This window comes from Oryza sativa, chromosome 2, assembly GCF_034140825.1.
Source record: "Oryza sativa Japonica Group chromosome 2, ASM3414082v1".
In the NCBI taxonomy this organism is placed as follows: Eukaryota; Viridiplantae; Streptophyta; class Magnoliopsida; order Poales; family Poaceae; genus Oryza; species Oryza sativa.
This window is the reverse complement of record NC_089036.1, coordinates 17,680,056-17,749,107: the sequence shown is the minus strand read 5'-3', so window position 1 is coordinate 17,749,107 and position 69,052 is coordinate 17,680,056. Positions and strand designations below refer to the sequence as shown.

The 69,052-nt window shown below is 42.4% G+C and overlaps 8 protein-coding genes and 1 pseudogene across 15 annotated transcripts in view; 6 read left to right on the top strand and 3 right to left on the bottom strand.

Annotated features, from left to right (window-relative positions):
• LOC4329398 (uncharacterized) overlaps positions 1-11,113 on the top strand; it is a 13,019-nt gene extending 1,906 nt beyond the window's left edge. Inside the window, exons 3-12 of one of the 3 annotated variants that reach the window (XR_010739175.1) lie at positions 231-362; positions 1,662-1,801; positions 2,478-2,564; positions 4,032-4,148; positions 4,607-4,756; positions 8,130-8,234; positions 9,350-9,476; positions 9,558-9,637; positions 9,862-9,948; positions 10,529-11,113. Coding sequence is in view for 2 of the 3 variants with exons in the window: in XM_015771257.3 (XP_015626743.1) it covers positions 231-362; positions 1,662-1,801; positions 2,478-2,564; positions 4,032-4,148; positions 4,607-4,756; positions 8,130-8,234; positions 9,306-9,476; positions 9,558-9,637; positions 9,862-9,913 (1,034 nt within the window). In the remaining variant the exon portion in view is untranslated. Of the gene's footprint in view, positions 1-230; positions 363-1,661; positions 1,802-2,477; positions 2,565-4,031; positions 4,149-4,606; positions 4,757-8,129; positions 8,235-9,268; positions 9,477-9,557; positions 9,638-9,861; positions 9,949-10,528 lie in introns of those variants that run through there. The other 2 variants (XM_015771257.3, XM_066307252.1) reach the window with 2 other exon arrangements.
• LOC136355048 (uncharacterized) lies at positions 5,970-7,434 on the bottom strand (annotated as a pseudogene).
• A 372-nt stretch (positions 11,114-11,485) lies between the features above and the next one.
• LOC136355098 (FBD-associated F-box protein At4g13985-like) lies at positions 11,486-17,219 on the top strand. Of its 2 annotated transcripts, XM_066307250.1 has the most exons (7): positions 11,486-13,436; positions 13,558-13,701; positions 13,854-14,267; positions 14,635-14,736; positions 15,599-15,769; positions 15,853-15,932; positions 16,621-17,219. In XM_066307250.1, exons 1-7 carry the CDS (start codon positions 12,423-12,425, stop codon positions 16,667-16,669), a joined length of 1,974 nt encoding a protein of 657 aa, XP_066163347.1. In that variant the 5' UTR covers positions 11,486-12,422; the 3' UTR covers positions 16,670-17,219. The 2 variants fall into 2 exon arrangements, with proteins under 2 accessions (XP_066163347.1, XP_066163346.1); XM_066307249.1 differs by lacking the exon at positions 16,621-17,219 and having other exon boundaries at positions 12,291-13,436; positions 15,853-16,106.
• Positions 17,220-22,209: 4,990 nt separating this feature from the next.
• LOC9269313 (uncharacterized) lies at positions 22,210-30,365 on the top strand. Of its 3 annotated transcripts, none has more exons than XM_066307253.1 (12): positions 22,210-22,286; positions 22,386-22,451; positions 22,585-22,755; positions 24,536-24,604; positions 25,860-25,999; positions 27,203-27,289; positions 27,399-27,521; positions 27,705-27,854; positions 28,529-28,630; positions 29,273-29,443; positions 29,529-29,608; positions 29,857-30,365. In XM_066307253.1, the coding sequence occupies exons 1-12, from the start codon at positions 22,265-22,267 to the stop codon at positions 29,939-29,941; spliced, it is 1,266 nt and encodes a 421-aa protein (XP_066163350.1). In that variant the 5' UTR covers positions 22,210-22,264; the 3' UTR covers positions 29,942-30,365. The 3 variants fall into 3 exon arrangements, with proteins under 3 accessions (XP_066163350.1, XP_015624438.2, XP_066163351.1); XM_015768952.3 differs by having other exon boundaries at positions 24,536-24,667; XM_066307254.1 differs by lacking the exon at positions 27,203-27,289 and having other exon boundaries at positions 24,536-24,667.
• Positions 30,366-33,442: 3,077 nt separating this feature from the next.
• Positions 33,443-43,268, top strand: LOC4329395 (uncharacterized). Its single transcript, XM_015771259.3, has 12 exons — positions 33,443-33,495; positions 33,574-33,639; positions 33,808-33,978; positions 34,459-34,590; positions 35,707-35,846; positions 37,483-37,569; positions 37,720-37,842; positions 39,115-39,258; positions 40,788-40,889; positions 42,388-42,558; positions 42,659-42,738; positions 42,982-43,268. Exons 1-12 carry the CDS (start codon positions 33,474-33,476, stop codon positions 43,019-43,021), a joined length of 1,278 nt encoding a protein of 425 aa, XP_015626745.1. The 5' UTR covers positions 33,443-33,473; the 3' UTR covers positions 43,022-43,268.
• Positions 43,269-51,886: 8,618 nt separating this feature from the next.
• On the top strand, positions 51,887-56,383 carry LOC107277270 (uncharacterized). Of its 3 annotated transcripts, XM_066307256.1 has the most exons (5): positions 51,887-52,183; positions 52,288-52,464; positions 52,620-52,751; positions 54,998-55,066; positions 56,122-56,383. In XM_066307256.1, exons 1-5 carry the CDS (start codon positions 52,003-52,005, stop codon positions 56,214-56,216), a joined length of 654 nt encoding a protein of 217 aa, XP_066163353.1. In that variant the 5' UTR covers positions 51,887-52,002; the 3' UTR covers positions 56,217-56,383. The 3 variants fall into 3 exon arrangements, with proteins under 3 accessions (XP_066163353.1, XP_066163354.1, XP_066163355.1); XM_066307257.1 differs by lacking the exon at positions 54,998-55,066; XM_066307258.1 differs by lacking the exons at positions 54,998-55,066; positions 56,122-56,383 and adding an exon at positions 53,013-53,351.
• Positions 56,384-58,298: 1,915 nt separating this feature from the next.
• Positions 58,299-59,428, top strand: LOC136355253 (hsp70-Hsp90 organizing protein 1-like). Its single transcript, XM_066307638.1, has 5 exons — positions 58,299-58,304; positions 58,508-58,609; positions 58,841-59,011; positions 59,091-59,192; positions 59,390-59,428. The coding sequence occupies exons 1-5, from the start codon at positions 58,299-58,301 to the stop codon at positions 59,426-59,428; spliced, it is 420 nt and encodes a 139-aa protein (XP_066163735.1).
• Positions 59,429-60,866: 1,438 nt separating this feature from the next.
• Positions 60,867-64,683, bottom strand: LOC4329394 (uncharacterized). The gene is made up of 2 exons (XM_015771256.3): positions 63,313-64,683; positions 60,867-61,181 (listed from the first exon to the last, which is right to left on the bottom strand). Exons 1-2 carry the CDS (start codon positions 64,626-64,628, stop codon positions 61,118-61,120), a joined length of 1,380 nt encoding a protein of 459 aa, XP_015626742.1. The 5' UTR covers positions 64,629-64,683; the 3' UTR covers positions 60,867-61,117.
• A 2,825-nt stretch (positions 64,684-67,508) lies between these two features.
• LOC107276714 (putative cyclin-dependent kinase F-2) overlaps positions 67,509-69,052 on the bottom strand; it is a 3,256-nt gene continuing 1,712 nt past the window's right edge. The window contains exon 3 of the mRNA XM_015768950.1: positions 67,509-67,875. Coding sequence (XP_015624436.1) covers positions 67,509-67,875 — 367 coding nt within the window. The remainder of the gene's footprint in view (positions 67,876-69,052) is intronic.

The window sequence follows — 69,052 nt, the reverse complement described above, 5'->3', positions numbered from 1 at the left end:
ACTGCTCAAAGGGAAAAAAAGGGAACCTGCCGCATATTAGATAATCAACATTTAGTAATGTAATGTGATCATAATTTAGAAAGGCCTATGCGTTGCACACTTGAACTATTAGTGGTTTCTGTTTTATCTTTAGGAGATGGAAGGTAAATGTGTAGCAAACTGTACGCATGCTAAAACCCCAAAACTTGCTCTTGGTTGATATAATCATTTGTTCCTGATGCTTTTAACAGGTGAAACACCTCTGGCTTATGCAGTCAATGGTGCAAATGTAGCTACCGTGAGGTACCTTCTTGACCATGGTGCCCATCCAGAAAAAGCTGATAATAAAGGATTCACCCCTCTCCATTTTGCTGCTGAAGAAGGTTTGCATATATCATCTTTTTGCCTGTCTGCTGTACTTCAATTTATTTTTCATGTGTTAGACTCTAGAGAAATGAACATTATGATATGTATCTGAGATAAACTGTTTGGCCATTCTTTGTTTATGTAACTGATCGAAAACCAGTTTTTCTACATGTGAGGTGGCATATATGCTGCTTGTTCTTATACCATGCCACCATGGTATTCTTTTTGTACACCAGTAAGTAAGCATTTGTTAATTTTGAAGTTACTAATGAATGAAAATTTTGGTACTTATAATGTTTGACTTGATGTAGACTGGGTGGTCTAACTCTGACCACCTGCTTACTGTTAATTGGGCAACAAGCTGCCTAAGTGCTTATTTGCATATTTAGGTCTTAGACCAAATCCCTTGAACGTAGGGATTTATCTGGGTATGGCCATCTGGCAAGCTATCTACATGTTGTAGATCTTATCAAGGGTGTCTATTCTAATTCTCTCCATATAAAACTGTCCACCTTACGTTTTTAAGGTATCGATTTTAATTTGACTATATCATAAAATTTCTCACAATGATCCACTGAAGCAATTACCTTGTTTAAGGATGGGGCTGGCCCATATAGCCCCAGGTTCAGATACAACCAACTCATCAAGGTGGTGGTCAAGGGCGCTGAGAGAAAGAGACAAAGACACTAATAAAGGACTTAGCTCTCTCATCACTCTGGTGTTATGGGAGATTTGGAAGCATAGGAATGACTGTTTTTAATGGTGCTAACCCTTGTGTAGCTACTGTCCTCCAAACAGTGGCAAATGAGTGTATCATGTGGTCGCTAGCCGGGGCTTCTAGGCTAAAGGAGTTAATTGATAGGCCAATAGCCCCTCGGAGGTGGGGTTTTTTGTGTGTGTTGTAAAGGCTACGGCCTGTTTTGGATCCGGTCGGTGGGCACTGCTCACTTCCTGTCCTTTTTTTTCTTCTCTTAATGAAATGATACACAATTCTCTTGCGTGTTCAAAAGAAAAGTGATACCAAAGTGTTACTACTATTTGCCATTGATTGATCCTATGCTCCTTACTTGATTTACAGATATCAAAATATCCAAAATTTGCCCATGGGTACTTCTCCAGGAATTGTTTATCATTTCTTCTGGCTCAGAATAGATATTCTAATGCAATATTTATATTTCCTTGATCATTTATGTCCCTAATATACATATGTTAAGGGCAAACTGAAATCTAGCAGATGTTATCAGGAAAAGTAAATCATATAGAATAACTATCTTGCATAGTGATACCCGTTGAAATTTCTTGTTCTTTTTTTACAGGATATTGCAATGTAGTGGAGCTCTTGCTTGCTAAAGGGGCTCAAGTTGATTCGATGTCTGTTCGTGGTACACCACTACATCTGGCTGCTACTAATGGACAACATCGTGTAGTGAAGATTTTATTGGACCACAATGCTGATGTATGCCATTTTTTGCTTTCATGTTCCTAGTTTCTAATTAGCGTAATGCCCACCGATTGTGTTGGCAGCCTAATAAATATACCCAGCCTAATAAATATACCATGAAATCTAAACGTAAAGATGCAAAGAAAATATAATTATCCTCAATACTGTGTATTGCACAACTACAGGAGATTGGTCAACTACCTCCATAATATGCACATTTGCAATACATTTTTCTACAAAAAAGAAGTTGGAGAGATATCATGCACATGTCTATGTAGATCCATCCACGCAGATGTTTTCTATTGACGGGATGGGTGCAGAGTGCACCATCACTCCCGACTCTTTTTAAAGACTGCAGACCATTGTAAGATAAAATTAACATGGTTTAACGGCATTGCATGGCTTGCTCCTACTCATAAATATTATATTTGTTCATGGAGGCTGCACTGATTTTTCTTCCACTGAATTCTACACTACTATTGTTTAAAATCATAAGAAATTCAAAGTTCAAGTACAGTCGCAACCCTTGATAGATAACATTTGTAGAGTAGTTACCCCTTTTCAAGTCTCTGAAGTCTGTATAGTGAGCATTGCGGTTCTAGTTTCATCAATTTATCTTTTTGTTTACATTATAATGTGTCTTTGTTTCCTTTTGTCACTGAGGTTTTTGGCCAACTGATTATTTTTGCAGTGCAATAAGATTGTATCTGCTGTCTACACTCCTCTCCTCGTCGCCATTTATGGTTCATCACTGAAATGTGTAAAGCTGCTGATTAAGGTACTGTGGCTTGTTCCTTGGGATTTACTGTCTACACCACTAAATAATGGTTGCCCTCGAATCCACCGGTTCAAATCATTCTTAATTTTGACCTTGACTGCGTCAGATGATATTGGGATGCCACATAATTTCTTATTGCTAGATTTATTTTGAAATTACTTATATAATATTTTTTAATGATTTACAACAATATATTACTCCCTCCGATCATAAATATTTGATAATTAGGACAAGATTTGGTCAAAATTTGAAACTTTGACCATCAATGACTTCTAAAATGCTTAGTTTAAAACCCCAAAGAAAAGGTATGCTTAGGTTTGTCTAGAAAAGTGCTACCATAATTTCATAAACTTAAAGTTCAAGTACTATGATAGTTGATCAAAGTTTGCCCTAAAAGTCAAATATCTATGACAGGAGGGAGCAACAGAAATTAATGGTCATGATAGTTGATTAGGTACCATGCCAATGTCCAACAAGACCTATATTTAGTGAAGAGGGAGTAAATCATCTAGAATGTTTTGGTGTCAAATATTTCATGGGGAAATTCAACATGTATCTCCTGGAAATTCTAATTTCATATTTGTGATATGATTATAGCTGGCTACAGATTACATGTGTTGCCCATTTATGCTGGTCTGCTCCTAACCATCCTGAAACTGCCACCAATCAGCAGAGTATGAAGGGCGACCATTTTTTTTTTAAAAAAAAAAAGTACTATGGGGAAGGTGCTATTATATGTCTACTACTAAAAAGGGGAGTTTCATCCATCTGCACCTCCCACACATCGGGCGTTCCTCCCCTCCCGAAAAACCAAAAAAAGCTGGTTACTGAGAAAACAAATAGGTCAAATCCCATCTTCTGTTGCACGCACCGCATGGCTGCACCAGCTGTGCCTTGTCAGGGTCAGGCCCGCCCTGCAAACTCCCCAAAACTACTTTGGCCCAGTAGGAAAACTAAACAATACAAGGAAAGAAGTAACCTTGAAAAGGTGCAGTCAAAACCATGACAACCCAGACCAACCACGAGAAAGAAAAGGATAATTTGATGAATTCAGATAGCCAACATATTCTTTTGATTAGTGCATATTAACTATTGTGAGTACACGCTGCCTTATTTTTGCTTTCAAATGAGCTTATGTTGGTAAATAATTTCATGGGGTGCACCACTAAGTTTCACAGTTGCATTGCTATATGTGCGTCACAAGCAATTGACGTGATCCATTTTGTTATTCTGTAGCAATACATGGGCATTTGACTAGTTAAGAAAAATACCATGGGAAGGTTTTTATGATGCACATGCACTTAAAAATATTTCAGATATTTCGTTTTGATTTGAACTTTAAAGAGAGGCATAATATTTGGAATTTCAGAGGAAATAGATGTATTTGTACAACACTGCATTTCTCAATGTTATTAATTAGGATATTTATTTTAGAGGAGGCAACCCAACATTTTTTTCTTGGTTTAGGCTGGTGCTGATGTAAATGGTGTTGGTAATATAACCCCCTTAATAGCTTCTGTTGGCTCAACTGAGATCATGAAGTGCTTATTGGAGGCCGGTGCTGATCCTAATGTCCCTGATGAAGTATGTTCTCCCCTCCCATCATTTTGATGGCATGTTCACCAACCTTATTTACCTAAAGATATAAGATATTTTGTTTTAACAAATCATTGCTGAACATGTTGCTCTTTTAGGCTTCGCAGTTCTTAAACATTTATCAAATCAATTTATGACGTTTTTATCCCATTAGTGACTAAGACAATTGCAGCAACCATAGTATCAGATGGATACACCGATTTAGCATGCAGCAGCCTTAGTCATAATTGTTCGATTATTGAATAATTTGAACTCCTTTTGTCATATTAGATTTGGTAATTCCTTGAGTAAATTACTTTGATACTTTTCTCAAGTACTTCAAAGACTAGATTGTTGCCAATTATTGCATTGAAGTTCTGATGTTTTTTATTGTCTCTTGTGCTTCTATTTCTTGCCCTCCAAATTGCAATTATTTTATGAACTCATATTTTCTTGATCATGAGCAGTTCGGCAGGATGCCAATAGAATTTGCTGTGCGATGTGGTACATTGAAAGATGTCAATATCCTATTTCCTTTGACATCTCCTATGCCGACTGTACCTGATTGGAGTGTCAGAGGAATAATCCGTCATGTGAACACACTGCCAGGGCAAAAGGTACTATATGAACTGTGGCATCAATATTGTATCTCTCTTTAACTAATAACTTCAGTATGCAAATTGGTATTTGATTTGGCTTTAGAAAGTCTTCAGAATTTTTTTTGTTTCATCCTTGAATTTTGGGAAGTTCGTGATGATGGAATTTTTCATTTATTTTATGTCTGGTTCATGTTTTCACACCCACTTGTTGAAATGTTCTTTTTGTTGTGGTTGGTGCTAGCAGTTTCACCAAGGTGCTAATTGCTAGTCAGATCGCAGACTGTACCTAGGATTAGCCTGCCTAGGTAGCAAATTTTTGTTGGCCACGCAAAATAAAATAAAAACAGTGCACTCAGGGCATACATGTTAGGAAGAAGAGGGATCAGGGAGGCTCAGTTGCTACCCTCGAGCTGCATTGCCACGGCTTTTGGTTGCTGTGTGCCACCCTCGAGCTGCTGCTGCCAGAGAAAAATGATGGCAGCTGCTAGTAAGAAATACCTAACCCAAGTACTCTTTATGGCCTGACTAAGTTTCATGGGCTGCTAACCCTACTAGCCTTCTCGGTTGTTCAATCACCAATTAATCCCCCACAGCCATTGGATTCCGCATTTGCCTCCTACTCCTAATCCTTTTCACACTCTTGGCTCTCTTACAAGCGAAGTGCCTAGGCACCACCTATATCTTCTACTTTTTTTTTTCATAACACTGGATGCTAGACTTGAAACATAATGCTTTTAGGGAGTTATACAAATAGTTGTATATGTTGGATAGTATAGGAGACTGCGTAACGTGGGACACATTTTGTATTGAGCCTCAAGGGGCCGATATATATTGAGTACATGGGGAGGAGATAAGGAAGGATTACAGATATGGAAGGAATCCAAACAAACCAATCATATCCTAATATGACTCTAACTACCATATACTCTAACATCCCCCCGCAGTCCAAGCGTGAGCAGCGCAGACACTTGGACTGGAGAAGAAACCGGCAAGAGTGCTCAACACGGATGATAGCCCTTTGTGCCATAGTCGATGTAGACAAAGCGATGGGTGCGAGGGAGCCGTGGTCGATGAAGCCGTGCGTAGAGTAGCCGTGGTTGATGTAGCCGAAGTAGAGAAGCTGATGTCGAGGTAGCCGAGCCGCAGGCGCGCATGGGGCGCCGTAGAGTGGTCGTGGACGCACGGGAGGGGCGTCGTGGACCAATGGTGCGCAAAGACGCGTTAGAGACGAAGACGGTGACACAATCGCGGCGATCGTGGAGGAAGATGACGCCGAAGAGCTGATGTAGTCGAACCGTGAAGGACGAGACGTCACGTCGGGTTTGCCAGACCCGGGGACAACTCGGGACGAACGCGCGCAACGGTGTTGCCAATACCGCGCGGGTGAGGTAGGGGACCACCATGAATCATACGCCAATGACGGTCGCGGCGTGAGAACGGCATAGACGGAGAATTGTCGGAGAAGAGCGAAGTGTAGTCGAGGAAGATACGGGCGATGAATCATGCTGGATGAAGACGAAGGCGACGAAGACGAAGGCGAAGTAGTGGGACCAACGGCCTGGATGGCGACGTCGGTAGCCATGTAGAGGTAGCTGCACCACCGGCCTAGAGTGGCAACAGTGGCAGATTGGAGATGCGGCGGCGATGCTCGAAGTAGAGGAAGAAGACCCTGAGCGGCTAACGATGACCAGTGCGGACGACGAGGTTGTCGATGCGCGAACGGCGATGAAGACGACGAAAGCGGCAAAGCTGCGGTCCGAGAGGACATCACAGCTGCAGCTCCATGTCGATGCAGCGGCAAGAAGTCCACCGGTGATGTAGAAATGCTGAGGAGGGCGCCTCTCAGCACTGCAACAACCAGTGGAGGTGTGGACCACAGGCAGCGACACTGTGGCCTGAGGGGGGCGACGCAGCGGCACCCCAAAGCTTGATGGCTTAGACGCGTGCTTGATGACGATCGGTTGCAGAAATCGTAGCCGGGCGCTTGAACGGGTGATCAAGCCGAATATGCGCGAGGCGGAACGATGAAGTCGAAGCAGAGTCGACGCCGATGTCGGAGATGCGTGGATGTCGACGAGGCGGTGAGTCCACGCCACCTTGTGCACCACAGAAGGGACCAAAGTCATCAAGTAGCAATCCTTTGACCGGTCCATCCACTGCCTTTCCCTGTCCCCAATCCTATCCATCCACACACGCGTAGACAGATAGAAAAGAGAGACATGAAGCAGCAGATTGATGGCGAGGCAGGCAGAAAAGGTCGACGATGACTCGGCCGGCGAGGAGACGGCAACAGCCGCGAGCCTCCAGGCGGGGACAGGGTGGCGCCGGGTGGAGGGGACCCAGTGCCCCGCGAGCGCCGGCGCTGGCACCGGCGGCCTCAAATCCTAGTGGTCCCGAGCGGCGGACGTCCGGTGAGCCGGCGGAGGATGGTCCCGGCAGGACAGGCGAGGTGGTAGGCGAGGACCGGCAGCGGAGAAGCAGCGCCGGGAGCTCGTCCCCCGGTCGACGGTGGTGCTGGAGACGGAGGAGTCGGAGGCGGTGGTGGCCGACGCCGCCGATGCAGATCCGGGATCCAACCAGGCGGAGCTCGGCCGGGGGCGAGGTGATCCGGTGAGGGACGAACAGGGAGGAAGCCGGGGTTGCAGGGGGAGACCGGTGCCGGAGGTGGAGCCGAGCTGCGCCGTTCGTCTGTCCATCGGGATGCGATCGTCGGCCAGTGGAGGTGACGACGACGGCAGGGCCCCGTCGGTGAGGCCGGCGGAGCAGAACGGACACTGAGGGTGAGGCCGGCGGAGCAGAACGGACGCTGAGAATGAAGCCGACGACGGGCGGCCTGACGGCGATACAAGAGCGCCGCGCACGGAGGTTGGCAGAGGAGATGCAATCTGTTGCTGCTGCTTGACGACGACTAGACTCGACGAAGAACAGTCGTGGAGATCGATCTCTCCAAGACGACGACGACAGCGACGAGGAAGAAAAAAGAAAAAATGGGTGGCCGTCCCCGGGAGATCGCTACTCCCGAGGGCGGCGGCGGCGGAAGCGTGAGAGCGGTGCTAGATCGCCCGCTCTGATACCATGTTGGATAGTATAGGAGAGGTATATTGCGTAACGTGGGACACATTTTGTATTGAGCCTCAGGGGGCCGATATATATTGAGTACATGGGGAGGAGATAAGGAAGGATTACAGATATGGAAGGAATCCAAACAAACCAATCCTATCCTAATATGACTCTAACTACCATATACTCTAACAGTATATTCATGTAAAAATGTTCACATTTCTTATTTGAAGCAGAAGCATATTTCATCTTTGATCTCAGGTACTTAGTTCTGCTAGTTGTTGTATCTTTTTCCATAAAATGTATTCATTATTTGCATTCGGTGATTCAGGACTATGAGAGTGGCCTTGAAAAAGAAGTGGCTGGTTTGAAATTACAAGGAGTTGAGGCACTGAAGAGGCAGGATTATCTTGCTGCATCAGACCTATACACTAAGGTATATAATTGCACATCTTCTCTACTAATTACTATCTCTGTCCCAGAATATAGCAACCTATTTAGATGGGACACATTATAGTCGGCCTATCTAGATTCGTAGTATTAGGATACATCTCATCCGGTTCTAGGTTGCTATATTCTGTGATAGAGGGAGTACTTTTTTTTTTTCATCTTCTTCCACTTTTAACCTTACACGTATCAGTTGGAACTTCAACTTGGATTGCTACAATATTTCTCACAGTGAAGGTTACAGTTCCCCATTTACTATCAGTCTCTGGTTGCAAAATGCAAATGGAAATCCTTGTATCTAGAGAATTCAGCATGATGATTGATAGTCACAACGTTTCAGCTTAACTCTTATATTTTTGGCACATAAAGCCATGTTTTCGCTAGGTAAGCCAAAATGACCTCATTGATAATATGAGTTCCTAGTGTCCTAGGTAGTCAAACACAGCCTGGGGCATATTATGCAATCCTGTCTGACTTCTGTTTTAAGCATCGATTGAGTGCATATGACTGACATTTGTTTAAGCACCGAGTAATTGCTTGTGATATATGAAACCCGAGTTACACCTACTTATGATCATTTCCAAACGTTTAAAGGCAGTCATGACGCATCTCCAGCTTTTAGAGTCCGTGGGAATCAGCTGGATTTTGCAAGCCAACAAGGTCTGGGAATTGCGGCAGTACTGCAGTCTGATTTTATTGTTGGGATGGCTAGAAGGAGCTAGCCATCCAATGTAATTAAGATAGGAGCCACATATTTTCCAACCCTTCATTTAATCCAGGTGGAAGGTGAGGAGTTCAGGAATCGAACCCTGGCTGCAACGTTCACACTGAATGTTTGTGCCAACTGCGCTAGAAGCGCATCTCCAGTCTGATTTTAAGATTGTTTACTTTGGCTATCTTGTCGTTCTCCATGGTTGCTCATATGTTAATTGTTTTCTATATAGTCCTACCCCCAAAAAATTGCAACCAAAACCTTAACAGTAGCTCTTCTATGCTAAATGAAGTTATATTCATGTGTGGCAGATGTAGTAATTGTTCACTTGATTGTGCTTGAATGAAGGCGCTTTGCCTCGACTTCAATGATGCAACCCTGTATTCAAACAGGAGCCTCTGCTTTCTTCACATGGGTGATGGAGACAAAGCTTATGGGGATGCCTATACTTGTAGGATGATGCGGCCTGATTGGCCAAAGGCCTGCTATCGCCAAGGAGCAGCTCTAATGCTGCTGAAGGTGAGATCGTTTTTCTTTCCCCTTCATAATCTGAAGCAAATCTGTTTCTGTACACACCCTACTCCGTATGTATATATGCAGGAATACCAAAAGGCGTGTGATGCTCTCCTCGATGGTTTCAAAATGGACCCAGGGAACTCTGAGATTGAGAACGCTCTAAGGTATAGTATCTCTGGTTACGGTTTTACTGCATATCTGCGTGTTCTAGTTTGTGATGGTAGTGAGTGGCCTACTGGCCTTCGATCCTGTGCCTCAGTAAACCTTCAACCTATATGGTTTCTAGTGTTGTTGATCAACACGTGCAAACATTTTACGGAAGCTTGAGACGCTGGAGCTCGCTCTAACCTGTTGTGCCACGACGTGCTCCGTGTATATATGTACGCAGGGAGGCGATGGAGTCCTTGAAGATATCTGATGGTGCTAAGCTGACAACCTGAATGAAGCGTCTATACTCGAGAGCCACAGCCTGCAGGTTCTTTCTTTCTAAGTTTCTATCTTTGTTTTATACTTCCGTATGCTTTAGCAGCAGCAAGAGCCGTTGAATTGTGAATATGTTGGCCGGCAGCATATTGCTAACTTTGCTATAGCACTGTAGAAGTTGATTGGTGCATTTAAGGTTGTTAGTGGGTCAACCCGCGAATCCACATTGCAAGCAACCGGGATTATTGGCCTGGAGGAATAAGTTCACTTTAGGTCCTTCAAATTGTCCCCAAGTCTAAAATTCATCCCTAAATCATAATACCAGATATGATGCGTCTCTCAACTCCTAAAACCAGTGCACTCCTAAAACCAGTGCAAATAAAGTCGCAAGGCGGTTTGGATAGTGGTTTAGACTGATGTGGCACCTATGTAACGTTAATGTGGATTGTTGGCCACACTTTGCCACAACTAACGTTAGGCAAGTTGTGGCAGTCATAAAAGTGTGGTAGATAAAATGCTAGCCATAAAGTGTGGCAAAGTTGGTAAAAAATATTAAGTACATGTGGGATATACTATTGAAAAAGTGTGGTAAGGCATAACTGTGGCACTAAACCTTTTCCTACGTGCTCAAGGCTGTTGCGTCGGCGTGCGGGGACCGACGGCCACCGAGCTAGACCTCTCCGTCCCTGTGTGCTACGGCGAGCAAATGTGTGCCGAACTCTCAGCATGTCATATTCCTGCACCTGCAGTTGTTGCGTGTTCATAACAGCTGGATCGTGGAGGTCACAAGGCTGATCAATTTTTATCACCTTCGTTTTGTAATATACGAGACATTTGACTTTCTTTTAAGTTAACTAGGGTTTGGTCCGGCCGGATGAAATCTATGCCGTTGATTGCCGATTCGACGATCCCACGGCTGAGAAAGGGCTGCCACAGCTGGACGGTTAGATCGGCTCTACCGCGAGATCTCAGCCACAGCTGGACGGTTAGATCGGCTCTACCGCGAGATCGAACGGACGATGTTGGTGGGGGAACCAATATGTAATTAATAAAAACATAGGGTCTTTTTTGCAAAATTTGCTGATGTGGCGCTCCTAACTTTCAACCGATCCCACGGCTTTTAAGTAAACCTATATACTAACTATTCGCTATTTTTAGAAATATCCATGTGCAAATAGATAAACATACCAGGCACGCTTAAAATAGTTTTAATGACAGAGCTAGTGGTACTTGTTTCACTTTATTTTACATGTAATTGAATAAATATTATTGGTCAAAGTTTGAGAAAAACAATTGACTGCACTATATATTAAAACTATATAAATATTGTTGATGGCGTCATTATTTACATGGTATGGTGCATTTGGTTACAGTGCAATGACAGCTTACACCCATCAACCAAGTGGAAACTGTGTATGCTCATTTATCATGTTACTGTAGTTAAATATGGGGATTGGATTGCTATCTCGCGCGAGTGCTAGGAAGCTGAGTCACGCCCGCCCTCCTCTCTCCCCACGTGTCTGCACGCCGCACCTCTCTCTACACGCACGCGTCTCTCCCATCTCCCCCTTCCCCTCTCTCTCCACATTATCTCTTTCTTTTTGCTTACTCGCTGGTGACCGACAATGAAGGCCTCTCTCCGGCGAGCTCCCTTCTCCCTCTAGTAAGCTTTCTTCGGCAACCAGGTTAGCCTTCTTTTTCGACGCTGATCCCCACTGTGTCATCGTCCTAGCCTCACCAACGAGATCTTTAGCTTTGGCTAGCCAGCATCAACAGGAATCAACGTGTCGCCACACCCCTGCCCGGCACAGCCTTCCCCTCGCTTTACCCTGCCACCAACACCAGCCCTCCACCGGTTGCTGACCCCCGTGGCTCCGCGACAGTGCCACCGCATTGCTCGCCCTTGTTTGCCACCCAACGCCGGTCCGCCGCCTCACAAGCCCTCCCTCTAAGCCCGATCCCCACTTACCTCTCTCTAATGCCACTTTCCCTCCACCACACTCTCGAAGTTCTAACCCTAACTATAGCTTGTCGTCATGTGGTCGAAAACTGCGTGCGACGTTCCTCCCTAGCGAGCACGCGTTAATTAGGATTGCTATTAAATACTCCCTCCGTTTTACAATGTAAGTAATTCTAGTATTTCACACATTTATATTACATTTATATTGATGCTAATGAATCTAGATATATATTAGATATATATTGTGAAACGGAGGTAGTACTTAAATACATCCACTTGTGGCGTACTACTAATTTATTACCACTAAGAAAAAAAATAACATAGGCAACCTCTGGATGGGCCCTAGAGCGACACGGTTCGGACATTTGGCCCATCAACACAAAACGACAAAACAAGACATAACCCTAACAACAGGAGTAGTCGCTCTCGCTCTCACGCCACTTCGCTAGTACTCCACCTCCCACTCCACTCCGGACTCCCACGCCACACGACTCCACTCCACTCCCCAAACCCTCGCGTCCTCCTCCCTCCCTCCCTCCCGCGCGCCGCCGCCGCCGCCGGCCACCATGGAGCTCGGCAAGGAGGCCCTCGTCGGCGTCAGCATGGACCACATGCGATCCTCCATGCAGCGCGGCGGCCTGCCGCCGGAGATGCTGGAGGTCGGCATGGAGCTGATGCGGGTCCTCGTGGGGGACTCCATCCCGGACCCGCCCGTCTCCACCCTCCCGCGCCTCGCCCCCGCCGCCGCCGCGCGCGCCCCCGCCGACGGCGTCGACCGCATCAGCCGCCTCCCCGACGAGCTCCTCCGCGACGTCGTGTCCCGCCTCCCCGCCAGGGACGGCGCGCGCACCGCCGCGCTGTCCACGCGCTGGCGCGGCGTCTGGCACTCGGTGCCCCTGGCGCTCGTCGACGCCCACCTCGCACCGCAGGGACGCGGCGGCGGCGGCGTCGTTGCCGCCGTGTCCCGCGTCCTCGCCGCGCACCCGGGCCCCTTCCGCTGCGCGCACCTCACCACCACCTCCATGGAGGCGCACCGGGGCGAGGTCGCGCGCTGGCTCGAGGCCCTCGCCGCCAAGGGCGTCCAGGACCTAGTGTTTGTCAACCGCCCGTGGCCGCTCGACCTCCGCCTCCCGGCCGCGCTCTTCGCCTGCTCCTCCCTCACCCGCCTCCACGTCGGCGTCTGGCGCCTCCCGGACACCCGCGCCGTCCCGCGCGGCGCCGCCTTCCCCCACCTCCGTGAGATGGTGCTCTCCTGCGTCGTCATGGAGGACCGGGACCTCGCCTTCCTGCTCGACAGGAGCCCCGCCCTGGAGAAGCTCGCCATCATCACGTGCCAAGACGGCGCCCGCGTCCGCCTCACCAGCCGCAGCCTCCGCATCTTGCAGGTCTGCCTGACCGTCGTCAACTACGTCGACGTGGTGGACGCGCCGCGCCTGGAGCGGCTCATGCTCTGGATGACGAGCAAGCACCGGAGCTGCCTCTCCTCCATGGTCAAGATCCGCAATGCGCCCAAGCTGCGGTCGCTGGGATTCATGGAGCCTGGAATGCACGAGCTGGAGATCGGCAGCACCATCATCCAGGTTCATAATTTGATTGCTGGATCTTGATCCCAACCACCAAATGTCACATACGATTTCGATCGTGACCTGTTCCTCCCGTGCAAATGTGACACAATTAGTGTAATTTGCTTCGCATTTGCAGGCGGGGATGAAATTGAGCCCAAGCACTGTTGTCCCGAGTGTCAAGATCTTGGCACTAGAGGTGAAATTCACAGTCCGCTATGAAGCCAGAATGCTTCCAAGCTTCCTCAAATGCTTCCCCAATGTCGAGACTCTCCATATCCATGTAAAATATACTGGTTGCTTCATTTGGTGTTTCCCATCAGTAATGAGTAGCTACTACTATCTGGCAAAGCATGATCAAATCATTTGTTCTCTATATCTACCTGAACATGTGAGTGACTGACATACTGACTAACTGGTTGGTTTAATTTGCAGTCTGCAGTTGAAGATGAGCCAACCGGCAAGAGCAAGCTCAATCTCAAGTTCTGGCAGGATGCCGGCCCGATCGAGTGTGTCCAGCACCACATCAAGAAGGTGATCATGCGCGAGTTCCGCGGAACAAAGAGCGAGCTCACGTTCCTCAAGTTCGTCGCGGAGCGTGCGCGGAAGCTGGAGAGGATGGTCGTCGTGGTGACCAATGGATGCTTCTGCTCGTCGGGCTGTCAAGGAGATACGCAGGCTCAGATGGAGACCCTCATGGCTTCCGCGAAATGGGCCAGCGAAGGGAGTAAGCTGGTAGCATTCGAGAACCCTCACTCTCAGGTTGGAACTCCAGCTTGGAGCTTCCAATTTGCATTCAATTTTGATTGGAGTGACCCTTTCGATTATGGCTACGATCAAGCATCCCTGGTAAGTCCACGTTGAAGTGGTCAGTGTGGCAATGTTTTTTGAGGGATTTGCTCAGGTTTCTAGTACTAAGCAACCGTGATATATTTCTCTAATTAGTTCGGCACTGTTTGATTCTACTGATGCAAAAGACTGTATTTCTCTCGGATGCTGCTATGTTAATGAGCACACAAGTGACATTTGCAGTTGATGTTACTTCCACCCCTATTGCCAGGTTTTAGCTTGCACAATTTCTTGTAATTTGTTGGGTTTGATGCTTCTTGGAGTGATACAGAGTTGCTTGAATTTCCAATGCATGAATTTAGATGGTTGCTTATTGTTATGACTTTTCCTGCATAGCACTTATCCGTTGATATAATTGATGATTTAGGGTGAGCCTGTCAGTAAAAGGAAAGCAACAGAGTTAAAGTCACTGGGTAATAAGGCGGTCGAGAAAAAGGATTATCTTTCTGCAACAGGATTCTACAGTCAGGTACTTCAGAACACCAAGTTTCCTCATTTTGTTCATCTCTATTTTGAACTTGTACTTTCATACATTGTACAGAGATTATGACCTGGCTTTGCTTATTCTCGCATGCAAACAAGTTAATCTGAAGTATTCTTTTAGAAAAAAAAATCTCAATGTACAAAATTTACTGTCGCTGGGTAAAAAAAAAATCCAACTCAATGTACATAGGAGCTATTTTTTTGTGTTCCCAAAACAGCCAAACCAAAGATTTGGCAATGTTGCTACAAGGGGTATTACCAAAAACTTGGGGCTTTGGACCATACCTATAGAGTGCCATGTCCTAGATATCTTATTTCCTCTTTCAGTTATGTGGTGCATTTCCTATACTATTTTCACATAGGCTTTGTTGAGGTGTACCTGTTTATCATAACGGAAAGAGAGAATATGTGCGTGATGAGAGTAGCGCAATTGTTCTAGGAGACTCACTTTCTCAGTGCTCTTGTTGTCACTCCTATGCCATGAAAGAAACTACAGTAGAGCTTTTGTGGAGTTGCTTGGCTTGTGAGTTGCGACTGAAACATAGCACGCACGCACACACGCACATCGCCACACTACTATTACACTAGTATAGAGAAACTGGTTGAGCAAACTAGACAACAAAACTAGAAAATATGCGTGCGTGTGTGCTCAACCAGCATTTGTTGAGCACGCACGCATATTTTCTAGTTTTGTTGTCTAGTTTGCTCAACCAGTTTCTGTATACTAGACTACTAGTGTAATAGTAGTGTGGCGATGTGCAAGTTTCTTGTTTCTAGGTGTTAGATTCATAACTGTTCTTATGTTCTCAGTAAATCTGCTAACTCATGCTTTTCCTTATTCAATGTAGGCAGTGGACCTTTACCCTGATGATGCAACCTTGTTCTCAAATAGAAGCCTTTGCTGGCATCACATGGGTGATGGACACAAGGCTTTGTTGGATGCTTATGAATGCAGGAAATTGCGGCCTGACTGGCTGAAGGCCTACTACCGACAGGGTGCTGCTCTGATGCTACTGAAGGTTAATAGATGATGCAATTATCTATCTTTTGGTTTTGTGCTGAAAATTATTATTTGCTTATTTACTTGGCACTGTATCATCAGGACTATGAGAGTGCTTGCGAAACACTTTACGATGGATTCAAGTTGGATCCAGGGAACTCTGAGATGGAGGATGCATTACGGTATCCTTTCTGTCTATTTCGGCCACACTACGGCTCTCTGTTTGAAACAGATTATTTGGTGGATTAATGCTGTGGATTATCTACTTCACTGTTGGGATTAATTGTAAATATTTTGAGAAATAAACTTTAACAAATACTAGCTTGGAACTAAAGGTTTTTTTTTTAGAAAATGAATCTTTAGAGGTGTGGAGCAAATATCCATGGCAATAGTCCGGTGAAGTTTAATGAACAGGGCCTTTGGCTTCTTGTAGTTAGGTTTAGCATAAACTTATGCCTTGAAAACTTGTGGGGTATGAATATTGTTTAAATTCCATTCTGTTTTTGGGAGATTGTTAGGACTTTTGCTTTAGCGGTGATGCCATCCATATCTTACTGTACCAAAACTTGCTCTTTGATCAGCACTATCCACTAGGCACAATGGTTACATGGGAGTATGGAATCTTCCCGCCAATGAATTTCCTAACGTAAATTGTAAACTAAAGAGGAGGTGTGCATTGCATTTCTCATCAAGGTATTGGCATAGTGCATTCACCCGTGCTAGAGGAATTACGAGTTATGAAGCTATCGAACTTGTTTTCTCATAGTTCGTTTTTAAATAATGGAACAAAAGTTCTGCCTGCTGCATCTATCGATGGACAAAACCATCGTAAATTATCGCATCTTCTCTCATAGTTCTTGAAACATGCAGGGAAGCTCTGGCGTCCTTGAAGGCATCTGCAAGCACGGAGGCTAGGTGAACAGCATGGGTGTTTGCAAGGTGGGCAAGGCGCCCTGGTCCTCTCCTACACGTTTTGTCCAAGGCGTCTCACTTTTTGCAAAGAGCCTCTGGTTCCCTGAGTCCACAGATGTTCTCACATTTTGCCTGGAGACTTCGATACCCAGAACCAGAATGGTTTATCTCCTTTTTATAATTGAAGCAAAGTAGCTAACCGGGGTGGTGACTGATGAACATCACGGTGATTCGTGTCTATAACTGCTGTTTGGGGTGGCAGTGTGTGCAATGCTGCATTGGGATGGCATAGTGGGGGTTTAACTATTTGCCACTTTTAGATTTGGCAAATAACTATTTGTCACTCATATCTCAATGACATGTGGATCCACATGTATCTATGACATGTGGGTCCAGTGGTAAAAAGTTAATTACACATCTAAATGTGGCAAAAATGGTTAAATATCTCTGGCATAGCTGCTGATACTGTGCTACTACTATACACTCGTACCTGTGGATGTTCTCCAGGTGGCATTAAACTCTGCATTTTGTGCTACAGAGAAGCTAGGTTCTGATGATTCTGCGGATTGCATCCTTCTGCTATATACATCCTTCACTTTTTAAAATATTAAAAATATTCTAATACATATGTTATTAGAAGTCTCATACAACAGACTTGTATATTGCATAAATAAATTTATTTTTTTATACCAAAGGGTAAAATGGATTTATTAATAAAATATTTACAATCAACTAACGGAAAGAGGGAGGTATATAATGGAATGAGTAAAATTTAGGGGTATAAAAAGGATCGGGCAAACTATTAGGGTACATAAAGAATTTTCTCATTACTTAGGTTTTATTTGGTATAAAATAATTTATTTGAATGTTATCAACGTGATTGTAAATCTAGTATCATATATTTATATATTTGTGGAACTAATAATACACAGAGCTATGCCAAAAAGAATATTAATTAATGGTAATGGCATTTCTCATTTCACATGCGGCAAAAAAAAAAAAAAGTAGCCCTAAAGGAGCTTTCAAACAGAGGCTTGGTAACACAAAAATGTGGGTTTACCAGTGGACACTAATTTCTTGGTTCTTTGGTATCAGACACCGTGCATATTATTTTACCATTCATTGCCATTTTAAAGAGAGAAACTTTGCTAAATGACCAAAAATGCCCTTCACCTCATTTCTCTCGTTTACTCTGTTCCTCTCTGACAATGCTGTGTTGCTTCCTCTTATTTTCCTCTTCCTTGCTCGGACTAGGGACAACCTTGGTTTACCTTACCGTCAGTAACCGCGTGGTTACTGGGCTTACCGCGGGGTACGATAATATAAATACCGTGGTAACCTCCTTAAATTCAAATAAATTTAAAAAATAATTTGAATTTTTGAAAAATTTTGCACGGTTTTATACAGTTTAGCAAGGACGTTTGTGTCATTTGTCTATCTAAAATGGCAAGAAATGATAAAATAATGCGTGCCTAATGGCAAAGAACTAAGAAACTAGAATATCCACTAGCAAACCACATTTTTATGATGTTATCCAACAAGGTCCGTTTTTAAATTGTCCCATAGCAAATTTTGTCATAAATATATTTCAAAATATTAATTGGATAGTCGAATAATCCTCCAAGCAATGTTAGTTAATAATAACTCCTCTATATCATTTGTCTAGTGTCTTCCTTTTCTTTTCTTCAGGAAATAATAGGCCTTCTGTTCAAAATGATGGTTTTTTTTCCATAGAATGGCATAAGATTTCTCTTGCCTTGGATTTTACAACAACTCCGTTGCTTGAGTAAATTGTGAATCTGCAAAAGAGCCCTTGTATTCTCTGGAAATTCCGTGCATCTTTCCCTATTATGAAAACTAGCATGGTGACCACGCAGATTGCGCGGCTAGCATCATTATATTTTTTTTCTCATATAATAACATATATGTTTTTTCATTGTATTATTTAAATATATTAAAATGATAGCATAATTTTAAATTTTGCAATAACTTTACGAAACTACTAACGTGTAATATTCATATTGTATTTTATATACGTGTTAGTTATTAATTATTTTTAATATCAAATTTTAGTTATTTGTAAATTATATATATTCATATATGGACTCTAGACCCGTCTTTTAATATTTATATTTTTTAATTCTGAATTTTTATTATTTCTAATTGTATTTCTATGTGGACTCTAAACTCATCTTTCAATATTATTTAATTTTTAATTTCAAATTTCAGTTACTTCTAAATTGTATTCCTATATTGATTTTAAACTCTTCTTCCCATATTTTTCTTAATTTCAAATTTTAGTTATTTGTGAATTGTATTTTTATACGGACTTATTCCGAATTTTAGTATGGACTCTACACACTACTTCTAATTTCCCTTATTTTTAATTCCGAATTTCTATTATTTCCTAATTGTATTTCTATATGGACTCTATACTCTACTTCCAACATTCCTTATTTTTAATTCTAAATTTCAGTTATTTCCTAATTGTATTTTTATATGGACTCTAGTCTCATCTTCTAATATTCCTTATTTTTTTAATTCTGAATTTCAACTATTTCTAAATTATATTTCTATATGGACTCTATACTCTACTTCCAATATTCCTTATTTTTAATTTCGAATTTCAGTTATTTCCTAATTGTATTTCTATATGGACTCTAGTCTCCTCTTCTAATATTTCTTATTTTTTAATTCCGAATTTTAGCTATTTCTAAATTGTATTTCTATATAAACTCATATATCAATATTCTTTAATTTTTATTTTCAAATTTCAGTTACTTCTAAATTGTATTCCTATATTGACTTTAAACTCTTTTTCCCATGTTTTTCTTAGTTTTGAATTTTAGTTATTTGTAAATTGTATTTTTTATATGGACTCTAAACTCTACTTTTAATTTTATTATGTTTATTCTGAATTTTAGTTAGTTTTAAATTCCTATATGGACTCTGTACTCTACTTCTAATATTCCTTATTTTTTTAATTCCGAATTTCTATTTTTTTCTTAATTGTATTTCTATATGGACTCTATACTCTACTTTTAATATTCCTTATTTTTAGTTTCGAATTTATATTATTTCCTAATTATATTTCTATATGGACTCTATACTCTACTTCTAATATTCCTTATTTTTAGTTTCGAATTTATATTATTTCCTAATTGTATTTCTATATGGACTCTACTTCTAATATTCCTTATTTTTAATTCCGAATGTCAGTTATTTTCTAATTGTATTTCTATATGGACTCTAGTCTCCTCTTCTAATATTTTTTATTTTTTAATTCCGAATTTCAGTTATTTCTAAATTGTATTTATATATTTACTCTAGTCTCCTTTTCTAATATTCCTTATTTTTTAATTCCGAATTTCAACTATTTCTAAATTGTATTTCTATATGGACTCTGCTTTTTCTTTTTCTCCGATTAATGTGAGAATTTCTAGGCTATGAGAGCGAACGTGGAGGCTCATTTTTCTATTCCTTTAGTAATATAATAGATAGATAGATTCCGTGCCTAAACCCCTGGATTTTTCAAAAAGGAAAAGGAAAACATATATACCCCTCATGCTGACCAGACGAGAGAGATGCCCACTTTGTTACATGACGTGACCAAATCGCCTTCATGTGTAGAATCACGGAAAATCGAACTTACCATTTGAGCAACCATTTTAGATGCACCGGCTCTATCACAGATTCCATGACTGCAGGTTAGTCTCCCACGAAACATGAGCTCAGCCTTGCATCTCGACGACAGGGTTGGTCGGTGCGACGAAGAGAGTGGTGGCGGTGGCGGCAACGTCAGCACAAGGTGAGCATTGGGTTCAGGATGGAAACCTTGGGTTGTAACAAGCAGACAGATGCAGCGAACTTAAGCAAAATATGAAGTAGCAATTTGGTCAAACCGTGTAACAAATTAAGTGGGCTTCCTCTTGTCTCGTTAGCATGAAAACACTAATTTAATGAGCACAGTGTTTTCTGGCAAATAACCATATTTACAGAGGGTGTTCCTCAAAAATGATTTTGTGTAGTATTCTACAGCTAAACCATGAAGTCGTAATGTCGTGTATCAAAATTTACCTTGCGTCTTCCGTCAAAAAAAATTTACCTTGCGTTTAAGGTCTTATATTGCTGGTATTTATAATTATTCACCGTATTTGTTGTTATTGATTATTGATATTGTTTATTACTTTTAATCAATTGCTTGGCAGTGAGTTATGGAATTGCATTCTCTATTGTTTTAGGAGTTACCCCCAGGGGGCTAAATCTGATTTTTGAGAATTTTTAGAATATACCACTCAATACGCACCACCTTTAGGATTTGCCACTCAATTCGTAACATTATTTTAAGAACATGTCACTGAGCACGCGAAATGTTTCATTCCGTGACACCTTGTCCCTTTGAAGCCGAGCGCCATCGCTTGCCCCTGTCACGAAGTTCATCTAAGTCATCTGGGCGCCACTGACGAGTTCATCTCCCACGCCGGCGAGTTCTTCTTTCTCCCCACGCCAGCTCCTCCCCAACGCCGGCGGAGCTCCTCCTCCCCATGCCGGCAAACTTCTTCCCCGCACATGCCGGCGAGCTCTTCCTTCCCGCGCTGGCGAAGCTCCTCCTCCCCACATCTACCAACGAGTTCTTCTTCCTGCACTGGCGGAGGTCCTCTTCCCCACGTCGACAAGCTTCTCCTCCGCACATGCTGGCGAGCTCTTTCTCCCCGCACCGGAATGGCGAGCTCTTTCTCCCCAACGCTAGCCAAGCTCCTCCTCCCCACAACGGCGGCCTTCCTCCCCTACACCGGCAATGGCAAGATGACGCAACGGGCGATGCGATACGGATGGGCGATGACGTGTAACTTCGGAGAGATGGAGTGCCACGGAATGAAACAATTCGCGTGCTCAGTGATATATTCTGAAAGTGTTGCGAATTGAATGGCAAATCCTAAAGGTGGTGCGAATTGAGTGGCATGTTCTAAAAAATCTCCTAACTTTTCCCCATATCAAACCCCTTCCTATTTTGCATTTTTATGAATTAACTAATTAATTCGTACTTTTGCTTTTTATTATTTTTACATCGCTTTCCTGTTTATATTGTCCCATTATCAATGCATGTTTTATTTGAGTTTAACTCTATTTAAAATGTCATATAGGCTAATGAAACTTGATACACAAGAATGTGTACGTTTGAACTGTCTTACAAAGAAAATAATCCACTAAAAAAAGAAAGAAAAAATTCCACTCACAAATAAAGAAAAAAACTTTTATTAACACACCTTGTTGGCACCCGAGTTCGTCGACGACTCCACCACACTGCACAACACGGCCGCGCAGTCCAACTCCAAACGCCCAAAGGCCCAAACCACACTGCACTCCACCTGTACGCTCCCCCCTGTGTGCCCGAGCCAATTCGGTCGGTCGGCGCACGCAGATTGAACTCCCCGCCCGTCCCCCCACCGACCCGATGTCCCGAAACCCAACGCGACCCCTCCCCCTCCCCCTCCCCGCCGTGCGCCTACATATACATAGACCCTAGGCAGAGGACCTCCTCTCGCTAGCATTAGCATTGCCACTCCACTCCGCCATCATTCCACGTTCCGGGAGCCCAGCCATGGCGCCGCCTCTCCCCAGCGGTAAGCGATCGATTCGATTCCCCCCCCAACCCTATCTCCGCTCCGCTCGGCTAGCACTAGCACCCGATTCCTAGCCACCTTACTCGGCCTCTCGCGCAGATCCCCGGGCGCCGACGCGGCGGCTCCTCCAGGCAGCGGCGGACGGCGACCTCGCCGCCTTCAAGAGTAAGCCAAGCTACTCCCCTCCCGTCTTCTCCTGCTGCTTGTCGGTTTTGCGTTTGGTTGAGCTACCGGGGGGCCGGGGCTGATCGATCTCTCCGATTGATCGATGCCGTCGTCGTCGTCGTCGCGCGCGCAGGGATCGCGGGCAAGCTGGACGGCGGGAAGGGCCGCCTCCGGGAGACGGTGGAGGGGGTGAGGGACCGGGGCGCCGGGGCGCTGCACGTCTCCTCCGGCCGCGGGATGCTCGCGGTGTGCTCGTACCTGGTCGAGGAGCTCCAGGTGGACGTCGACGCCGCCGACGATTCAGGTTACCCATCTCTCCGCCGCTGACTCCTCGTGCGATACCCTAGGTTTATCTAGTCGTTCTGTAGCACCTGGGTGAATTTTTGGGCCTGTTGGATTTCACAGCACGCACGATGGCATCATCAGTTGAGTTTTTTTTTTCTGTGTGCTTTGTTCATGGCATGCTTTATTGTGATGACTAATGTGGATTACCTCGTTGAGGATTACGATTGCTTCATGCTGTCGGTTTTGTTTTCCTCTAGATGGGAATGGGATTGTGCACAGATATTGAAAATATTTGGTTAATTATTCTCTAGTATTGAAATGAACATCAATCACTTGCATGCATGTAAATGCCCAACGAATTGGGCTTAATATGATATGCATGATGAACAGCCATGTAGAGTAATGGTTTTCATGTTGGTGTCTCTCCTATTTTGGCATACATATTTTACAACTTTGGTAGAAGCTGCTCTCGATTAGCCATAACTAAAATATTACACAAGGACTACTTGGTAAACTCAGCTTATATGCTGAATGTGAATTCCATTTCAGTCCCTATATTTATCTTCTGAGAAATTTAAAAATTAAACTATGTAAAACTAGGCCCTTACTAGGAAACGTACATGACACAACCTCATGCTGTAAAATCATGCTAATGTTTATGATTTTCATTTGTACCAGGCTACCATCAATCCATCATGACATATTTTACTATTTTAATGCAGAACCACTTCATTGGAAAAACCATTGCTGCTAATTTTCATCAATTTACCTCAGAAAGGAATTTCTATCATTCTATACACTTCTTTCTATATACAAAGACCTTTCAAGGAATGCAGCTTATCACATTTTTGTCTGTGTGCACTGTACCATCAGAAATAGCTTGCTTTAGGTTTAGTGGCAACTGGCAACTTCTTGATTATGATTTTGGGTTTTAACTCGACAATAACCTTTTAATTTCTTCTGTGCCAACCACAACTGGTTATCTGATTGTTCAGTTGGTAATATCTTCTTGTTTGATATTAAAAAAAAGAAACATATTAACATAATATTGCCTCACAAAAACATGCACCTTGCCTAGGGTGAATTATACATGGACTGTGTGATTATCTGCACATAGGCAACTCTATCCTTGTTTTCCTACTGTTTTAAGTTTATTTATTCTTATTGAGCTGGACATCCCACAATATAATTTGTGCTGATGATACTCATCAAATTAATGAAGTGTTTATAGGCACCAGGAGTCCAGGATATTTTGATGTACTGAAGGAAACTGATATCTTACATTCTCCTGTAAATCTGAATGTGCAATTGTCAAGTGTAGATAGTTTTTTCTCGAATACGCAGGGGAGTTGCATATCATTGCATTAAGAGAGAAGATTTCATAAAACAACACACACACACACCCCACATATACAGGGCACATACATCCCAAAACTCCCTAGCGTAAGGATTAACCTGCAGCTAGCTGCACCAGACTTCTAGCGCCGACCAAACTCCATAGTTAAGCTTCTTTACTGGCTAGATACAAGACCCTTTGAACATTTGGCTGCGCACCGTTGAACACATAATCGTTACAGTGTTTCCAAATCATCCAGGCCCCAATACTAACCAACGAGTTGAAGCCACGCTACATTGGATTGGTGTATATACTTATGATGTGTATTTAGAGACTGGAACATATTTAATTAGGTATATAAAAACATTCTCTTGAGGGCTTAGCAAAAACCTTAGCATGCATTTTTCTGTTGTTTTTTGTATGAGTCTCTATTTTGTTAAACTTCTTTTGATGCTTTCTGTAGGCGATACACCTCTGGCTTATGCAGTTCGTGGTCGTTCCATCGATGGTGTGAAGTATCTTCTTGACCATGGTTCCAATCCAGATAAGCCTGATAATAAAGGATATACACCTCTCCATGTGGCAGCTATTAAAGGCCCACTTATATGCACATTGAATACATATCTATTATCATATGCATGCAGGACACTGCTTTAAGAGTTTTGTTTCTATACCGGAGGGTTGTAGATAATGAAATTTGCAACAGATTGTGAGATATCTTGCTGGACAAGAACAAGTTGTTTAATTGTGGTCATTCAAGTCTGAAAATATGTTATCAACATTTCATGGATAGGACAGTGTTCATTCAACCGTGCAGAGCTACCATATTTATTTTGTGTTAGTACTTAGTTGTTCAGTCAGTGTTGTTTGAAATTAAAAAGCCAATACTTATACTATGATGCTATGTATTGTACTCCCTCCGTTTCACAATGTAAGTCATTCTAGCATTTCCCACATTCATATTGATGTTAATGAATCTAGACATATATATCTATTTAAATTCATTAACATCAATATGAATGTGGGAAATGCTAAAATGACTTATATTGTGAAACAGAGGAAGTATATGTAGTATTGTGATTTATGTTTCTCTGCTCTGAATTTGACGAAAGGTTTAAAACTTGTACTCTACCGAGTACTGTAATCAATTCAACATATATAAATGTCCAGAACTAATTTAGCATGTCCCTATCATGCAAAATAATCAATTTGGTTTCAGTTATTATTTAAACTGACATGGTTGCTAATGCATCTATAAATGAGTGACACTGTTATGTAATTGCATCAATATGGTGTAATTGCATCTTTGGGGTTTGTCCTCCATGTGTGCATTATATTATCTCCTGAGCTAACTTACGAAGTGAATATGTTTCCCACTCTGATGTTGGGCATGAGAGCATATCAACATATTGGAGTCCAAAGATGGTTTACATGTACACACTAAATGATCTTGTCCCCTTTTCACATATTGCAATGTTTAGATACATTAAAGAACTAGTGGGCCCTCCACTGTTAGATCATGGGTTCTACTCCTGTACAAAATTTGTTAAATGTTCAAAGATGTAGATGTATTAATTGTATATTCTGTCTCCTCCTGATCAAATATCTCCAGCACTCATGTATTTCACTCCAGCTGTGTGTGGATGTTCGATGGGAACCTACCGGTGATGATTGTCTCTAGCATGTGCTGGATAGTTGTATTATGCAAATAAATTGTTGGATATTATGGATTGTTCTGTATGTATATAATATCTAATTATCTATTACATGTATATTTCTGGTTTCAGGAGAGTGTGAAATAGCAAAAATCTTACTCTCAAGAGGTGCTCATGTTGACTCATTTTCTTCTCATGGGACACCACTGCATCTTTCTGCTTTCTGCCAGCAGGATGGTGTGATGAAGATTTTGTTGGACCACCATGCAGATGTATGTTAGATGTTTTTCTATGCTTGCTACTAATGTTCAGAATAATAGTCAAAGCTACTAGATTATTTTCCACTACTTCTCTCTCGTGGCATCTTTTATTCATGCGACTTCGGTTGATTCTCTTGGTAGGTGTACTCAAAAACTGACTTTCCATGCTGACCAAAACTGTTTGTGGACAATGTTAGTTTGGTCAATTATGAAACATGCTTTGTTTGGCAGTGAAAACTGATTTGTTCTGAATATAACTTTTTTCTTGATCCATTTCATATATAACAAAACACCAAATGCCAATAGCCTGGAAATACTAAGGAATGTTCAGAAGTATGTACAATGATTTGAACCCAATGCAAATTGCTAGGAAACTTGTTCGCGTTCAATTGTCCATATATATAAGGAGAGGGGAGGGGGAACTGAAAAGAAAACGCAACTTATAAGTGGTCAGTACATTAGGAATGGTAATGTTTTAATTGGTGAAGAAAATAACAAGGGGCTGCAACTATGGTCTCACTGACAGAGACCATTAATAAGGTCTATCCAGTCATTGCCTAATTTTTTGTTTTTCGTTGTCTGCATAGAGTACATTTTTTTTTGGGAGGTCTGCATAGAGTACTTGAGATGGTAAAAAATTGTAATGATGGATTGACACTAAATGATGACCCACGAAGAAAAGTCGCACTACCTCTTTGATTAGAATCCTTAAAAGGAAACAAAAGGAACATATCCTGTATTCTTAACGACTTAAACCAATATTCTTTTATAATTAGTATTCTTTTAATTATAGTGCTACGCTTGGTTAAATTTAGTCTTGACTCCGCCTGAACATAGAGTTTTACCACTGATTGAGCATGCAGAATGTGGCATGGTGTGAATTCAGATGTGGACTGTAAAAAAATAATCGAGTCCATGCTTGGGATATTGTCTATCTTTGGCCCAGGACTGTAATAAGCCTATTTCAAAAGCGATTCATCGCATAAAAGTGTTCTTATCATGTATTTAGCTTGAAACTTTACTGGTGCACCATTAAAAACAGGGACCAGATCATTTTTGTTGAATACCTTAATACTAAGTGGAGCTTACATGGAGTATGAAACATTCTGGACTTGCCACTACCAATCCTTTCACCCCTCAACTCTCGACCCAAAAAAAAAAAGTCTGCCAACTTACCATCATTTAATCATAGTGTTTTTCAATGTTTCTTCTCAGTTTAACAAGCTACTCAAACCTGTGTTTACACCTCTCATCATGGCTCTCAATGCTGGCTCGCTGAAATGTGTTGTGCTTCTGCTTAAGGTATTGGATGTTGTGAACTTTTGAGTAGGATGAATACTTCAATTCCAAAATTTATACAAATCATGGCATTCTTATTTAGATGATGCACCTACAATATTTTCTGTATCAGGCTGGTGCTGATGTGAAGGGTGTTGGTACGGTAACTCCCTTAATAACTGCTGCAAACAACGGGCAAACTGACTTCTATAAGTGCTTACTGGAGGCTGGTGCAGATCCTAATGTTCCAGATGAAGTAAGTTTTTCTTTTCGATTTAGCTACCACATGCATGTTATTCACAATGAAGGTGTTGTGAGGCATAATTTCATTTCTCTGGTACTACCCCTAATTTGCACTGTAATGTTCGATATTAGAATTAATTGGCATAGCCTTTGCAAATGCTATAGCTAATTTTTTTCTTTGTTTTATTCTTAACAGTTCGGCCACCTTCCAATAGAACTCGCTGCATATAACAATAGGAGGAAAGATGTTGAGATCTTACTTCCCGTAACTTCTCGTATTCCATCTGTGTGTGACTGGAGTGTTGATGGGGTAATTAGTTATGTGAAATCGTGTCCATCGGTGGAGGTATGATCTGAAGCATCATTGCCATATTCTAATAAGTTTATCATTTGCATTAGGATATTTCCTACTCTTAAGATTTCTCCAATGCATGCACACAATTCCACTTCCACTAATTCGGATGCATCATAATTGGTTGACTGAAAATGATGTAGAATATTCTTTTTGGATGCAAGGGTCTAGTAACAATAATAGAAAAGAATGTCAATTTGATATATCTCAATATTTTTTTGTTCTGCCTTATCAATTGCTTGCTACTTTAAGTGGTGCCTTTTCATTCTGCCTTCTCTTTTTGGCAAGGGTGGTATGGTGTATCACGAACTCTTGGTTTTGTTGGAACCAAACAAAGCCGCGCTATCTGTACTCATCTAGTTTGGGTATAAATTGTGCAGATCAGTTTTTTTTTTTGTCTAAACAGTTCAGTTTAAGTTTTGGATTTTTTTTTTCTCAGCTTCATTCTATACACAGAAATCATTAGGTTTTATGTGAACATGTTGGGTGCAAAACTGGAAACGTTACAGTTTCCAGTCTCCTAATTATTATCTTCACATCCATGATCCATGTGGTATTCTTTTCATATCTTTCTCAAACAAATCTGTGTAACTATTGTCTTCATCACACTCATGTGGCATGCCCTCACCCCCTTAGTCTATGACAAATAACCTGTTTCAACATTCCAGGATGACCCTATGTACAAAATGAGTCCAGCTGATATGAAGTTAGCAGCAAGTGAGGCATACAGGAGACAAGATTACATTACTGCAATGAAGCTCTATACTAGGGTATTTTATCGCACTATGTTCTTGTACTACTCATAAAATGATTAATCATTTCGATACTGTCAGTTCATAATATATGTTTATGCATCATTTTGAGTCCCTAGCATGAATTAGATATTAGTACAGTGCCTCTATTTGTATGTTCCTTTGCTGCTTCGGTTTACAGTTCTTTGTGTTAATAAATTCACATTCATGTGGAGAAATCAATGTTCTGCTCTCCTGCATGGGCTGCTAATGAGAACTGTCATCGTTATAATGATTCAGTGGTTACTTCTTGTTCTGCATTTCCTATATGAAATGTGGTACATAAATGTTCTTGTCAACACTCCTATAAAATCTCAATAGAGGTCATCTAGATTTGGTACAAAACCTCAATTATTATCACACCAAACTGTACCTCTTGTAAAAAAAATCTGAAACAAGTAGACCATTCTAATGGTATGGATTTTGGAAGAAATCTATGTGGTTTGGATGGATATGTCTACAGATCTGCACACTATTGAGTTGGAAATTAAATATCAGATAGCCACATCTGGCTAAGCAGCCTAACATGGAAACATTGCATGCAAGTGGGAATTTTTGTATGATATGCAAGTGGTAGCAATTAACAAATGTGGTGATTGTCGATTTGGTTTGTTGTTGTAGCTAACAGATATCTGCCCGCATGATGCAACCCTATTCTCAAATAGGAGCCTTTGCTGGCTTAAGATGGGTGCAGGGGTCAATGCATTGCAGGATGCTCAAATTTGCAGGTTGATGCATTCTGACTGGTCGAAGGCATGCTATCTGGAAGGTGCTGCTCAAATGTTACTGAAGGTGAATATTCCAGTACATATTGTCTTGCTACCCCCATATTTGCCAGCATGTATTGACGAAATGCTTCTGGACCCTCTGTATTCAGGACTTTGAAAAGGCATGTGATGCGTTTTTTGATGGACTCAAATTGGATCCAGCAAGTGATGAGATTGCAGAAGCATTAAGGTAGCATACTTATCTTTCTTTACATTGATTGTTGAAAGTTCTAGTTCACAACGGGTAAATTTGCTCAAAAAGAGAACAAAATCCACAACAAAATATCGTTTTTAAACATACATATGGCAGCTGCCTAATATTTTTTGGGTAAAACCTTGTTATCTCTATATGACTGTTCTCCTATTTAGGTCCTCAAGAACACAGACCATGCATTAACATTCCATTACACCATAGTGATTATCATAACTCTGATGCAGGAAATCTTTCGAATCCTTGAAGATATCTCATGCTGCCAAAGTGGGTATTGGATTGCCATCTTCTCAGAAGAAAATCATAAGATAATCTGCCAGCGTAGCGCTGTTGCAAAGGCCGTTTTGTGAAATACCCCACCTGGTCTTGTAAATAGTTCCTAAACAACTGAACAAGCTCAACGACTCTTACCAAAGTTTCGTCTCTGAAGAAAGTCGGTGGGTTGCCTCGGAGGTAAGGTACTCCCTCCGTTTCACAATGTAAGTCATTCTAGCATTTCCACATTCATATTGATGCTAATGAATCTAGACATATATATCTATTTAGATTCATTAGCATCAATATGAATGTGAAAAATGGTAGAATGAAAGTAGCTGGCTCACAGGAAGACTCCGGTTTAGATCCTGAACTAATACGGGCAGACAGGCACCTTTGTACATTCTGTGTTACTACCTTCTTTAATCTTGACGTTGTATAGCCTGACGTGCGGCTCCTCAATCAAATGATCGTTTCGTTTCGCAGCGTGCGCTCACCTCACTTGTATGGTTCCGGAAAACTGGTGATCGTCGCTTTACATGGTATAAAATCAAAATCGGCAAACCGGCCAGTTTCAGTTTCCTGAAAAAGCAACCGACAAGATAGGTTACAGCCTGGCTGTGTACACAGTTATTCGTAAGCCGAGACGCTGTATACATGGTTCTATCGACAGTTATTTGTAAGCCGAGACGAGAGTAGACCGGTAGAGAGGATCAAGAGTGACATTCCAACATGAATATATTTGCATATTGCCGCACGAAGATTTTAGTATGCATAAATATTGGTTGACCTCTAGGTTATGCACAACTGAACTATAAAAACGAGCAGATCCATATAGTGATTAGGTGACTATATATACGGATCATTTCGAAGAGCCGTAGTCACATTTTCTTGAACCTTTTTTCAAATAAAATTTAAGAAAATGAACCCTTTTGGAACTTGCTCTCAAAATAAACTGTCTTGCTGTGGGCAAAAAAACCTCTGGTATAACTTGTCACCCTAAACCCTAATATCCCTTCCTCCGGTATCTAACTTAACGTATAACACCATCGACTCTTTTGACCATTTCGTCTTACTATTAAAAATTTATGTAATTTATTTATTTTGTTCTGATTTGTTTTACTATTAAAGGTAATTTAACTTATATATATTTTAATATTCACACAAAAATTTGAATAATAGTACTCTAAGAATTCACTATTAAAGGCAGTTTAAACCTAACTTATATTTGCTTATTTTCTTCTAATTTGTTTTACTATTAAAGGTAGGATAAACATGACTTATATTTTACATATTTATAAATAAATAAATAAATTTATGGTTAAATGTTTGTTAAAAGTCAACAATGTTATACATGGATGGAAGTATATATTTTTCTAGTGTGCTGGTGTTTGCTCATATGTGGAAATAAAACTATTTGATTTTATTTTTAAAAGTCCCAAAAACACTCTAACTACTCTCCCAATATGTAGCAATTTAAGATGGGATTCATAGTCATAGGATTGCTACGGCCCCATTTGGTAGAGCTACAAACTCCAACTCCCAACTCTAAATTCTAACTCCAGTGGAAGCTAGCTCGTATAGGAGCTGAGGTGGGTTTGAAAGTGTTTGGCTAGACTTGTTAGCTCCACACCACCACATCCCTTGTAGTCATTTCGTCGAACACTTGGTTGGCATCACCCCGCCGTCAGCCTGGGCACCGCCACCGCCAACACTCGACGCCGACACCGCCACCGGTCAGCCCGCGCGCCGCCGTCGAGGCCGTGCGTCGCCGCCGCCAGCCCGCCCACCGTCGGTTGCCACCGGATCTCACCGGAGATGATGGGAGGATGGGAGGATGGGAGGAGAGAGAATGGGAGGAGGAGGAGGAGTTTAGGGGTAGTTTAGTGGCATTTTTGTATAAATACATCAAAAAATTAAAGGGTAGTGGGTCTTTTAGGGTGGAGTGGAGCTGTAGAGCAGTAAAAACCCAGCTCTACCCCCGTAGTACAAATTTGTGGCGCAGCTTTACCAATTCCGCTCCAAAAAATAGAGTATGTACCGTTTGGCACAGCTCCAACTCTAGGTAAGTTGGAGTTGGGAGTTAGAGCTGTGCTAAACGGGGCCCATTGGAACGGAGGGAGTATTTTTGTGTGTCCAGATTTTATAGATCAGTTCAAAGGCCACGTAGCACTGTCCACCGTGAACAAAGTGTCTTTTCAAGTTCGGCTGTGTTTAGTTCGCTTTAAACTTCTAAAAATTCCGTCACATCAAATGTTTAGACACATGCACGAAGCATTAAATGTGGAGAAAAAAAAACAATTGCACAGTTTGCATGTAAATTGCGAGACGAATTTTTTGAGCCTAATTACGCCATGATTTGACAATGTGGTGCTACAATAAACATTTGCTAATGACGAATTAATTAGGCTTAATTAGGCTTAATAGAATCTACAATTTGTTTTGTTATTAGTCTACGTTTAATACTTCGAATGTGTGTCCGTATACTTTAATTTTTTTTTGGAAAAAGAACTATACACGGCCGAACAAGGACAACGACACAATCGATCAAAAGTAAAACTCAAACCAGAACTAAGAACTAAACGAAGCCAGCACTACACACGACCATGGACTAGAATTCAACGACACAAAACTGATCCAACATGAGGACAACTACGATAGACACTGCAATTCAATCGGGAGTCCGAGACGACGACGATCCAGATGCAAACTCAAACTAAGACAAATCTAAACTAAAACCAGCACTTTCGACACGACGAGGGACGAAAATTCAATATCGCAAACTGTGATAATCGCAAGGCATAAATCTATGGTTTGGCCAATGGAAAAGTGGTGTGGCTATATAGTGGATGATGGGGAAAAAATTACAAAACTAAATTCCTCACCAGGTAACTGAAGCTCTAATACCAACTGATGACACTATCTCTCGTGGCCCGATCTTCTGGTGAAGGGATAAATCTCGCTTTGATCGAGTGCGACATTTGCGACGTGGCTACTAACAAGAACAAGTCCAGAACGCCGTGCAATCGCTACACCACAAACGATGTCGTACCAACCGTGACGCGCGGTTGATGATCCCTGCAATGCAAACGAGAGAACACTGTAAGAACAAGATAAGATGTAATCTAAAAATTGCGAATAGGTAATTAGCACAAAGAAATAGTTGCGATTGACGTGGTAGATCTAATCGACCTGGCAAATCAACACACCAACTATTGGGGGCTATGAATCTATAGTCGCCGACTAATCGAACGAGGACTAGAGACAAGGTGAATGACACTTGGCAAAATTCAATTAAACAAAATCCAATTGTTTTTGAGGATGTACAAAGCTATTTATAGAGGAAAATAACGCTAGGGTTAAGTGATAATTCATAGATGTGGAGGGAGACACTTCCGAGATAGGTCTAGTCTATTACAAGATCTAAGTTCGGTTTCAGCAATAAAAATGTCTTATTTTCCTCCGTCTATTTGGCAGTCCACGCGTTGCTACTTGCTACCTCCCCCCGTCTGCCAGTGGCTCCCCTCATTTCCACCCCCACTTCCGCAGCTTCGCCTTCCCGCCTCACTCTCCCAAAAAACCCACCGCCATGGCGCCGCATTTCGTACTGGGTGAGCAAGCAGCCCGAAACCCTAGCTTCACCTACCTGCCCGCGGGCTAACCATTCCTCCTTCTCCCTCCCCTTGCAGGCCCCGGCGTACCGCAGCAGCTGCTCATCCAGTCGGCGGCCGCCGGCGACCTCCCCGCCTTCAAGAGTGCGTGCTCGCTCCGCCGGCCGGGCCCCTTCCTCCGCTGCTTTTTCGCTGTTTTTTTTAATCCCTTTTTGGATTGCATGGTTTAGCTGCGTTTTGGTGCTCGATCGGGAGCTGATTTGGGGGTTGGGATGTGTGTTTTTTTTTCCTTTATCCCCGATCCGCTCGCAGAGTTTGCTCGTATGCTGGACGGCGGGAAGGGGCGGCTCAAGGAGGCGGTGGAGGCCGTGAAGAACCGCGGCGCTGGGGCTCTGCACCAAGCCGCCCGCTACGGGAGGACCGCGATGTGCGCGTACATGGTCGAGGAGCTCCAGGTGGACATCGACGCCGCCGATGAGTTAGGTGATCTCTTCGCCTCCTCGTTTTGTGGAAGAGGAATCCCCGTTTTTTTCCCTTTTTTTTTAAATTTTTTTTTATAGATTGAGGTCTTAGTTGCGCCTCCGTGAGTTGGAGGCTTTGCAAACACTACAGCCGTACAGTCGATTCTCGGAGTTTGGGGTTAGTTGGATTTACGTTACTTTGACGTGCATAGTTCAACCGAAAGAGTTACTAGTACTGTTACAGGCATAACGCAACTCGATGAGGTAATTAAATTGAGCAGGTAATTTCTTAATTCTGATGAATCATCTTTAAAAACTTATTATTTTAGTTTTGTTCTTTTGGCGCTTATCAAGCTGAAATTAAAAGTATGCACTTTTGTTTTACCACATGTCAGGAAATCTACTATCCTATACTTTCACAAGGCAATCTGAAAAATGATCAGTGTGGATTTTCTTTTGCTTGTTACAAGAAATCTGATTTTTTTTTCAATGATTCCAATAGGCGCTACGCCTCTTGGTTATGCAATTTATGGTGGGATTGTGGATACTGTGAGCTATCTTCTTGATCATGGTGCAAATCCAGATAAGCCAAATGAAAAAGGGTGTACCCCTCTCCATCTAGCAGTTGAACAAGGTCCCTCTCAATGCATTTCCTTTATTTTATATGTGCATGGCTGCACAACACTGTTTTTTATATTATTTTTTATTGTTAGGAGAACTGCAAATAATGAAAGTTGCAAAAAATGTAGGTTATCCATTATAAATTCGGAATAGGAAATGACCCATGTAATATTGTTATAAATGGTTATGCTAATTATTATGCTACTAATATCACTCCCACTAGTATTTTAGCACTCTAGTGCTAAACTTCTTCTAATCTTTTATGGCCCTTTTGCATTTCTTCATCTTCCATTTTTAGCTGGGGATGCCATCATTTCCTTTCATATTCCCCTTCCCCCCTTGTCGCTAATGTGTTTTTGTGAGCCAAAGAAAAGGGAATAAGAGAATTGAAATAGATTAGAAAGAGTAGGAGGAGCATTGAAGTTGCTATCTTTTGTTTTTTGAAATGATCACGTATCCTTCACAAGTACCTGTTTAGCATTCATGTACACAGTTGTGTTCTATACAATGAGCATAATGATATGTGCTGGGCATGTTAGAGATGTAATAGATATGTTCTTGTTCTTTTTTTTTTTTCGAGTGGCAGCTATGTATGTCTAATCACAGAACAACTATTACCTGGATGAGGTGGCACCTAAGGTTGCCTGCTAACTGTCTTTCATTGTTGTCAACTCTAAATCTTTGACAGAATTTGTACTGTTACATACATTTTTACTATTTGATAAGTTGGGGAAGCTTATGCATGTTGTTAGAGAGTAACTAGTATTAGTTAGCTGAAGCTAAACAATAATGCATTTAACAACTTAACCAGTACTTGTTGGGTTATAGTTGATGGCAACTATTACTAATTCGGGGAGCTAACAACTTATATTAGTATTGTAACTGTTGCTCTCATCACTAGTTGTCAAAACATGTGAGCACGGGCCCATTTGTTATTTCTCCTGGCACAGAAGATATCAGTTAAAACACGGTTCAAAATGGACATTAGGTGGGAAAAAGGTATTGTCTCTGTATAGGTAATAAAGTTACTAGATTTCACCAATAAAACTGTTGCAGTGACAAATAGCTTGCTATATATTCTACATCGTTACACACTTACACTAATGGATACTCAATATTTCTAATTCAGGACATTGCGAGATAGTAAAGGTCTTACTGGTGAAAGGTGCTAATGTTGATTCATCTTCTGACCATGGGACACCACTGCATGTTGCTGCCTCAAAAAGTCAGGATGGTTGTATGAAGATTTTGTTGGACCACCATGCAGATGTAAGCTTTGTTATATGCTTTTCTTCCCTTGCTTGCCGCTTACATTAAAATAGTTCATGCTACGAGATAATATATTTTAATTTCATCTACATTCATGTAAGATTGGTCTATACTCTATACTTGGTAGTGGTTTGCCAGGCTGTGTACAGACTGAAGTTGTTGGTTTGGTTTATTATATATTGCACACAGGCTTTTGGTTTGTTGTTTGATCTGATAGAAAATGTCTATTGCTGTAAATGTCATAAGCAATCAATTTCTTACCCTGAAAGGAATGCCAGCGATGAAAAAAATTCAGGTCATTTGGATGGAATGAGTATTTTCAACTCCAAACAAAACAATTATTTAGTTGTAAATATGGATGAACTAAAAAGAAAGCTATTTATAGTGCAATGTCAAGGCCTTTGAGACTAGAGGAGGTACTCAACTGCTGCATAACATTGAGGTCTTTGTTGACGTTTACGACGGCCCTGCCCTCCATCTGATGGAAGGCTTGCTTATTAGCAATTGGTTGCATCAAGGAGTTGAGATGTTGGAAGACAGGATAATAAATTTTGGCTTAATAATGGGGACAGAGGAAGTGCAACTTCGGTGGAGTGACCTGGGTGAAGCATTTCTTGACTTGCTGCTACAGTTAGAAAATCCAGATCGGACCAGCAGTTTGACCAGAAAAAGCGGGACCAAGAGCCTTGGTGGGTCTGCTCCAGCCAATCGGATAGTTCAAGCAATCGGTCCATGTTGAATCAGTAAAATACTGGTTAAATTACTGTTTTTTATGTGAACCATCTATGATCAGACTGGCGCAAACTACCCTCTGTTGCGTAAAATTGCAAAAAAAATGCGTATAGATCGGTTTGAATGCATGCCCTGCTTGCATTCAGTTGCCTGCCTTGCCAACTGTGCCGCATGTGCTATTGTGACATAATAGTACTCCCTCTGTCCCACTCACTAAGGCGCGGTCAAACTTGGCATGGTCTTTAAGACTAATCTTTGACTTTAAATTTCTCATATACTATAATATTTGTAGCAACAAAATCATAATCATATGAAAGTAAATTTAAATGACAATCCAATGATATTATTTTCATCAAATAAAATTTAATTTACAATAAACTATTTGTTGTTCAAATATTTGAAGAGTTGAATTTTAAAATGCGTGCGCGCCTTAGTGAGTGGGACGGAGGGAGTAGTATTATAGTGAAAGAATAAGAGGAAACTGATTAATCTGCATTTATTGTACCCAAATACCAAGACAGTGATAAATTTAAAGGTTTTTTTATTGTTCTTATATGATAGGTTAGAGTAAATGTGATTTGTAAATCACATACCTGCACTGGAATTTAACTGTGTATAAATGTATGTGTTCTTTTGTCTGTCAGATATACAAAAAATATCTAAAACAAAACATGTGGTCCAACTGGTGACCCAGTGATCCAGGGCTGAGTATACGATCGTGTTGGGTCTGATAACTATGCTTTATATGATTTATGTGCTTTTGCATGGTACCTATATATCTGCAAACTTACTTGTGATTTTGGTGACATGGTTTGATATTCTTTTTATACCTCTTTCTTTGTCCGCAAACCATCTTCTACTTTCGACATGTATGGGCACTAATTTTTCTTAATTGTCTTATTAGTGTAACAAGACATTCTCTACAGTTTGTACACCTCTCATTGCTGCGATGATGGGTCGCTCACTGAAATGTTGTAAGCTTTTGATTGAGGTGATATACCTTGTTCTTCAAATCCAAACTGAAATTACATTATTGAACTCCTCTTTAGAAGGCAAAACTTGGTGGATATTTAAGTTTTAAATATTGTACAAATCATGACATGCTTATTTAGAGAAAGTATCTGCATTTGTTTTTTGTTAGGCTGGTGCTGATGTTAAGGGTGTTGGTACTTTTACCCCCTTAATAGTTGCTGCAACTGAAGGCTTAACTGATTTCTATAAGTGCTTACTGGAGGGTGGTGCTGATCCTGATGTGCCTGATAAAGTAACTCTTTTCCTTTTTCACTGAATTTTCTTCACTGCACATCGAGTGGTTGTTTTCACTCATGGAAATTATATTATTGATATTCATATCTATCAGATGGTCTATTTTATGATCTCATACTACTATTCGTCTAATGTTTTATTGATAGCTATGTAGATGCATTAATGACAGGACTGTAGTGTTGACACCTATTGAGGTTTTAGCACAATGCACTGTTCCTCGCGTTCTTTTTTCCCCTCTTAGAGAAACATACTGTTTTTTCTGTTAAGAATGATTTGTTAATTTTATGTTTGAATTCAAACTATCCTAGTTGCTCATGATACACAATAATTTGTCTATTAAGAATAATTTGCTCATGATGCCCATGCACATAATTTCTAGGTGCACAACCGAGCAATTACACTTGGATTAGTTTCAGATTTACAGTACACGTTTTTTAGATGGTTTATAACGACAAGCTGAATTTATGCATGCAATATATATATTTTTATAATAATTGCTAGTCAATTTTACTTGCAACTTTACCAATCCGTCATACTTGCTGAATTACTTGCATGCAATCTCTAAGCTAAATTATGAAATAAGGTTGCACTAATATATTAGAAGTTCTAATGTCAGCCTCACAAATGGTGTCATATGCTATGTTATGGTTGAAACCTCAGCGGCATGGTGTAGGTTCTTATTTCAAGAGTGTTTTTTTATTGTGCTATGGTATATATCTTCTAGCTTTTCAGAAAAGGATTTTTTTTCTTTTGAAATCATACATGGATTGTGTGTAGATCTGTGTGCTGGTTTATATGCATGCGCCAGAAATTTCTAATGAAACTGACACTCACTTTGCTTGGCTTCACAGATGATATTATACTGTTTAGTTATTTCAGTAAAAAATACCAATAAAAAGTTAATTTTGCACTGGAAATGCTTAATGTGTAAGTTTTTTCCCTAAAAAAAATGTGTATAAGTTTTGAGCTTTAGATGACTCGAAATCTGCTTAGATAATTTTCAATGTGTTATTCAACAATTTTGGTGATGTGATGAGCAACATTCTTTCTCGTCTTGTTTTAGTCAGATATTTTATGTGCTCATAGCTTCCACAGTAAGATGCAGCATTAAAGGGTGCATCTCACTCGTTTGAGCTGTAACATGTAATGTCTAAAATTCATTCGTACCAGCTCTTGTAGTGAACGCCTGGGATACATGCTATATTTATACCTTTCTGCACTTGTTAATATCTCTCCCCTTAGTAAACTGTCCTGTTCTATTTTTAAACAGTTTGGGTTTCTGCCCATAGAAATTGCTGCACGTCAGAACAGGAGGAAAGATGTGGAGATCCTACTTCCAGTAACTTCTCGTATTCCATCTGTGCATGATTGGAGTGTTGATGGGATGATTACTTATGTAAACAAACAGGTGGAGGTATGAACTAGGTCACCATTGTAATATTTAAGGCTGCTACCTAAATACCCATGCATTTGCTGCGTATATAATAAAATAAAATCGTACATATCCTAATATTGTTTGCAATAATGCTATCTTGCGTCAAACAAGCCCTTCACTTTTATTTCAAGGATTCATGGTGTTTACACTTGCTAATTGTAAAATTATCTATTTATAGAGGAACTGTAAAACTAACTACATGTATGTATGAAAATATGTCTGGCTACTTGAACCTTTTCATATTAAGTTGTGATAAGAATGCGAAACAATTAAAAACAGCAGATGGAAACTTTAATATGTAATATTAAGGAAAAAATCAATGTGCTGGTGGTGGGTGGCAGATTCACTATCACAAGTCCACAACCACTTGATTTTTGGAGTATAGATGTTATTGCTTAGTATTAAGATTGCCTAATTTGCACTAGAGCATTTTTTGTATGTAAACTCTTAAAATACATCTTCCTGACCAGGGTTTTCAATTTCGAAATGGGATTTTATGCCGGGGGTGACCGAAATTACCCAAATTTCAGAAATTTCTGGCCGAAATTATTTGAAAATTTGACTGAATTTGAATGAATTTTAATAAAATTTGACCAAATGCTGGTGGGGGGCGAAATTTCGGAAATTTCGAACCGAAATTTCAAACCCTGTCCCTGACTCAAGATTGATACAAAATTCAAATCTCTACTGAAAAGGGCAACACGATTGGTTAGTCATAAAAAAAATTATCCGTATGCAATTGTAGAAAAAATATTAAAGGATCTAGAAGCAATTGTAGAAAAAGAAATCAATTATCTGTATGCTTCGTCTCTTGGTAATTGGTATGCTTCTTGAAGTTTCAACTACTGCTACTTGAAGTGTAACAGCCTTTTATTCTCCTTTTCGCCTTTTCAAGTATGACTGTGTATCATGAACTCTCTTGTTTCTTTTGTACAACCAAACTGAAGTTGTTAGATCAATATAATTGGTGAAAATTTGGGGTGTGCGCTATGTTGAGGTGGATTTGAGATTTTTGTTTTCCATTCCATTGTCTTATTGTCATGTCACCAGTGTCCTGTTTGTTGACGATCATTGAGTGAAAATTCCCTTACGCCTGGACTTCTTTTTTTTTCTCTAAAAAAATCTTCTTGTCTATGAAAGTAAATTTAAATAGACATGCAGATGATGCAATCCTTCACAAAAGATTCTTTGTTTGCATAGATCCATCCAAATATCTTTTGAAGTGAAGGGGATGGATGTAGAGCTCACAATCATCAACAAGCCATTTAATAACTACAAATTAAGACAATATGGATGCATATTCGAAATATGAATCTAGTAGACCATGGAAACTAGTGCAACCTTTCTACCACTAAAGTTGAACTGTTGTATTTGTTGTTCACACTTTACAAAGATTAAATCTCAGAATGCGGTATGACCAAAAAATCTACGTACTGATTAGCTCTTTATAACTTCCTTTACATGCTTGTCCTCTACTTTATTTCATCTGCTTCTTTTCATTATTTCAGGTTGACCCTTTCTTCAAAATAAGACCAGCTGATCTGAAGTTGGAAGGAAATAGGGCATACATGAGAAAAGACTATCTTACTGCCGCAAAACTCTACAATATGGTATTGCGTTTCACCCTATTCTATTACCCAACTCTTGTATAGTGTGCCAACTCATGATTTGATGACCTGCACCGTTTTGAATCTCTAGCAAGAATTCAAATTAGAGTGTAATTCATGTTTGGGAGAATTGCAAATATACCACTACTTTCACCCTCTAATTCAAAATAGCCATTATAAAACCATCAATTGCAAATTTGCCACTTAAATCGGTGCATGTACATGGCGTATGCCATTGCCGTTTGATTTGGTGCAGTTAAGGGGAAACTAAAGTAAAAAACAAGGGTAACACGATAAGACTATTTTATCTTTCTCAGATTCAATCCCCTATCGGCTCTCTTATGTGTGCTGTGTGCACAACAGAAGCTAGAAACAATCCCTTCTCACTTGATGAACCCTAAAACCCAAATCCCCCATCCCTTCTAAATCATGAACAGATCAACCAAAAATCACCCTTCTAAATAAGAACAGATCAACCAAAAATCGGTTGCAATGAATTAGGAGATGACAATGGAAGAGCTCATGAATGGGTAAGCGACGGCAGCTGGGTGTCGGCGATGGCATGTGGCGTCGGCGGGCGCTGTGGCAGCAGGCCGATGGGCGGCGGCAGCAGGCAGCGGCAGCGACAGCAGCAGCACTAAGCGGCGTCGGCGGCAGCAGCAGCAACAACAGCAGCACCAGCACCATTACCAGGAGGCGGCACCGGCTACACCATCGGCAGCATGTGACGGCGGTAGCATGTAGCAGCAACACTACATCAACAGCAGCAGCAACAACCAGCAAGGAAGACTGTGGAACTAGGTTGTTACAATGCTCATGTCAAGATGATGTCTATGCCAAAATGATGTCAACTTTGCAATTTGTGGCATGGGCATCCTTGTCCTAATTTTTAGAAAAGCAGACCTTTTAACCCTGTTAGTCTAAGCTGTCAATCCAATGGCAAGTAGATTGGGTTCAAACTGGCTTCGGTGGCAAATTACCAAATACAGTTTTTTCAATGGCAAATTCACAATACCGGTTCAATCTAATGGCAAATATGCAATTGACCCTTCATGTTTTTATTAATTCCTTTACTGCTTTAATTTTAAATTATCTTGTGTTTTTACATTTATGTTACTATATACAATACTAATTTCCTGCAAGGTCTGTTAACGAAAACAATCCCAATTGTGATAATGAGCCAATACAATGTTTGTACTACTTTTTGCCTATTTGGTAACAGCAATACATTAAGCCATTAAGGGAAGCACTTGGCATTCTTGGCAACTCTTTGTTACAAAATGTCAAATGGGATTTTGTAACTTGTATATGTTTGTGTTTCGCTATAAAAATCTAATCTGATGTTGACTTTGTATATTTGCTATGTCCCAATGTAGATTTTCTAGACAACTTTAGTTGTAGTGATGTCACACCAGAATGTTCATCTGTTACAAAACCACTTCAACGGTCATATCTCTCTGTTGGTTTGGAAGCAATTGTGATAATTGTTGGTATTTTCTAGGCGATCGAGCACGACCCTGAAGATATGACCTTGTACTCTAACACGAGCGTTTGCTGGCTTAAGATGGGTAAAGGAATGAATGCTTTGGAAACTGCTCAAGTTTGCAGGATATTGCGCCCTGATTGGCCCAAGGGCTGCTACAGGGAAGGGACCGCTCACATGTTCATGAAGGTGAGATGTAATATTCTGTTTGATTTTACTTCTAAGCTGCCGCTATTTGCTCTGGCAAAATCGTTTTTTTATTCATAAACAACACTTATTTTGTTCTCAGGACTATGAAAAGGCCTGCAATGCATTTCTTGATGGTTTCAAACTGGACCCAGCGAATATTGAGATTGAAAATGCGCTACGGTAACGTACTTTATCTCTTGTCCATGTGAAACCTTCGGCAAACATGCTTCACACTGCTACCAATAATACTACCATGATATGATACACATCGCATCTGTGGTTCCACGCCAATACATACATATGCTGTACTTTCCTGCTGAATTGAATCTGTGAAACCTGCAGAATGATCATGCCCCAATCCTCTTTGCAGATACCGTATGTTTCCTCTTTGTAGAATAAGATTGTCTTAATCTTACTGTGCAGGGAGGCTTTGAAATCATTGAAGGCGTCTCGTGCTGCTTGAATTGCCTATCTGTTCGAGAGAGAACTAACTTTTGTACATGAGTAACACTTGTGTTTGCAAAGCCGTCAGCCATGCCACTAGTTGCTGAAGGTTTTCACCAGGTTCATGTATTCTGTGACTCCCATCAGACCACCAGCTAGTATCAATTACACCGTATAATTATATCTTAGTACTTTTTTTACTTGCGGAGAATAGTATTATCGCTGATTATGAACAAACTATTATCACTGATTATGATACAAATCTATATTGTTAGTTGTCGACCTTGTCACTGGGGTAATCAAGCAATTGATAAATACTAGACTTTATTATGATTATATTGTTTTATTATACCCGCATTAATTACACGATAAATACATTAATAATTACAAGAACAGCAATGGATGATGCACTGCATCCGATCTACAGGAATTCTATACACGGAAGTCTACAGTTCTACACTAACACACTACGCAACTCTAACTCTAATTAATACTAGATAGATCCATGGCGGCGCCGCCGCCTCCCCTGCTTGGCCCTGATCCCCACGGACCATCACATGACATCGCGCGCCGCCGCCGCCGAAGTCGGGAAGCCCTGCTCCTGGACGACGGCGACCGTGGCGGCGCGGCGGAAGGAGGAGCAGCAGGGCGAGGACGCGCAGCCCCGGCGGCGGCGGAGGGCGAGGCTGCGCTCCATCACCGCCGACGACCACCCGCAGGCGTCGGCGTCGGCGTCGTGCTCCTCGCTCCGCGGGAGCAGGTGGCCGTCGCGGGCCCTCTTCGCGGCGCCGACGCGGTCGTGGTCGGAGGCAGCAGCCGCGACGGAGACGACGCCGTCGATGGTGGACAGGGCGACCGCGGGGGAGAGCGCGGCCCGCAGCATCAGCAAGGCCATACCCGGCCGGTGGGGACGCCTCGGAGGGAAGAGGGATCGAAACCCTAGGGTGGTCGGCGAGGAGGGAAAGCGAGATGGAGGAAACCCTAGGGCAGAGAGAGCGAGCTGAGAGGTGGGTGGCGGCGCTGTAGCGGGAGAGGAAACCGTTGCGCGGATTTGGCTTTAGATTTATGGCTCGATGATTTGGCTCCAACTCGGAAGCCGTATCTGTTTCGGAGCACCCTGTGTCTCTTGCCAGCTTGGTCGGTGCAGAGGGCAGACCAAGCCGGTACCGATTCGGCTTGGCTCGGGCTCGGCTGGGCTAGCCGGTGTGCTACAAGCCGAGCCTCTCGCTAGTCTGGTGATTCGGTCCCGATGTTTACCTTTTTTTTTTTTTCATTTTGGGATTGTCCGGTATCTTTTGGGATAAGATTAGAATTGCGAGTAAAAAGAACAGAGAATAAAGAGGAAACTGTGAAAAGTTTCACAGGGGCGGATTTAAGATTTTACGATTTTAGGGCGATGGTGCCGCTACTAACTTATAGTGACTATTATATCCTTTAATTAACCTAAAACAAGTATAAAAAATAACAAAAATTTTGACTAGATAAAATTGAATTATATTATCAAAAATAATATGTCGATCATATATATATATATACTTAAAAATACATGCCTACAAGGCTATAAGTAAACATTGCCAATATTTTTCTTACGCGAACCTAATATTGTGAAAAAAAAATCTCTAAGAGACTAGACCAATTTTTATAGGTTGTAAAAAAGAAAAGGTCTTCCAAATAGGTCCTAAAGAATATTTCCAAGTGCTAAAAATCTCTAAAACTCAAAATCCCAAAACGTAAGTAATCAACTGAAGAAAAGCGTGTGCATTCAGTTAGATTTTAGAGACATTAATTGGCTTGCCAGCTTGGTGAGTAGGTTAGAACGAAACTAAGTTGAAATCACATCAATAATTGGCCATTTTGGCAGGTAACAACAAACAAAATCTCACAAACATTGCGCAACGCTACTACTACCTCCATTTTAGATTATAAGGCTTTCTATCATTGTTCGCATTCATATAAATACTAATAAATAAATAAATAAATAAATAAATATATATATATATATATATATATATATATATATATATATATATATATATATATATATATATATATATATATATATATATATATATATATATATAGATTCATTAACATATATATATAAACTATATATATATAAACTATATATAAATATAGACAATGCTAGAAAATTTTATAATATAAAACGGAGAAAGGAAGTATTACTTTTGAGTAGCGACTCCAATAGCAGTTTTGCGGAAGGAGAGCTCGCAGACGTACAGGACCTGCTGCTGCTCTCCTGTTGTCACTAATCAACTTTTTTACTAGCCAACGCCCAAAACAATCCACTGATGTCACATGGTCTAGCTTACTGGTGTCACTTGTTAAATTCACGTACTCCCTCCGTCCAAAAAGACTCAATTCGTAGATTTTCGTGTCTAATATTTGACCATCCGTTTTATATGAAATTTTTTATGATTAGTATTTTTATTACTGTTAGATGATAAAACATGAATAATACTTTATGCATGACTTATCTTTTTAATTTTTTTCATAATTTTTTCAAATAAAACGAACAGTCAAACGTTAGACACGGAAACTCAGGAATTGAGTTTTTTTTTAGGACGGAGGGAGTAGGTACATGGACTGAGCTAGCTCCGCCCCTGAAGTTTCTTGTGGCTTTCCGATGCTAAAATGTTGGGAACAAGCGAAGTGAGCGTAGCTTAATTAGTTATGTTTTTTAATCAATTATATAGACTTAAATCCTAGATTTGATACGGGTGCTTAGGGCTGTCAACGAGTCGAGCTCGAGCGAGCTCGTCTACCTAGACTCGAGCTCGATACAAGCTCAAGACGAGCCTATAAAATGTTCGAGCTTGACTACCAAGCTTGACTTTTAAGTAAAACAATTTATATTTCAAGGATAATATTTAAAAATAATTGATTTCTAGTGCACCATATTAATAGAAGAGAAAAAAAGGAATAAGATGAATATATGATGCCAATACAAGGCACTTATTTAATATCCTAATTTATTAAATAACAACAAATATCATATATTACTAATTTCGTTGGAAGCTCGAGCTCAGCTCGACAAACCTTGTGAGCTTTGTGAGAGGCTCGGGCTTGGCTCGTCTAGAGCTCGAGCCAAGCTCGAATCAAGCCTTGGACGAGTCGAGCTCAAGCAGCTCGCGAGTCTCAAGCTTTTTTGATAGCCCTACGGGTGCTCGTATTTATGACTAATTATTATTTTAGAGGTAGGTGACATATCCATCGACAACGAGGCATCCGTGTTGACTTCGACAAACTCAAGATACGCTGTTCCAGTTTTTTGGATGTGCTCATGTAGATAGTGTGTGTGTTCATATATGTGGGCGTACATGTACTGTGGGCGTATGTACTTGTACTGTAAAAAATATTATGAATAAGGATTTTGTTTTGATTTTCCAAACCATGGACGGCTAGTATCTTTTACTGCACCCAAATTTAGCTCATGTTTCCGTTGGTATAGTCATTTCGAGCTGACATGTCATATTGAGATTTCTTTTTCAATCCATCGTCCGTCTCAAAATATGTAGCTATTTTTAGCATTTAGATTTATCTCTTCTCAATCTATTTCCATGTTTCAATTAATCACAACCATCTCTTATTTACTTTTCTCACATACTTTATCATTTAAACCAACAACAACCATTTCTTACATCAATCTTAACCCTTCCAAAAATAGACAGCATAAGTAACTGTATCTTATTTTGAGTCAAAGGGAGTAATATAGATGATTTAAATCTTTGCTAGGATTAGGTCTAAATTTATAGGCCGGGGGTTTGGCTCCATATTTGGAAAGTGGATCTAGTTCGGGCTCGCATGGCATGCTACGGTACAAAGTGTCATGACCAGAATTAACCCAACAGGCATTCCATACGTGCGTGTATTATTCCTTGTCCCAGGAGGCAACGTACACCAAAAGTTGATACAATTCAGAGTTTAACAAGCGGAAACGTAAATAGTTAATTTATTACATGTGCGACGAAGGCCCAGCACACTCGAAGATAAACGAAAAACAACGTAAGACTAGGGCGACGACCACAGGCGCTTGACGGCAGGCACGAGCTAGACACCAAAGCCTTCATCCTCCAGGAACTCCTCTTCTGGGTTGGGAAAAAATTGAGCAAGATTGAGTACAACTACCATACTCAACAAGACACACCCACAAATACAGAATAAATGCAACGGAGTACAAGGGGGTTATAACATAGGGGTTAGGATTTGCAGTAAACAACATTTAGAAGACATTTAGTTGCTCAGGGCCATTTTGTAAAGGTGATCCTAAAGCTACACAGTGTTATTAATCAAGGCCGTGAACCCACGTGAACCTGCCTTAACCCAAGGCTTATGATGATTCAGACCGAACTGGCAACCAGACCCAGGTCCCAACCCAGGTCCCAGCTCGTCCCAAGCCAACCCAGGCCAACCATATCACCTTTTAGTTGTTTAAGCAAGTTTTAAGAAATAAACCACTAACTTGGGTACATTGCTAGGCTTGTCTATAAACGAGCGCGCGGCTATTCGAATAGATTATACTTTGATCAGAGGTGTACATCTTTACCCACAATACACGTCTTTCTCACGTGTAACCACGCGCCACATACCACCATGGCATACGGACGGAAGACATGACATAGTTCCCAACCCATCCTAGCCATAAACAAGAGTACCGACCCAACCTTGGCTACGGTCGGAATCCCGAGACAGGTAACCAAGGGTGAGCCCGTAGCAGCAGGACACCGGCCCTGTGCCATGACATCTCGACTATCGGGCCGCAGCTCGTGTAGCCTTCATTTGTCCTAGAGATGTCCATCGAGCCCCGACTTCGTCCATCCCTATCCGTGTACTATTGCCTATGACCAGACTGAGCCACAAACTATATCTTACCCACTAGACATGTGGAAGTACGGTAGTGCTTTGCAACAGAGGCTCGAAGACCAGTCCTTATAGTGGCCGAGGTGCTACTATCAAAACCATGCACCTCGAGCCAAGCCTAAAACCATTTTTGGGGTTTTGAACAGAGGAGAAGGTGTGTGTCCAGTTCCACATAAGCCAACCATTCCATAAGGTACAAATGATATGAGAACTCCCAAAGTCTAGAATTATAAAACCACCTAAAGTTTGTCTAATTTAAATGGCGAAGCATCTACCTAAAATTGGTACTAGTGTGACCATAATATAGTACACACCAGTGAGGTTTTGGTTACTCTAGGGTGAGCAAGGTAATAACAACAATAACAATAATAATAAGGTCATAACAGAGGTTAATAGGCATGGCTAAGTAAAACAGTGATAACGCGGGAATTTAAATAAAGCGATAATGCATTAATTCAAAATAAAATAATTTTAAAGCATGGGGCAACAATATATTCAAAGGAGATGTGACTTGCCTTGCTCGCTTTCCCAAACATCGGCTTCAACCTCCACGTAGAGCGGATCTTCCGAAGTTACAGCGTCTACACGACCAACAGAAAGGAAAAAGGCTTTTACTCTAATAAACTCCATATAATAAGCAGAAACAAAGCACAAAAATGGGTTCTTGACTCCATAAGGAAAAATTAGAGACTTGAACGGTCCAATTCCGAGTTCAAACGACCAAGTTATGGCCATTTGAAGTTTATATGCTCTTTAAATGAATATTTACGAATTTCTTCATTTAAATTTTAATTAAAAATGAGTTTATTGCGTCAGCCGAGGAGAGGGGGCGCGCGGACCGGGTCCACGGGAGTGGGGCCCACGCAGTAGCCTCACGGTCCACGGTGGACCAGGTGCACCCGGGCTCACACCGCCCGGCGCCGTGGGCCCCACGCATCAGCCGCACCCGAGGGCACGGGCGGCTGACGGCCGGGCCCCACGCGGCGGCCACACGGCACGCCTGGAGGCGGCCACGTCGGCGCGGCCGGCGGGAGGCGGCGCCCGCGCCCCTATGGTCGTCGGTGGCGGCCATAGGCGCGGCGGAGCGGCGGCCGAGAGAGGGGAAGGGATGGGGGAAAGGAGGCGGCGGTCCACGGCTCACCCCGGGCGACGGCGGCGACAGAGGAGGCGGTTGGAGCAGAGGGAGACGGTGGTGCGGCTCGGGTCGACGGGGACGGCGGCGTTCCAGCGGTGGGCGAGCTCGGCGAGGCGGTGGACGGGGTCGGCGGCGGTGCGGCGAAGCCGGAAGAGGCGACGCTGAGGCGGGGGATGGTCCCGGCGAGCGGCTAGGCCCGCCGGAGGTCGACGACGACGGCGGAGAGAGGGGACGACGGCGCAGGCGCGAATTCGACGGGGAGAAGGGGCGGCAAACGGCGAAAACGGAGAAGGGAGGTGCGGGGAGGGTTTAAATAGGGTCGAGGGAGAGAGAGGGCGGCCGGAGGGGAAGGAAACCGGCGTGGGAGCAAATCCGGCCGTTTGAATGCGGGAGGGGGAGGGGAAAATGGGGGGAAAGAGAGAGGGAATCACGGGAAACATTTCCCCCCTCTTAATTGCACGCGGGAACGGCCGGGGGCGGTAGATTTGGCGGCGGCGGCGGCGCTAGGCGCGGGCGGAGGGAGCGGCGGGAGGAGGGTGATGACGGGTGGGCCCCACCCGTTAGCGAGGGTGGCGGGCGGGCCTGCCCGTCAGCGGGGCGCACGCGGGGAGGGGCCGAGTGGGCCGTGGGGAAGAGAGAGGGGGGATGGGCAGAATTCGGCCCAGAGAGAGAGAGTGGTTTTTTTTATAAAACCTTTTTAACTTTGTTTATTCCTTCATAATTATTATTTGTGCTCTGAAAATTCCACTAAAATTTATTTACACATTTTAGGCTTTTAGGAAATATACAAAAATCCTCCAAGCCTTATTTGACTTTTAACTTTACACATTTTAATTTTTGGAGGCATTTAATTTGATTTTAATTGTTATAGGCATAATTTTAAGGATATATTTTAGGGTCGTTTTGGGACGTGACACAAAGCTTGTTGAGTAGGCTCTGCTTGACTCAGGTTCTTCCTCGGCTTGGCTTGGCTTTGTATTTTTTTAGCCCTTTTTAGATATAACTAGAGTTTCTGGGGAAAGTGATAATATAAAGGGAACTGTGATTTTTATATGTGCGGCAATGTTTCGAAGCAAAAAATCTATTAATTTCTACCAAAATAAAACTGTTAAAGAAAATTCATGGTGCTTATTTTGCCTTTTTATCGTCCATCATGTACGCCGAGTTCAATACGCCCTCAACGTCATCCACATGGCACCGAGATTGCCATTATCTGCATCAAATAAAAGTCCAGATCGAAAGCTTTTTGACTCCACACGTCTCCGTGTTCCCCTGCAACTACTACGACCTTGCCTCCATGTCCCTCCACGACAACAATGACCACGCTTCGCTCCTCGTATCCCACTCCACGATCAGCAATGGCTCACAACAACCATCCCCAACTCCACAACGCCTCATGCTCACGGGGTGCTTCCGTGGTGGATCCTCCACGGCGGTCACTGGTGGCAATCATAAAGGGCTTCGTCGCAATGATCTCTTCATCGTTGTCTCACTCCACAACAAATAACGGTCTTAGTATTACTAGTGTTACTGTTATTCTGCCATGCCAGTCTCTTACTATGCCGTCGTGGATCGCGTGGTAAAATAATACTGATACGCTGGTCAAGAGGTTTAGTTTTCAGAAATAATTTTAGAAAGGTTTATTAATCTTTACCTATTATAAAAGTTCAAGGCGTTTTTGCCAGAACTTTGGTACGTCATCCGTGTTTCAAACGGTTTTAGTTTTATGTTTCGGTTTTAATCTATATCTCTACTACAAGAAATTCCTGTCTTATGTAAAAAAGAAAGAAAAAAAGGTCCGACTCAAAAAAGGTAAATAAATAAAGAAAAGAAAGTCCGACTTAACGAGTGATTAAAAAAAAGCTTTCGTCGTTGTCAGTAAGAAAAAAGAAAAAAACATCTCTTATCCGACTCATGTAGAAAAAGGGAAAAAAAATCTCCCAATAAAAAAAAAGTCCGTTTGGTGTTTTTTTGGCACTGGTATTTTTTCCCTTTTTTCTTTGCACGCAAAAGAGTATTTTATGCGCACACGCTAAGGCTTTTGGTTTTTTTTCCCTTTTATTAATCCGATCTATTCACCGCGCGCCTCAATCTTTTTTGTCGCCGGTTTTTTCTCCCGTGCGCTTTTTGTTTTTCTTATCCAGTTTTATAATCCCATCTGACCCATCTGTTCGTCGCACGCCTCCCGAAGTGAACCCTAGCGCCGCGCCGCCGCCATATCGATCATGTGTTTTCTCCTCCAATTTGATTGCAAAAATCTCCATGATTTTCCCTTTTATTCGGTTTTAATTGCCGGATTTAATCTCTGTTCTACAATTGCCGATGATGACGATAATCTTCCCGGTCATTTTAATCCCGAGTTTTACGCTCTAATCTTGAGGAAAACAGAAAGAGAAGATCGAGTGGATAAAAACCCTCGACCAATTTTGCACAGGATTATCTTCGGGAGGTTGAAGATGGTAGTATATTCGGGAAGTTGAAGATGGTAGGGTCGAAGAGAAGCAGGCTAAATGGAGGGAGAGAGAGCGGACTAGCCTAGCCAGAAAAGGAAGGAAGGCTTTCGGCCAAAAACCCATGAAATATTTTCATTATTTTTTTAATTTTAATCTATAGTGATCCCAATGTTAAGATTTTTATTAACTTTTTCAATTATAGTGTATAAATAGTGATCCTAATATTTCAATTTATTACTTAGCTCTTAGTATATCACTGAAAAAAGTATTTACCCAGACATTTTTCTAGTAAAATTAAAAAGTAAAAAAAAGTCCAAAAAGTAAGAAAATTTCGCGCAATCTCCGCTACACTCGCACACGGCACACGCCGTTCCGTCCGCCTCGCTTCCTTGCTTGGCTCCTTCCCTCCTTCCTTCCCGCGTACGCCTCCCGCCACAACTTGCCCATATCCGAATCCCCAACCCCGCAAACCAAAACCCTACACCACCACCACCGCCACCACCGCCGCCTCCCTCTCCAACCCCGCCGCCCGCCATGGCGCCGCCTCGCTTCCCTCCCTCCTCCTCCGCCGCGCGCCTCCCGCCGCGATCCACACCGCCGGAGCCCAGGCCCAGCCCCCCAGCCGCAGCCGCCGGCGCCGCCGCCCTCGCCCCCGGCTCGCTGGAGGAGGTCCTCCTCCAGGCGGCCTTCGACGGCAACCTCCGCCTCGTCAGGAGTACGCGCCAACTCCGACTGGAGCTCCCCTCTCCGATCGATCTCCCGCTTCGTTCGTCGGTGTCTCGTCGCTGATTTGGGTTCGGGCCGGGGTGTCCCTTGCAGAGATGGCGAGGGCGCTGGACGAGGGGGACGGCCGCCGCCTCGGCGACAAGGTGGGGGCCGTGAGGGACGGCAACGGCGTCGGCGCGCTGCACCTCGCCGCCGGCCGGGGGAGCCTGCCCGTTTGCGGGTACCTGCTCGAGGAGCTTCGTGTGGATATTGACGCCGTCGAGGACAGAGGTGTGTGACGTGCGCTTCTCTCTTCGAGATTCCTAGTTTTTATGTTGATAGCTGAGTGTAGCTGCATTGCTCTACTCTGGTTGATCGTGCGCTCAAATTGGTGGCAAAACAATTGCGTCAGGCTTTTCTCGGTTTCTGGTATCGTTGGTTGACAGGTGAAACGGCCTTGACATTTGCGATCAATTCCGGGAATGCGGACATGGTGCGGTATCTTCTTGATCATGGAGCTGATACTGAAAAGCTCAACAACGATGGACTTACTGTTCTCCATTTTGCTTCTGGCGAAGGTGTATAATCTATGTTTATTTATATCTTGCGTGCACGCTTCTGAAGTTGTTTTCTACTGATTAATCAAGAGGGATTGACGTAACAAACATGCCGTCGTGTAACTAAACTCTACTTTCTTCTAATATATTGACGTGCAGTTCTTTTGCGCGTTCGCGAAAAACAAACATGCCATGGTCTGGGGATAAATTTAGGACAACACGCATTTTATTTTATCAGTCTGTGCAATAGTTTCTCAAAAACCTCGTGTTCTACATTTTCAGGGAATAGTTAGTATTGGCAATCCGTGCATATATTGAAAATTTCAGCCAATTTATGAACTGGATTGGATCATACAATACAAAAATGACATGATCGACACAAAGGAATTATGCAGGTTTGGGTCCTTTGTAATAGTGCAAGTGTGTAGCAGTGCTACTCATGTAGTTTTCTTACTGTATGAGGACTACAATGTGGAATGGCTCGGGCATTGGTCATGTTGATCCAATATCAGAGTTATAACCTGTTGCATGTAATGGTTGTCCCCAACTGGTAGACCGTTGTTGTGTTGTTATGTGAGATTGTCACGCCCGGAAGTTTCCCTCTTTTCCTTGCTTTAAAAATTTGTTAAATAAATTGTCCGAAGAAATTGGTTTGATTTAACCTAGAGCTAATTCCTTAATTAATAAATGCAATTAATAATTGGAATTGGCATTGTGGGATTTTTCTTGAGTTCCACGTGTCACAATATATTAACAGGATTTTTAGTGGAATTTTCAGAGCCTTGGAAATAATTTTAACCAATTAAAAATCACCAAAGTGCAATTTTAAATCCCAGGAAAAATCCTTTCTTCCTTTTCTTTTTCTTTTTCCTCCTTTTTCCTCTTCTTGGGCCGTCGGCCCAGTCCACCCCACCGCCTGCGCGCGCCCATCTCCTTCTTGGGCCGGCCCGCGCCCCCTCCTCCTCCCTTCGGGACGCCGACAGGTGGGCCCCACCTGTCGGGTCGTCCCCAACCTCCAGCTGTGCGCCCACGCCGGCAACCGCCGTTGCCGCTCCACCTCCTCTGCTCCTCCCGCGCCCACACCGCGCCATTCCCGCGTCCTCCCCACGACGCCGCCCACGCCCCGTCGCTCCCGCCTCGTGCGCGCGCTATCGAATCCCACCCCACTCTCTCTCTCTCTCCACCCCACGTCGCCGGCGGTTTCGGCCACCTCCCCGGCCACGTCCGCCCCTCCCTTGCCCATAAAAACCGTCACCCGAGCTCCCTCTCTCGTTTCCCCCATTTCGCCGTCCTCTCCCACGCCTTCTACCGCCCTCGCGCGTGCACCTGAGCTCCTCTGCCGTTGCCGCCATCTCCAGCCACGCGCTGTCGCCGCTAGGGCCTCCGCCGCGCCAAGCCGCCGCCGCCGTTAGCTCCGCCGCCGCGAGAGCTACCTCGGCCGCCACTCGCTTGCCGCTAAACGTCGCCAGAGCGCTGCCTCCCTCGCACGCCGGTGAGCTCTCCATTTCCGCCCAACTCTGGCCGGCCGTTCTAGTCGCCGTGGTCATCCTTCCCTTCTCCTAACCCAGTCATCGCCTTTCCCAGGTTGTGCCCGACCCCGTCCACCGTTCACCGAACCGCCGTTGCCGCTCGTCTCTTCCCGCGCCGGTCGCCGTCATCGCCTCGGTGAGGGATCCCCTCTCCTTCTTCCTTTCGTCCCTCCCATGAGCGCCGCCACCTTTCGCGCCGTCCGCGCCGCCTCCCGTGCCGCCGCTTGCCGTCGCCGGCGACCGCTCGCCGCAGCCGCTCCCCATGGTCGGCCGGCCGGTTTTGAAGCCGAGCCGTGCCTAGCCGCCGCCGTGCCGTCCGATCGGCCTCCCGGCCGATCTGGACCGTCGGTCCCGTGGACCGGCGGTAGACCACCCGCGTGGTCCCGGTCCACGGTGGACCTGCCGCCTTGTGCCGCTGACCCATGGGGCTCGCATGCCGGCGCCCCCTCCCTCTCTCTTGAGCCGCTGACGTGCGGGGCCCACATGTCGGCGTCCCCTCCCCTTGTTGACGTCAGCCCTGGGGATTTATTGCGAAATAAATAATTAAGGACTTTTTCTTTATTAGTAAAAACACAGTTTATCTTCTAAAATTCATAAGTAATTCATCCGAGCTCCGTTTAAGTCCATTCAAGTATCAGTAAATTCATAAAAATGCAAAGAATCCATTAAAAATGATTTTGTTCCCTGTTTTAGTAGTCTTATAGCATGTTTTGCTTGTGTGCTTTGTTTGTCGCGTAGTTTTCGGCCGTTTCGTCGATCCGCGGTATCTCGAAGACGTTGATGTGGTCTTATCAGTGCGAGAGCAAGGCAAGTCATGTATTACATTTGATCATATTGTACCCTATTTACAAATATCCTGCATTTCTATTAAATGTTGCATTCTTTTTCAATGTCATGTGGGATGGGTCCTATTACTCAGCCATATATTGTTTACCATATGCCATTGATAACTTGGGTATCATAATGATTAGATGTTGGTTTAGGAAATGCTTAGCCATGCTTTGTTCAACTAGTACACAAATGGGGATCACATTATTACATAGACTTTGGCTATTAGCATAGTTTTGGATTGGTGCCACCGCAATGGTGTTAGTTAATTAAAATACATTGAATGGTGGGCTGTTGGTGTATGGTTTTGCTGGTCGCACCCATAGCAATTAAGGACCGGTTCACGGGAAACCCTGGGAGACTTACCGTGCTTACCACAAGTGGGAGTGGGTAACTGCTTGATCTGAAGTATAGCTCGACCCTTTCCTAGGCACCGGTGGCGAGGGTGGGCGTGATGGAGTTGGGTCGGCCGGGGTGTCCGGTTGTCTAGCTGCCGGATTCACCGCAGCGCAAGAGGGGACCGCCCACTGCCTTTTGAGGGGTGGGGTGAAACCTTAGCGTGGTGTGGATGGTTAGGGGAAGGTTATGCGGAGGGTCTTGTCACGATTTCCCCCTTTGCAGTATCATGGTGATACTTCAGGGCATGGCGACATGTGTGGAATCGTGTCTTGTGGGGACAGTTGTACACCTCTGGCCAGAGTAAAACTATTCAAATAGCCGTGCCCGCGGTTATGGGCGATCAACCAGATTCATCGTAATTAGTCTCACCCCTAGTCTAGCTTAATGAACTGGTGTAGTTCAGGTGGTTGGTTGGGCCTGTTGCAACGTGGTGTAGCGTTGGACAGTGATTGGTTAATACTACTTAATTACTACAATTGTTTTACTGTTTTCAACTACTGTTTTTAAACGCTTGCTTTATGCAAATGAACCCTTAGCCTCCTTTGGATATATCCTGCATCATATCTGTTCTTCCGGTATGACTTGCTGAGTACAGTGGGTAGTACTCAGTCTTGCTCTCTTTTCCTCCACACCAGAGCTGAAGATCTTCCTAGTGGGAGCTGTCCTGACGAAGTTGGTTTCGTCGCTGCCGTCAAGGGATGCCTGTAGAGTGGAGTCGCCCCGCTGCTGAAGTCAAGCTTCCCGGTTTAGCCCGCTGTTATCTTTTCCGCTGCATTTGTAATCTTTTCTATTTTTGTAAGACGTGGATCTGTATGTCAACAATTGTCGTTTGTGTACCCTGGCTGGTCCTGGACAGGGATTTAATGCACATTCAGCTTAGAAATTCTGGTTTGTGAATTTCTGGGTGTGACAGAGATGCACAATCATCTTCATTGTTAGGTAACGTCTTCAAGAAGTTTATTTCATGTTAAATTGCTCTTTTTGAAATAATACAATTTGTATACTGGGATGAGGCCTTGCTCTACATCAATTGCTCTGTTGGTGGCTCTATAAATCTGCATAATTATCTCTAGTGAGCCGATCATAGCAAGCAGCATTTCCTCAGACACCTTTACAATATCTTAGGAACTTCTTCCAGCTGTATTTATCTTGGCATAAGATTTTTTGTTTCATTGTGTTGTTGACAGTATGGACACTTGCCTATAGAAGTTGCCGCACTTTGTGGTGCGCGGAAAGATGTTGAGACCCTATTTCCTGTCACTTCTCGTATTCCGTGTGTGCACGATTGGACTGTTGATGGAATCATTAATTATGCAAAGTCACTGCCTGATGTGAAGGTTTGATCTGAGAACTTCATTGTGTTACTGGCGTGCATGTTGACTTGTAGTACTATCTTGGAGATAGATTTTTCCCTTCTATGATTTCTATATTCACGCCCCTGACCTTTAAGCATTCAAACCTTCTTCCTGAAAAACATCTTAAGTGGCTAAGAAATTATTTTGATTGTTATTAGGTGAATACTTAGCATGATAGTCATCTTTCTGTAAGGGCTAAACTCCCTGTAAACCAGTTTATTGTGTTCTCTGTGTGCTGTTCTTTCTTGCTTGGATCAAGCTCACTGACCAACTTGTCAAATCGATTTCAATATTCTGTACTTTCGAACTTTTAAATCAACTTCTACATCTGAGTATATCTAGTATAGTCCCTCTCCCAAAATAAATGAAACCCTCGTGTCCTGAGAAAACTTTAGTGGTGAGGGGAAAAGACTAAAGTTTCCCAGCTTAATAGGAAGGTAGTATTGGTGGATGGGTAAGTAAGGGGTATTGAAGGTATAAAATTTCTCAATTTGTGAACCGAGGGTAGGCAAGAGGCTAGAAATCAATTTATTTTGGGACAAGTTTTAAACTCTAGAAATCAACTTATATCCTAATATGAGATCAAAGAAAGAACTTGAATTCGAAGAAAAAGAAAAGAAAGGAAATGACTTTTTTTAGATTATAGATGCCCAAAACAACAAACAAAAAAAGAACTGTGGTAGTTCTTGACATTCGTCTATGGTATTGTACACTACGCAATTTATATAAAACTTGCAACTCAGTTGTCAGTAATGCATACGGCATAATTTTTCATGGCATATTATATGCAAGCATTTAGCAGTATGGTAGTTGGATGTTGTGACCTCCTTGCATCATCAAGTTGTTTTGAATTGATGGATGTAGCAATTTACGATAAGAGACTGTTCTAGAGAGCATACATGTCTAACATTTATCTCATTGAACTTGGGGGGTATCTACATTTTTCATGTTCAATTTCCCATCCTCATTGAACTTGGGGATTATCTACATATTTCATGTTCAATTTCCCATCCTATGTGGTTTGTGATCTAGCAAATGCCAATTGGCCATTGGACATGGGATCTTAAAACATCTCGCTTTTCGGTCTTTTAGGTACATTATTCTAAAGCTTTAGTGACTTAAAATATTGCTAGTGGGTGCCACTAGTAAGAATTATTAGAGGGGGATCACTTGTTGTCTTACAGACATTTGGAACTGTTGAAAGTAAAAATGCAATTTCTTATGACAATTAATATTGCACACATTTATAATGGAAAAAGCAAAAAATATAGGAGTTCACTGGTTTGTCTTAAATTTGCTTGAGTATGCTTTTTCTAAATACGTTCATAAGAAATATCTTGAAAGTTCCAAGGTCTACATGACTCACTGCTACTATATACTAGTGGGTGCTTCTTGGCATGCTGTAGAGAACATGATATGGCAACATCAGTACTGTAGAACTGTAAATTAGCAGTAGTATGACGGTAAAAATAGTGAGGTGTAACAATCACATGATTCCCTGCGTTGATTTGGCAACTGCTTCATGAAACTATATAAAAATATATTTACATCTTTCATTGGCTCAAAGATAAAAATATAATAATTGATGCAACTGAGTACTGAGCATGTGGGCTATAATGTGTGGTAATGAGCCTTATATTTCATTTGATTTTTCTCAATGTTTCAGGATGAAGAGTTTTGCGAAGCTATGCTTGATATGGGAAAATTTCAAGGCCGTGAAGCAGTCAAGAATAAAGATTATCGTGGTGCCATGCACATTTATACCAAGGTACATTATTACAGCTTCATATTAAGATGCATCTATTTCCGATATAATTTTTCCTTTGATATTTGAAATATCACACATTATTTTATATCTTTAAACTAAAAATACAGACAGTAGATTGAATGTGAAATTGAATCTTCAACCGGGTATAAATAATGTATTGAGATGTCACTGGTCAACTGTGGTAGGGCATGCAACCTTAACTGTTTGTGCTAATTGCTTGTCTGGTTGTAGGCTATTGCTCTCAATACTAGAGATGCATCTTTGTTCTCAAATAGGAGCCTTTGTTGGCTGAAATTGGGTGAGGGGGAGAAGGCTTTGATAGATGCTGAAGCTTGCAGGATGATGCAACCAAACTGGCCAGAAGCCTGCTACCGTCAAGGAGCTGCTCTAATGTTACTGAAGGTGGGACATAAATGCTCTGATCATCTTTTGAAGATTTTGTAACAGATCGTTTCGTATGTTCTAATCTTTATGCATTCAGGATTACAAAAATGCATGCAGCTCATTTCTTGATGGTCTCAAGTTGGAGCCAGAGAATGTTAAGATGAATAATGCATTAAGGCTGTGTTTAGTTCAGCGCAAAGTATGAATTTTGGTTGAAATTAGAGATGATGTGACTGAAAAGTTGTGTGTGTATGATAGGTTGATGTGATAGAAAATGACTGAAGTTTGGATCCAAACTTTGGATCTAAACACAGCCTAAGGTAACCTTAGTCCCTTCAGCTACACTGAAATGGCCCTTTATAAAACATACTCATCTCAGTAACTGGAAATGTGCAGGGAGGCTTTGCAATCCTTGAAGATGTCAGGCAGCGTTGATATGGAACCTCTGGATTAACATTATCGAAAAAAAATAGATGGGGAGCTTTTTAAGGAGTATACTTGTCTAAAGTTAAAGAAGCGAGTTGCTACCTTTTACAGTTTACTGGTTCCTAGGATACCTGCATATGTTTCCGATGCCTTAGAGAAAAGATAGCGGTCTATGTAAGTTTTATTGTTAGTACGCCCTGATGAATCATCAAAATCCGTAAATCTCCCTCCACTGTGATTATGATCCTGATGTAAATACTGTTTATCTTCGGTCTCCATATCTACCAATATAAATATATACAACTTGTTGGAGCCCTGAAGTATATTGCTGCCTGATCAGATGCCCTGGAATTCAAACGCTTGCAGCATGCCATGTTGTGATAGCTGTTCACAGTTCACAAGAAGAGCAGCATGCACAACTCTGGCAGTCCATGAGTCCCTAATTGCTATGCCATTTACTCCACATTATGATTATCTAATGATATGTGCTAGTGATATGTTTTAGGAAGAAAATTAATTTGGTTACCAACCCACAGCTCCTAGACCTCATCAAGGTTCATTTTAGCGTACTCTGTCAAGGTTTATTGGGAGCATACAGTCGGGTGTCGGGATATGTTATGCTGAACCTCTGTGCAGTATAAATTTTTCCTCTTGTGCATAAATCCTCCAGACTACTCCCTCCGTTTCAGCTACAAGATATTATAACTTTGGTTAAAGTCAAACTATTAGTTTGACTAAGTTTATAGACAAATATAATAATATTTATAATATGAATAGTTTCGTTAAATCAATAATTGTATATATTTTCATAATAAAATTTGTCTTGAGTTAAAAATATTTTTTTTCTATAAATTTAGTCAAACTTAAAGTAGTTTGACTTTAACTAAAGTCAAAACGCCTTTAACTTGAAACGGAGGTAGTACCATTTTAACTTTCTACCGCTATAAGTAGTTTCAAGTTCAACTACTAAAGTAAAGTACCATTCTTAGGTTTATTATTACCTACCCTGCTTCTCATAATAGTGCTGCTAGTGTATTTTACATGCTCCGAAGATTTGTTTCCTTCACCATTTCATTGCCCATTTCTAACCCATTTTATTCATGTTGACATTTTTGGGGTATTGGTGGTGGCAGGGTGTGACAAGTGATGACAAACAAGTAAATTATCTGTACATATATGTGCGTGTATCTACTGCTTGGGATCTGGGAGTGTGGAAATTACCTTGCTACTGGTAATGACTCGAGTATAGTGCCTGCCTACTTCGTGCTAATGACGATCCAGTACTCATGATCATGTGCTTTGTGCTCTTGATCTGATCTGCTGCTGGCTCTACCCTCATCGTCAGCTTGCTAATCACAGGTTCTTCTCTCCCCCATTTAAGTTGGTGCTGATCTTGTCCAAGTCATATATTCCCCTGACATCCATATACTAATTATGGACACTGAGATTAATTGTAAATGCACAGTTTGTACCTTTTGTTTTTTTTACCAAGATATATGAGACGTCACATGGCTACCGTACCACATAGTCCAGAGCACCATAGTTCACATAATGCAAAAGAAGTAAGGTAATACAAGTCCATCGATAATGCAACACTAGCCATCACGGGTGAGGTGTGAAGGGCATTGTTTCAACTTGCTATAATAATAAGTACCACCACTCTGCTTGACGGCCATGCCCTGCTTCAAACCTTAAGAGTCAGGCTGCGGTTGCAACACCCTCACCTGGAACTTCTTTCTCGCCTGCTCCCAAAATTCCATCCCTGGTACAAGAGTGCATCTTAGTTAAAATATGCAGAAGTTTATTATATCAATTACGTTGATCATAAAGTAAAAGGCCCTCAAATAGAATTCTAATGATAAACACGTGTGGTGGACAAACAACTTTCCTATACTCTATGACAGCAGAATTAACATCACTATTTTTTTTATCGGGAAACAGTGGGGGAAGCCCCCACGGTTAATTTTCATTATAAATAGAAAAGAAAAACTATACAAAGAGAGTGCAAATTACATTAACATAACTATTTTTGTTCGTACAATCTCTTTGTCCAACTGTTGAGTTTCTTTTTGTTTTGATTCTGGATTTTCACTTGCATGCTTCCCAAGCTCCTAAACGGCGGTGCGTTTTGTGCAAAAGTTTTTAAAATTAAATTTTCTTGGAATACTTTTCTGCAACTTTTCAAATTTGTAGTAGTTAATTCATTCCTTTATACCCTCAAATAGCTATCACAAAAATCAGATTATCTATCAGTCCATCAATTTCAGCTATCTCAAACAGGGCCGATGTATTGGCATTTTTTAGGGACGGTCGTCAACTCTTATATTCCCTCCTAAAGGATGCAACATGGGATTGTTTGGATCCTTAGCCAGGGCGAGCAACTGCTAGGCTAGGCGAACTAGCTTATATTTTTTCTTATTGTATGTGTTATGGAAATAATTTTGGCTTCCAGTTAAAAAGAATGAAACCCAAACAGCAAATCATGTTCAAGTACCAGAAGAAAACATCGCTTCATTGGTACACATTTTTTTTGGCAATAATATGTCCCAAACTTTTACACCATATGGCATGCAATGGAACGCATGGATAAATCATGGCTATGAAACAACTGATCAGCAAGGGCGTGTAACATTATCCCCTCAAAAATAAGCAAACTATTGGGATCATTTGGCCCTTTAGCTGGGGTGAAAATACAAGGTTAGGCAATTAGTGTATCGATATTGCACATGTCATGTTTGATGGAAATCATATTAGTTCTGATGAAAAATAATAAACTCTAAAGAGCAAAGCAAAAAATACGAAGTAGGCATGTGTACCACTAGAAATAAACGTTATTTTAGTGGTGCACATTAACACAACATGGTGTGCAAGGTGCAAACACAGAAAGCTGTAGAATCCTGGCTATGAGATATGAACTACCCTCTTTCCCAAAATATATCAAGTTTTAGCCTATGGAACAGCTATTAAGGAGAGGGGGTAAAAGACTTGATTTCCACCTCAGGACGAGTGAGGTGTAGCCGTGTAGGCCAAAATTAGATGGGGCTATAATGAAGCAAAATGGTAGAAGGGGTAGTTTAATGGTCAAAGTCACATTTTATAAGTACTGAGTTGCTATATTTGGGACAAATTTTGAACTCTAGAAGTTATATTTTGGGACAGGCGTAGTAGATATTTGTTACTCCCTCCGTTTCAAATTACTTGCCGTTTTAGGTTTGTCCCAAGTCAAACATGTCTATCTTTAACCATTAATTGTTAGATCCTTGTAGTTTAATGACATGTGGACTATATATATGAAAGTATTCTTATAGTGAATCTGGTGGTCAAAGATTAAAAATACCTGACTTCATACAAACCTAGAACAGCAAACTAATTTGAAAGGGAGGAAGTAGTCATGATTCATGAACATAAAACTAAACTATATGATCTTTCAGGTGCAGCGCATTATAAGCAGAAACTCCAGGGGAAAGGGTTTTACTGAACATGATAGGAATAATATTAATGCATTGAAGTCAAGACATTCAGTCTGTGATCTTGTAGCTGTTGATAGGAAGCATTTATTTATACATCATCAAAAGAAAGAAATTACAAAATGTAGACGTAGTGGCAGGGGAGCTAGAAGTGCTAGTTTTGTGGATGGAAACATAAATGATAATATGATGTATCAATGCAAGTACAATATATATTAAGCATCTAGAAACAAACAGGTCAATTGGGAAACAATAAATCAAACAGCTCTAAAGAATACTAGTTGCAAATACTTGCTCCGTTTTACAATGTAAGACTTTTTAGCATTGCCCACATGCATAATATTCTTCTGCTGCTAGTCGATCAAGGTCAGTAAGTTTAGTTTGTAAGCGCTTGGTTCAAACTAGAGAACTCAAAAGAAAAATTACCTGGAGGAAGAAGAACAATTGCTGAGATGCTTGGAGATCCCAGTTTGAAGGTAGGTGAAACCGTAGCCCACAGGCCTTCCAAAGCCAAAATCAGCCACACCCTTTAGAGCCTTGTTCCTCATATCAACAGCAATCACCAACGCCTTGTCCTCCTCGTCGGGATCAGGTGTGTGCATGATGTAGACAACATCACTGTCGTGCAAGCTCAGCGCAGGATAACCAGCGTGGAGTCTCTTCAAAGTTAGCCTCGTTGTACCCGTACCCTGCTTCAGATTAGGCTGCAGCCGCAGCATCTGGGCAAATGTGAGGCTCTCCACTGGGATCTCGGAGAATTTGATAGCGCAGTCGTCCTCCCAGCTGCTGCTGCTGCTGTTCCCAGATGCAATGCTCGAAATCTTCATCTTCTTCGTTGCAGCCACCCAACCTTGAGCAGAGGCAGATCCGGTGGTGTGGTTGTACATTTCAAAGAACTTGATGTACCCTTCAAGAACAACGATGTTGCGATGAAACATCGGGTCTCCCTTGAGTTGCCTGGGCACCAGCGGCGGCGGCAGTGGGATGAAGCGGAGGCGAGGGTTGTCGAGGAGGATGTCGCAGACGAGGATGCCATGCCAGAGATCGACCCAGCCCACGGTTCCGAGCTCCCCTCCCACAACAATCGCCTTGCTAGCGTAGGAAAATCTGAAGCTGGTTGAATCATCATCATCATCGGCGTCGACGCTCACCATCAGCTTGGTGCTCCATTCCCCCGTCTCGGAGCTGTACAGGTGGAGATCGAACTGCTCGTGGGTGTACTGGCGACAGAGGGTGGGGCGATGGAGCGCGGCGAGGAAGAAGGCTTCGCGGGGGCGGCGGCGGCGCAGAAGGACGACCTCACTGTTGGGGAAGGCGAAGGTGAGGCCCGGGGGCGTGGGGACCGGCGTGAGCCGCTGCTCGCCGTCGCCGCCTGCGTGGTAGACGAAGTAGTGGTTGTTGATGGCGTAGATTTGGGTGGCCTCAAGGCAGATGGGGATGCGGAGCAGGAGGAGGTGGTGGTCGGAGCAGACGGCGTCGGGCGCGTCGGCGAAGGCGGAGCACTTGGTGTCGTCGGGGGAATGGAGGGTGAAGAAGGAGGCGCGCGGCGGGGTGGCCGTCCAGAAGGTGAAGACGATGTTCTTGCCGCCCCTGGTGAGGCCCCTGGCGGTGGTGTGGTTGGTGCGGTCGCTGAAGTAGCCGTATGGCTCGAGGAGGATGGAGGCAGGAGGAGGGGAGCCCGGCGGATCCACGGTGTGGAGCGGCGGAGGGACCTTCAGGAACCAACCCGACGGGCCGTCCATGGGAATCCGAGCAGGAAGGAAGTGGAAACCCTAGAGAGGGACAACAAAGGACGGATACAACAAGGGAAGGGATAAGTTCGCTATAGTAAACATGACACGTAAAGCTCCTCGGTGATTTGGACGGCGGTTTCAACTGACGTGGCACTCAGCTCAATTCCATCCACCTTCGGAGCCGGCCGTCGTCGTCCCTTGCGCCGCAGCCGACCGCTGGAGCCCGAGTTGCCTCCGTCGCCGTCGAGTTCGTCGCCGCCTTCCGCACCCACCGTCGTGGTGCAAACTCGCCGCAACCGGCCGAGCCACGGGAGGAAACCCTAGCCGCTGTCGAGCCGACGGCTAGCCGAGTGCCGCCTGTGCGCCGCGCTGCACGAGATGCAAGCTTGCACACCGCTGCATCGCGTCGCTCCTGGACAAAAAAAACCGGACGCCGCTCCGTTCTTCGTGTCGCACCAGTCGTCCCCGTTTCAGCAAGAGGGCGAGGTGCTTCACCTGCCGCACACGTCCACTGTGGCACGACAGTGGTCGCGAAACCAGCTGCTGCCCCGCAACACGAAACTCATTATGTAAGTAATGTTTGTTCAAATATATAACAAGTGAGGCGACTCTGGCATGGGAGGCGTTTGGGAATTATTCAGACGCCTTGAACCTGACCCCTTCCCTTCTTGGCGTTGCGTTGCCTGCTGCCTGATTACCAGTAAACCATTTCAGTATAGGACACAGACTATCTGTTAATATGTACACAGACTTGTTGGCAACCTTTTATGACAAGTTGACAAGCACGATTGCAGCATCTAAACGTCTTGCGGTGATCCTAGAGTCACTAACCACCTCAATCTAGTAAAAGCTAAATCAAGATGGGTTTTGATAACTAAACCGGCTAGCGGAACCGATTCTAGATAAGTACCCGTCTCGTGGGCAAAACGGAAGGTTTTCAGGACAAACTGTTAACGACGAAATTTGGTAAGCCCAAAGTCATCATCGGCTTAGAGTCAGTATCGGCTTCAGAGTTATGGAATCAGCCGATGGGAGTCGTCAAATCGCCAGCAACCGTGTTTTCGATGGAGTTGGATCAACTAAAAGGAATTTATCCAGAAGAGTCCGAGTCCAAAAAGGATGCAGCAAGGCAGTTTATCTATTAATTAGGAATAGTTTGTTAGTTTCATTTTATCTTTAGGAAAGTGTGTTTATTATCCGATTAGGACTTTATGTTTTCCTTTTATCTTTAGGAAAGTTTCTTTCTTGTCCGACAAGAACTTGTATCAACCCACGGGTATAAATATGTACACCCGGGGTCATTGTAATGAATCAATCTATCGATCAATACAACTACTCTCGGCGCATCGCCACCCTCTTTACCGAGGTTTTTACTTATCATCCGATTGAACCTGGCACCTGACGCGGGGCTGCATCGGCTTTCGATCTCCGGCGAAGGGTACGTCCTGCGTTCCGTCGGCCCAGGCAATTGTATCGTTTACATCGACGTCGTTCAAGGCTGCATCAGTACATTCGACCTCTTGGATTGCTGTGGTTTGGATGGTATATTTGCTAACCTATTTATCTTATGTCTTTGTTAATCTAGTCTTAGCATATCGATTTAGCTCTATCGACTGCTTCTCGTTTTAGGGTTTCTGCCGATATCGGCTAAATCGCGTTGCTAGATTAGATTAGCTTAGACATCTACCACCCTGAAAACTCAGTCAACGGCTCGATTGTCTAGATATTATGTTTTTTTTTATACTTAGTGCTGCATCAGTTAAGTTTGATCTACTAAGTCATGCTTAGAACCATAATCTCTAGCCTGCTTTTTGATTGCCAATAAGGGTTCCATCGGGATTTTAGCCGATGAGTTATCTGGATGTTGCATCGGCTTACAAGGATTGCATACGTATTGGATTTAGCCGATTGCGATAAAGGTTTCATTGATTTATCTAATCGTTTTGGATTTTATGACATCGAACCTTCAGCCGATGTATACTTTAACCTTCGGATAAGTGCTTATTCTATCATATTGTTAGCCGATTGGTTTATACTGGATTATATTGCTATATTATATTATCATCAGCCGATTGCCTTCATATCATTATATACATTTTACATATAGCCGATAGCTGAAAACTCTATTGCTATCGGCTGGAACTACTACATCGGCTTGTCAGTTGATCGGCTGTTTGATCTACTGTTTATATATCTTGTCAGTTACAGGATCAAACTGACTGGCACGCCCGCATCTCACCAACCTTTGGACCTGCACTGGAACTAAGCAGATATCCCAGGCCAGTGTGTGTTTTTCGCATCGACACAAACCTACAAAAAGGTGTTGCACTCTCGCAGCAGCGGCGGACGATTTACAGCGCAAATCGACAAAGATGGACAAACTAAGAGAAAACTAAAAGCAATATGAAAAATGATTCGATTGATTGATTGTAGATTGATTATTACAATGAACCGGCCTTACCCCCTTATATAGTGGTTGGTCTGGCCTTCTACAGGCCCTCCTCTACGTCTAACTCAGGGTAGAATCCAAAAAAAACCCGAAACATGTCTTCCCGAGCAAGGAAACCCAAGATCCGACAAAAACAGACCCGGACTCGAACTCGGCCGGTCAGACTGGCCACACACCGCAGGTCTGACCGGCCCTCACCCGACGGTCTGACCGGCCCCATAGAGGAAAACGGTAGACTTACAAACTTTGGCAATTTTTCCTATTTTACTCCTAGGTGCTAAATTTGGGTGTAAACACATATCCCCCTTGCCTTTTTATGTACAATTTGAATCTAAAAGCATAGAACATGTTTTTTGTCTTAGGGCGATAATCCAATTACCGTCCATAGTACCTCCTAAGCATCTTGCCAAACACTTGGGAAGTATTTCTTTAAGTATTTCTCATTGATTGCTTGCTGAAAACGCTCTACTTGAAGTGTCTCCAAATTGAGAGTCTAAGTCAAAGCCAGTAAACTCTGCTCTCTTGGTAACTTGGGCGAACCACCGGTGCTCCATTGCTTCCGCCGCCGTCAGCCTCTTCTCAGGATCAAAGGACAGCAGCCCGGACAGATTCGCCGGTGAAAGCTCCAGCAGGACATCCTCGAACAGCTCCCTGAGCGGGTCCCCAAGGTTGTCCGACAGGTCGGCGAGAAGCTCCTCCTCTATCATGTCGCCTCCGAACAGTGGCGCACCGGTGAGGAGCTCGCCCATTATGCATCCCAGCGCCCACATGTCCACGGCCGGGCCGTAGCACCGGTTGCCGGCGAGTGTGTGATTTGGTTGGCGCCATGGCGGTGGATTTATTGGGGAACCGGTGGGCATCGGACGATCATCACGTGATCTCCGACTCTTCGATGGACGGCCACAGTTTGCTCTCTGACTAACTTGGCGAGGGAATTGGGTCAAAGCGGGGGCGTTCACCGGCTCAAACAAAAACCGGTTCATCCGGTTTCTGCGTGATTAAACCCGGTTTGGCTGCCGAGACGGCCACACTACCACCATCTCGCAGGCTTCACTCCTCGGGTGATTGTTCTATACTTATGCCAAAAAAATTTGAGGATTTCTAATTTTATACCATTCTTTCTAAATGGCGTGACACACAAATATACTATTGTGGACGAGTGGTATATTTATCTACAAAGACCAAAACATCAAATTAGTTTAATTAAATCCACTATTAAATATATTTTTATAGTATATTTATTTTATATTGGAGATTTTGCTATATATTTTAAAAAACTTGATCAACTTAAATTTTATTGGTTTGGGACAAACCTAAAGTGATTTAATATATAAAACAGATGGAACAGATATTTTATTTGCTAAATAGAATTCCGCTCGGCTGAATGCATGAATTCGCTTATGCTTATAAGCAAAAATTTTAAATTTTCAATCTTACTTTTAAGTTGATTTTGGGGTTTTTAATCTCGTAGTTTATTTTTTAGGCTTTGCTTTTAGATAGTTAAGAACATATTATATAAAACTTTTATTTATAAATTATTTTTCATTTGTAAATATGTGTGTCATGCTGGAAAATCTTACTGTCGATTGAATTCATAGCAATTATACTTTTTCCTTCATGCTTGTATGGTGTACACTGTATATGTACATGTAACACCCCCACCCACCGGGTATGTTGTCTGTAGTTGTACATCTGTAACACAAAACTCTAATTCTATCTATCATGTACAGAAGTGGTCACTTGTATGTAGTAAAATGAATGCAAAGTTTTGCGTTACTCTCTGTTTTCTGTTTAATACTGTAAGATTTTTTTGGTTTCACCTAAATTTATCGTTCATCAATATATATGTTTTATATACGTGTTCAGATTCATTAGTGTCCATATCATTAGATATCTTACAATGTTTCCCATCACTAGATCACATAACATTTACAGTGAATTAAGGAACATATTACCAAATTGATTCCCCTTGCTGAGTTGCTGG

Excerpts from the sequence above, each read along its gene's own strand:
- LOC136355098 (XM_066307249.1), top strand. The coding sequence starts at position 12,423 with ATGGAGCTCGGCAAGGAGGCCCTCGTCGGCGTCAGCATGGACCACATG. Across the intron at positions 13,702-13,853 it reads TCGAGACTCTCCATATCCAT|TCTGCAGTTGAAGATGAGCC; the intron begins GTAAAATATACT and ends TTTAATTTGCAG. Across the intron at positions 15,770-15,852 it reads CTGCTCTGATGCTACTGAAG|GACTATGAGAGTGCTTGCGA; the intron begins GTTAATAGATGA and ends CTGTATCATCAG.
- LOC9269313 (XM_015768952.3), top strand. The coding sequence starts at position 22,265 with ATGGCGCCGCCTCTCCCCAGCG. Across the intron at positions 24,668-25,859 it reads CCATGTGGCAGCTATTAAAG|GAGAGTGTGAAATAGCAAAA; the intron begins GCCCACTTATAT and ends TTCTGGTTTCAG. Across the intron at positions 29,609-29,856 it reads GAGATTGCAGAAGCATTAAG|GAAATCTTTCGAATCCTTGA; the intron begins GTAGCATACTTA and ends ACTCTGATGCAG.
- LOC4329395 (XM_015771259.3), top strand. The coding sequence starts at position 33,474 with ATGGCGCCGCATTTCGTACTGG. Across the intron at positions 37,843-39,114 it reads ATCCTGATGTGCCTGATAAA|TTTGGGTTTCTGCCCATAGA; the intron begins GTAACTCTTTTC and ends ATTTTTAAACAG. Across the intron at positions 42,739-42,981 it reads GAGATTGAAAATGCGCTACG|GGAGGCTTTGAAATCATTGA; the intron begins GTAACGTACTTT and ends CTTACTGTGCAG.
- LOC107277270 (XM_066307256.1), top strand. The coding sequence starts at position 52,003 with ATGGCGCCGCCTCGCTTCCCTCCCTCCTCCTCCGCCGCGCGCCTCCCG. Across the intron at positions 52,184-52,287 it reads CAACCTCCGCCTCGTCAGGA|AGATGGCGAGGGCGCTGGAC; the intron begins GTACGCGCCAAC and ends TGTCCCTTGCAG. Across the intron at positions 55,067-56,121 it reads CTTATCAGTGCGAGAGCAAG|AGCTGAAGATCTTCCTAGTG; the intron begins GCAAGTCATGTA and ends CCTCCACACCAG.
- LOC136355253 (XM_066307638.1), top strand. Across the intron at positions 58,610-58,840 it reads CCATGCACATTTATACCAAG|GCTATTGCTCTCAATACTAG; the intron begins GTACATTATTAC and ends GTCTGGTTGTAG. Across the intron at positions 59,193-59,389 it reads TGTGTTTAGTTCAGCGCAAA|GGAGGCTTTGCAATCCTTGA; the intron begins GTATGAATTTTG and ends GGAAATGTGCAG.
- LOC4329394 (XM_015771256.3), bottom strand. The coding sequence starts at position 64,628 with ATGGACGGCCCGTCGGGTTGGTTCCTGAAGGTCCCTCCGCCGCTCCAC. Across the intron at positions 61,182-63,312 it reads AATTGTTCTTCTTCCTCCAG|GGATGGAATTTTGGGAGCAG; the intron begins GTAATTTTTCTT and ends CTCTTGTACCAG.